We start from the raw sequence: 67,079 nt of genomic DNA on the forward strand, positions 1-67,079 counted from the left end.
TTTTTAAATGAAATTATCTCAATCTCATAGATTTAGTCTTTTTTTTATTTCAATATTCAACATTTGATATGTTGAAAATGCAGCTTCGCAATTCATAGATTTAGTCTTTTTTTTATTTCAACATTCAACATTTGATATATTGAAAATGGAGCTTCATAATTTTTTTTTTTATGAAATTACCTTAATCTTATGATTCGGTTGTGGGTTTGACAGGTTAACTTGGATTAACCCACGCAGTTTTTTGTTTTTTTAATTAATATTTTTATTTGAATTTTATCTTTTAATATTGAGTTAATTAGAAATTAATATTTTATAATTTATTTTTATTTTCTTTCTGTAGAGTTATTACATTATCATGACACAGATCGTATATTTGACATGTTAATCTAGGTTGATCTAATATATTACTTCTTAATATGAAAAAAGAAAAAACAATGTTATCCAATATATCACCATATCAATATTTTAAAAACATATCATCTAATATTTATTATATTTTGAATTTGTGATCAATTTTTTAATAGAAAATAAATTTGTAATGCTCAGATAAAGTGACATAATTTGATATGAATTTTCTTTTCAACACAACAAGAGAATTGAAAGGGCAAAAAAAAAAGAAATTTACTAAGTTATCTAATTATAATTACAAGCATATGTCATTTGTTCATAAAATTATGCTCTTTCACATTATTTTTTAGTAGAATAGCAATTTGTTTTTTCTCAAAAGTATATCAAAGATTTCACATAAATGGTATATGTTAGTTACTCAATTTGATCCAAAAAAACAAAATATAAGGAATTCTTTTTTAAAATTTAATGTTTTTTAATCAAAGATATTAGATATGTTCTCAAATGTTTTCTACAAGAGAAAAAAATAAAATGACAAATCAGAAACAAAATTGAACCATAAAAATATTGTAATAGATGAAGTGTTAAAATAGTAAGTATTTACAAGATAAGGTTGTTTTAGTAATTGAATCATGGATTTGTTAAATGTTTTTGTAAATAACTCTTTTCTGTAAATTATCTTAATAAATACCTTTGAATATCTATAAAAAATCCTTTTTTAAGGTGTTTAAAGACCATTTGATAATAAAATTAATTGTTTTTATGTTAAATTAATGTATTTTTAATGTAAGAAAAAACTTGTATTTTACTTGATAGTTCAAGGAATATTTATAATTTTTTAATATGGTCCTTTTTTGGATGAAGGTGCTATAAAATAATTTTTCAATGATAATATTTATGATGGGTACAAAATCTTTTATACGAGCTCCAATATTTATTCTTTCTTTTATGTCAAGTCATTTATTGCATAATGTAAATTATATTTATTGGATATATGATAATCTTATCTGTGTAAAGAAGAAATCACTATATAGAAATTTATACTTTGTAATAAGATTTTGATATTTAACAGTGGAATGATTTTCTAAACTTATTTTTATTTAATTATGCGATAGTTAGAAAAGAACATTTTGATGAATTAAAATGATTTAAATTATAGAGAGAACATTATTTTTCAATCAAAATCTCATTTTCTTATCAAAGCATTTCTTTTTTTTTTTTACAAAAATGCATTCTTTTTTAATAACTAGCATGGTTTTTTAAACAAAAACCTATCACACTAAAAATAAGCATTCACAAGAATTCAAATAATTTAAATCAATGGAAACAAATTTCTTTAGCCAAAACCCTCCTTCCTTGTTCATATTTTGTAAATATTTTGTAAGCTAAAATATGTTTTTTATTAGAATACTGATTTTTAAAAAAAAACTTAGCATCATATGAAAAGTAAATTTAAATTAAAAAATAAAAATAAAACATATCTTGATCATTCCTACTACAACAATATAAAAATAAAACAATAATTAATTTTACAAAATTATATAAAAATTTAAAATATATATACTCATTGAATATTCACAAGGAACCTTTTTTTTTAATATGCATATATATAAAGTTTTGTAAATTAATTGATAATATTAAAATAAAAAGCTTGAATCTTATTTGAAAATAAGGCATGATTGGTTGATTATTTACATTTTATTGTAATAATTTTAATTAAAAAAAATTATTCTAAAATAAAAATAAATAAACAATTAAAAAAATGAAATGGCAGGAGCTTTGGACCAGGCCTTAAAAAAAATGTCCAGGCATGTACCTGATTAGACAAGGCCTAGATGATATTTAAAAAATGAAAAATAAAATGGGCAACACGTTATTGCTTATTTTTTAAAATTATATGGTGTGACACATCGTTTGTTTAAATAGACGATCTATCATCACATATTTTTATTTTTAGACCATTAAACCAAGGGTATAAGTTTTATATCTTAAAACCTAAATTCTACCATTTTCATCCTAAAACATAAAAAAATAATTAAATGAACCTTTAAAACCTTATTTTCAACAACAAAACACATTTTATTAGACTAAAAACATAAAATCAAATTATATTTAGGATATTTTTTAAAATACTAAACTACTTTTTCCATTTATGATGGTATTTTTTAGATGAGAGTCAATTTGATAGGCTTTAAAAAACAAAACAAATTAAATGGAGGAAATAAATTGAAGACTAATAGACACTATTTGTTATGAAAATAGATATTATAAATTGAAATTCTATGTCAATCCATGATGAGATGGACATGGATTGAAATTCTCTAATAATTTATGATGTTTATTTTCATGATGTTTATATTATCAATTATAACATAATAATGACAATAATGACACCAATAATGTCATCAATGATATCTTTATTGGCAAGGTAGAGGTTGAATGCAAACATAATATGAAATGAGCTTAATAAAAGAAAATTATTGATTTAAATTATATTGATTTTTTTTATTACAAGTTTACTATTATCATAAAAATAGGTTTGTTTAAGGATTATAAGCATATAATACATGTTGATAAAAACAAGTTTGGGATTTGCAATTCATTACTCTAAAAGCTAATAAAATAAAAAAAAATTTAATTGATATTTTTTATGCAAAATTTAACATAAAGCGATTGAAGTTGTTACTTAGATTTGGTATACACTTGAAATGAGGAAAGAAAAGAGGCTAGAGGCCTTGATTGGACATCCATAAGATTAAAGCAAGAACAATTTGAACTTATAAACAAGTTTCTTCCAGCTTAAAGAGACTAATGCATAAGCTTTTTGGTAAATACTTTCCTTAACTATTTTTATTTTTTGTATTTAGTTTAAAATTTTTATTATTTATTTATTTATTTAATGAGAATAATTTTTATACTTTTATTTCTCTATTCAATATCATTTGGTTTGTTATAAACAAATTTTAGACCCTGAATTTATTTTTTTCCTTAAAAATCTAAAAATATTTTTAGAATACAAAAAGATCAGCCTTTAAGTTGTAGAAGACCAAAACACTAGAAGAATAGTTAGATTAGGATGTTTTGACAAAATGACATGAAAAAAGTAAGCAAATTGAGGTTGAAATCCAAAATTGACCAAAAATTAAAAGAATTAATCACGTCTAAGGACCTAATTAAACTTTTATTAGGTTTAATTGACTTTTATAAGGACTTGTGATTAGTACTTAAATATGCATTTTTATCAAGGTTTTATATCATCATTTTGCACTTGAAGTATCAATAATTCCTTAAATAAAATATATTTTATAACAACAAGTCTGATACCATAAGATATCTTTAATTTATGGTAAATATTCTTATGCGGATCAGCCTAACACCAAGCGTAATCATGCCAACAACCCATTGGAGGTGCCAATTGGGCCAATCACAAGAGCTAGGGCTAAGAAGCTTAAAGAAGCATTGAATGGGCTTGTTCAGAATATATGGAACAAAATGGACCTAGAGAGGCTTGGAACATTTAAGGAGCATGAAGTACATCCTTTAATTCATTTAGTTCAGGTCCAAGAAGAGCCCAATTCATGTGGAACAAGGGGTTGATGTGTCCGGCCCAATACCAGCCTTGTTAGGCTTGTCTTTTCTAATACTACAAGGATAAAGAGTCAGCAATTTATTCTCCTAACTGATTAGTACTTAAAAGTGCATTTTTATCATGGTTTTATATCATCATTTTGCACTTGAAGTACTATTTAATGCTTTTCTTCACTTAGGAAAGAAAGTAATCAAATCAACAACAAATGAGGAAATTTGTTTTCTTATTTGTCCAAGTTAAACAAGGAATTCCAAGCTAATCAAGGACATCAAAAGGAGCAACAACACAAATTTTCCAAATCAGATTTTTCCAATTTTGTTTAGGACTTCTTAAGGGTGACAAATCTGATTCTAGCTTATTTAGGATGGTATTTTCGGATTTTTAATATTTTTAGTAATTTTCTTCTTAGTTTTTGGGTTATTATTACTTATTTGGGTCAATTGTAAGTGGGCTTCATATAAGTACATTAGGGTTTCTTTAAGTTCAAGTTCAGTATAAATAGAGGCATAACCCAAACATGTAAAGGTTACGCAATTTTCATATTAATAAAACTTCTTTGCTGCACTTATTGTGTGTTGGTGGGATAATCTCCCTTCCTTGGTTCTCTAAAGAACTGAAAACGACTTATCGAAGAACAACTGTCTTCGTGACGTCATCCTTATACTTCTCGTTCACGAATTAACATTCGTTGGGTGAGGGTTTCCGTTTTCAATAGTGCTGGTGCCTAGGTACAAGTTATGTTTGTGTCACACTCCTATCAAACCTGATTTACTTGGCTTTCCAGGAATTGACTTCTTTGTGTGTGGGTTGCGTGACCATGTGATCACGAGGTTCGCATCATATTCATCTTAAATGCATGAGGATTGATTAATGAGTATGAAGTGCTGAAACTAAAAGGATAAAGAGAGGGCCAAACTTATAAAAGAGATGTTGGTTCAACCCAAACTGGAATACTATTTGGTCATTCGATCATATCTATAGCTGTAAATTTTAGATTTAGGTTTGTTTTATATAGATAGAAAGATAGGACATAGGCCTAAAACATTCATGGAAAGGTAAGACTCAATTCTATTGCTTGGAAGTCTGAATTTATTCTGTAGCCTAGATACTATTCAATGTTCAGCCCTTATCTCGAGTTTTAGAAGTCCAAATGACCTCAATTTTTTTTTTAATGGAAAGCTGAGATAATTTCCTAGAACTTATATCTCAAAGTGCTCTTTAACTTATTATTATTGTTGTTGTTGTTGTTGTTATTGTTATTTAGAATTTATATAATTAACCTCCCTGTAGTTCGACCTTGGTCTTGCTGGGTTATTTATTACTTCGACACTTTTACACTTGGAAAAAGATATTAATTTTTTAGTCGTGTCAACGTGATTAAAGAAAAATTAAGTTTGATAATCAATTAGGCAAAAAATAGAAGAATTAATTAAGTTTAAGGACTTAATTATACTTTTAGTAGGCTAGGAGAATTCAGGAAGGACTCAATTGAATAACATAGGCTTAATTTGGATCAATTTATAAAGACTAAAATGTTATAGATAATTGAAACTTTAGGAAATGCATGAGGATTGATTAATGAGTATGGAGTGCTGAAACTAAAAGGATAGAGAGAGGGCCAAACTTATAAAAGAGATGTTGGTTCAACCCAAACTGGAATACTATTTTGTCATTGGATCATATCTAGAGCTGTAAATTTTGGATTTAGGTTTGTTTTATATAGATAGAAAGCTAGGACATAGGTCTAAAACATTCATGGAAAGGTAAGACTTAATTCTGTTGCTTAGAAGTCCGAATTTATTCTGTAGCCTAGATACTATTCAATGTTCAGCCCTTATCTCGAGTTTTAGAAGTCCAAGTGACCTCAATTTTTTTATTTATGGAAAGCTGAGATAATTTCCTAGAACTTACATCTCAAAGTGCTCTTTAACTTATTATTATTATTATTGTTGTTGTTGTTATTGTTATTTAGAATTTATATAATTAACCTCCATGTGGTTCGACCTTGGTCTTGTTGGGTTATTTATTACTTCGACACTTTTATACTTGGAAGAAGATATCAATTTTTTAGTTGTGTCAACGTGATTAAAGAAAAATTAAGTTTGATAGTCAATTAGGAAAAAAATAGAAGAATTAATTAAGTTTAAGGACTTAATTAAACTTTTAGTGGGCTAGGAGAATTCAGGAAGGACTTAATTGAATAGCATAGGCTTAATTTGGATCAATTTACAAAGACTGAAATGTTATAGATAATTGAAACTTTAAGAGGCCAAATTAGTGCAATCAAAGGTCTAATTTCAAGAGTTTTGAAGTTTGAAGACTAATTGAGGGCTAAATTAAAAGAAAATTCAAGATTGAGGACCTTTATACAAAAGCACATAATATTAGGGGCTGTACCAAACCTTATCATGGACTATATTAAAGAAAATCAAAGTTTAAAGCCTAATTAGAGACTAAATTGAACAAACTAGAAACCAAGGGCTACTATGTAAAAGATGTCACCCTTGAAGGATCCCAATTTATTTTTGACAGGGCTTCATTATATAAAATTAATCATTTTTGGCTCAATTAAAGATGTCTAAGCTCAAATTGAAACAACAAAGACTAAATTGAAGTTTCTCAAAACCCAATTAGAAAACTCTAATTTTTAGGGTTTAAACAGATAATATGTTACTCAGTTTTAATGAAGAGAGTGAGTAGTATGTTATTTATCCCTATTTCATTATCTTTCCTGGTTGAGAAGGTTGATAGGGATAACATTTTCAAGCGAATGAACATTGTATCTCCAACCATCTTAGGAGATCTAATCACCATTAATGGATTAGGAAACATCTTATTTATAAGGATAAACTAGCTTCATTAAATTCTTACATCCTATTTATTTTAATGAACTAAACAACATCTTATTCTTTATCAACCACTTTGCATTTACAGATTAAAGTTAATCACTAGCCAATCTTGCAAGCAATGAATGTGGAGTTTTGAACCTCCAAATCAAGTGTGTTTTGTTTCTAATGATAAATATGCATCCCCTTAACATGGTGCAAGTAGATCAAAGGTACGATTATTTTAAGAATTTTTTATGTACTAAATGATTTTTTTTTTTGCTTGATATAGATTTAAGAAGCAGATCATAGAATGATGATGATTTTATCTAACACAAGTTTTGAGCGCATAAGGATGGACACAATTATTATGGCGCACCTTTCATGCCTTATCTTTGAAATGTATTAGAAAAATTGTTTTAATAAGCCTATAATATAGTTTTAGCCTTTCCTAGTAAGTTGAAGTAGTTTAGTTTGAAATGACATATTTTTTTCTAGTTCAAAGCTAACCAATCCAATATATATGATGTGAAGTGATCATAGTAATCAAGTTTCTCCCCCTATAAAGAGAAGAACAATTCAAAATCAACGAAACTATGAAGAATAAAATTAAAAAAAAAAGAGAAAAAAAGGGACATGCTTTATTGTTCATATGAACAATGCAATTTTCCAATATACATTCTTACACCACACTTTTTTTATAGCTCTATCTATTTAAAACTTTGATATCATATGATCTATTACTCATTTGTACCTTACTAGCATTGCTTGCTCTTCTTTGCATACCTCTCTTTACTTGCATCCATTCTTATTGATTGATGCATTGTTAATTCTACAAGTCATAACACTAGCTTTCGGTATCTTGAGCAATTTATTGACTAGTTATTTGACTTTTTGTAAAAAAAATACACAAATTTTATATAAAACAATCATAAATATCTTGTATTATTACTCTTTTTTCTGGAAAAATAATATGTTTAGTTAGATTAGGTAATTTGGAATTGACATGTTATTACCTTTTTTTATTTGAGAATATATATATATATATTATGAACTTCTTTGATATTGTTATAAAATCTGACTTAATAAATCAACCTTAAATTCTTTTACCTCGATTTCTTGTCTAACTCGAGTTTCAAATTAAACCATTTGAGAGTAGCCTTGATATGATCTAATCAATTTAACAAGTCTAAAGACAACCTAAATGATAAGTAAAATTATAATTTGGCTGTACAAAAATTTCAAGATGATATTTCTTTTTTATATTGAAATGATGATAAATTGGACCCATTTGCTACTTGGGTCATAAGCTTTAATAGATTTAATAACCCTTTTCTAAACGATGATAAACTAGCTCGAGTTTCAAATTAAACTATTTGAGAGCAGTTTTGATATGATTTAATCAACTTGATAAGTCTAAAGACAACCCAAATGATAAGTAAAATTGTAATTTGGCTTTATAAAAAATTCAAGATAATAATTTTTTTTAATATTGAAATGATGATAAATTGGATCAATCCGCTATTGGGGTTATAAGCTCCAATAGATTTAATAACTCTTTTTTTCTAAACTATCTTGTATTTAATTATATGATAACAGAAATAAAAACTTGCAAAATCAAGCATCAATATCAAATACTAGATGTTTGTTTAAGGTCATGATAATCTCATATAAAGCAAACTCAAATAAATTGAGAAGAACAATTCAAAATCAACGAAACTATGAAGAATAAAATTAAAAAAAAAAGAGAAAAAAAGGGACATGCTTTATTGTTCATATGAACAATGCAATTTTCCAATATAAAAAAAGATGCTCAAACAACGTTGACATTTTTAAAGAAGTAAGAAAAATCTAAGACTTAGGTCATTAACTTGAGTGAGTTTAATAAGTTCTGTTAATTTAAAATATAATTAAAAAAGATAACGATAATAAAAAAATCAAACTAAATAAACAACTTGAAAATGATAAACTCAAAAAACAAACGCTTGCCAATACCACAAAAAGATATCCTCCCTATATTTATAAAAGGTCTCCATAATCTTATTTGATAAAAAATAAAAAAAATAAAAAAAAATGTAATAACCCTATATAAAGAAAATATAAAAAGATCTAAAGTTAAATTCTCAACAAATTAAATATGAAAGGAAAAAAATTAAAAAATATATTTTAAAAAATAAGAAACCCCTTAACTCAAATCCATCCAAATTAGCTTACCAAATTCATGATCTAGATGTAAGACCGAGATAATCCTGTAAAAAATAAATTGAATAAAACTACAAATCTCAATTCTCATACAATCTAATGTTTAAGAGTGAAGCTTAAAAAAAAAATCAATTAAGAAAAATGCAATAAAAAAAGAATTGAATCAATACTAGTTAACTTAACAAGCCTGCAAAATGAGACATGAAATCAAGATAATCTCATAGAAATGAAAGCGAAAAACTCATGAAGCCTAATTCCTAACCGATCCAGTATTGAAGGATCAAATTTAAAAAAAAATAATTAAAAAGAAAACTAAAAAGGACTAAATTAAACTTGGGTTAATTTTTAAAATCTGTGACTTGGGTCATGAGACTAGGACTAACGTCGTACAAGGCAAACCCAAGAAATTCACAAAGCCAAAGTCCCTCTCAATTAAACAACGAGGAACAAAATTGAAAAAAATTCAATAAAAAAGAATCCAAAACAAAATAAATAGCAATTAAAATAATGAGAGCCGAATTTGATATAAAAATAAATTGAAACCAAATGATAAGGATAAAATTTAAAAAAAAATACTTAAAAAATGATAAAAAAAAATAGCAATCAAAAGAATGAGGATTAATCTAACATAAAAATTAAATGAAATCAAATGTTGAGGGGAAAAATTAAAAAAATAAAAATAAAAAAGGATTCAAATGAAGACAAATAACAATCAAAAGAATGATATTCAAATTTGATAAAAAAATAAAATGACATGATACCTTTTAATTTTGGTAACCCAATATGAATCATGAGGAAAAGGAAAGAGAAAAGAGAGAAAAGAAACAAAGGGTTATTGGAGGTGTATTGCATCGTCTTTGTCTGCACGTGCCAGACCATTTGGATGAGCATAACAAGTTGTGTCAAACATTGTTGTAGAAGCTTGTGTTTGGTAATCAGGGGACGCCTTACACATCTCTAAACATGAAGGGGGTCTTTTATACGTTACCACATGCGTTGCATGCACTAGCCTATTTACCCTGCCTGTTTAATCCAATCCTCATATTTGTTTTAGTTTTAAATTTAATGCCTTCATGCTTAATTATTCTAAATCAGTTGATTTTTTTTCCACAAAATTGAACATTAAATGAGTGCTAAAATTTTTTCTTGGTATTGCAAGATCCTCATATCAAGGCAACTAAAACAAACCACTAAGTCAAGCCCTAAATAAAACCAATATGAAAGGAGTAGATTAAAAAAAAAGTTTAAGGGATTGAAATTAAGAAAAGGACATGAACTTTTTTCTTGAATGTGTAAATCAATCCATGATGCTGGCATAAAAAAGATATTAAAAATTTATTTAAGCTTTAAAGTTGATAAATGTTACTCTAATTTTTTTAAATTAATGAAATTAAATTTTATTTTACTAAATCAAAAATTAATCAAGTAATGTAACAGTTCATTGACACTTTGAGATCTTAATATGCAAGCATAAAAACAAATCATTATAAAAAATCATAAATTAAAGCAATTCTTTTTTTAAAGTAAGGAAGAAAACAAAGAAATGAAAAATTAAAGTATACAAATTATAGAGACCAAATAAAAGAAGCATTGTTTGAATGAAGTGGCTATTTGGTAATAAAGATACGTGTGAGGTTGAGATTAAGCCATAATAATATATATTTGGTTAAGCTAAAATGTGTTTTTGTTTTAGTGGAACCCATCATAAATTAAGGTTGCACCTGAGGTTTAACAAAAGCAAAAAAGTTAAGCTTTGCAAATAGCAACTCACTTTAGTTTTTCCAAAATAGAAAGTAACATTGGGAGAATAAACATAAATAAAAAAGAAAGGTTTAACAATGACCTACACAGAAAGAAAAAGGAGCATCACTACTTATTTTCCTCGTCATTGCCATAAAAATCACCGTCTTGAGTCATTATCGACAACAATAGCACCACCATCAGTGGGGAGAAAACCGTGGAGGGTAGCCTACTCTTCCCCTTCCTCTTCTTCAGCTGCATTTCCTTGTCTCTATTGTTCTACAAAGTGAACAATAAAGAGTAAATTAATTTACTCACGTGAACATTGGAGAACATCTCCACTATTCATGGGTTGGAACGGGTCTGGTCCAAACCTAAATGTATTGGACCGAGTACGACCCAGTAAAATATATTCAACAAAATTTCTCAAATATTGTATTTTATTAAAAATAACTATTGTTTAATATTATTCAATGACACTATATAATTATATTAGAAGAAGATCATATGATATGCAGAATTTGATCACAATCTCAATTTTATTTCGAATAAAATTTTATCTGATATTGTTGTATGCTCAATAAGCTATGAAAATTGTGTCCTTGTTACATGAATTTTGTACATGATAAAATTAAAAATAGTTTAATAGAATAATAAAAAATATTTTATAAAAAATATTATTTGTTTTATGATATAATATCAGTATTTAAATCTACAATATTTCAATTAAAACCAATCAATATTAATATATGTTTTTTTAGTTATTTTATAACCTTAATTTAAAAAATATTATTAAACAAACACATTAAATTATTTTTTATTTAATTTTAATTTTAACTATAATTTTAATAAAATATATATTTTAACAAACTAATTTTAGGTAGCCTACTCTTCCCCTTCCTCTTCTTTAGCTGCATTTCCTTGTCTTTATTGTTCTACAAAGTGAACAATAAAGAATAAATTAATTCACTCACGTGAACACTAGAGAACATCTCCACTATTCATGGGTTGGAACGGGTCTGGTCCAAACCTAAATGTATTGGACCGAGTACGACCCAGTAAAATATATTCAACAAAATTTCTCAAATATTGTATTTTATTAAAAACAACTATTGTTTAATATTATTCAATGACACTATATAATTATATTAGAAAAAGATCATATGATATGCAGAATTTGATCACAATCTCAATTTTATTTCGAATAAAATTTTATCTGATATTGTTGTATGCTCAATAAGCTATGAAAATTGTGTCCTTGTTACATGAATTTTGTACATGATAAAATTAAAAATAGTTTAATAGAATAATAAAAAATATTTTATAAAAAATATTATTTGTTTTATGATATAATATCAGTATTTAAATCTACAATATTTCAATTAAAACCAATCAATATTAATATATGTTTTTTTAGTTATTTTATAACCTTAATTTAAAAAATATTATTAAACAAACACATTAAATTATTTTTTATTTAATTTTAATTTTAACTATAATTTTAATAAAATATATATTTTAACAAACTAATTTTAATAAAAAATATATTTTATTTTAGATCACAGTCATGTTTCTAACACACACCCGAACATTGCCTCTCTCCCCGTCACGTTCTACTGTCTGGAAATGCTGAGGGGTTCAGGTTTTTTTATTTTTAAATTATAATACACACACGCACACGTGCTCAGCAGACGGCGGACTGTTATCATGTTCGCTAAAGAGTTGTAAAAGCATACATGCCTGGCACTGATAACACGTAAAAGTTCTCCGAGCGCCAAAAGAGTTTCCGTTGCCGGGACTTGAACCCGGGTCTCTCGGGTGAGAGCCGAGTATCCTAACCAACTAGACTACAACGGAATGTTGCAGAGATTACGTACGTTAAATATAAAATACAATAACTACATAACGACGTCGATTTATAAAAACGCCTGCGTGCTCTTATGGCCGCATCATCACTTTGCGCTGAGTGGTTGCTTCGTTTGCTTAAGAATCACTGTCTGCCCGTATCGTTCCCTCGCTTTGTTTTCGTAGCTTTCAATTTCATGGCGGGGAAGTCGACAAACGGTATTCATTCCATCATCTCTTCTAACTCCCAAGAATTTATAAAGATTTTTTTATCTCATTTTCACCCTCTCAACTCAACAACAAACAGATCGATAGAAACATTAAATTCCATGCCTAACTGCGTATGAACAAATGATTGATTTGCAGATAATATATTAGAGCAGCTGAAACATGGGTTTGCCCATTTTGAGCTCGTCTCTTCCCCACTTCCTTCAATTTCCACCTCCAAACCTCACTCATTTCCTCCGCCTTTCTTCCCTTCCAACACCCATCGCTTCTTCGCTACAATCGGGCCTTCACTGTAAGACTTCTTCTTCTTCTTTCTTTCTTTCTTTTTATTGCATTTATAGACCTTGAAGACTAAACCCTTTGTTTTTATTTGAGGCAGGGGTTCACATTCGATGAAAAAAGTTGAGCATTATTCAGTTCAGAAAGTTACTGGAGATGGGCGCTGTCTATTTCGTTCTCTGGTACTAACTGATGAGGTGACACAACGTTGCTTCTCTTTTTTTTTTAGCCTTTAAGCTAATTCTGTCTGGTGGAAATCAGGTCAAAGGAATGGCTTTCAACAAGGGCATCTCTCTTAATCCACGAGAGGAGAGAGATAATGCAGGTATAGTTGATGTAATATTTTATTTTCTTGATCTCAATAGCATCAACAGGATAAGGAAGAGCTGTGAATTTGTTTTTCTTTCTGGCAAGCTGTCTTGCTTTGTTTTTATTATGGGATTCTCTTATCTTGTGTTTTTTTGTAGATATTGAAAAGATTATACTGCTTTAAATAGTGGCAGAAGCTTATATTTTCTTGCTATAAAAACTGCAGATGAACTACGAATGGCTGTGAAAGAGGTTATATGTGATAGTAAAGAAGAACGTAAACAGTACGAAGAAGCAGTTATTGCAATCACGGTTGATGAGTCTTTGAAACGGTGAGAGTTGAAGTAGTACAGTTATCATTGATTTTCTGATGGATGCTTTAGCATACTTTTGTGAATGGGATTTCATTGTACATCTGTTAATGTCTTTCTATAGTTACTGCCAACGCATTCAGCGACCTGATTTTTGGGGAGGCGAGTCAGAGCTACTGGTTAGTGATCCTTTTGATGCATTCTTTTATGCCTACATTTTCATGGTACCACTTGTTTTCTTGGTGATTGTGTTTGCAATTGTTCAGAGATCTGCTCATGAACTTACAGAGTTAATATGTATTTTTAGCTGACATAGCTCTGTCGAGTGTGTTGTTTTAGTTTCCATTGCGATGAAGATTGAGTTGTTTTCATAGAATTCCTAAGGATATCTATTTGGAGCATCAAATAGTGCCTTTACATCAGTAAAATTAGTGATTACCATCCGTGTCATGGAATGAAGTTGAGAAATTGATATGTTGCTACTAGTATCTAGATATGCCAAATTGATGAATTGTAATGGATATGTTTGAGCGTTTGTTTTTCTTTTTATGAGTGTTTGCTTTTCTTTTTAGTAAATTAAGATGAACACATGCCTACCCTCTTTTTTCTTACTACATTTCCATTTCATTTTGGGTGAGATGCAGAAAAGGACTGTCATTTCAAGCTTCAGTTAGCAGCTTTAGAAATTAGAATACTGTGCCTGAAGCGTTTTAGCTGTTATAAAGTATCACGTGTGACTGATTTTGCTCTGGGTGTTGTTTGTATGAGTTTTCTGCCTTTACCTGTGTGATTGTTTATATGTAATTTTTGCTGACATTTCACTATCCAACGATCATCACTGCTGAATTAGGTGCTGTCAAGATTGTGTAATCAGCCAATCATTGTTTACATACCAGAGCACGAGGTAAGTTTTTTCTTTCCACGATCATGCCATGCAAAATATTCTTGTAAGTTATGCTATATAGGTGACTAACCTTTTGCTTTTTCCACAATTACAATAACATAGTTATGCTATATAGCCAAGAAAGAGATGAAATTCACAAAAAGAATGAATTGGTTTCTTGGTTTTTGGTGCGTGCAAATGAGGGATATAGTTTGGGAGCCTCTGGCATTCTGGGGCTTATAGCAGGGGATGAGTGAGACCTTCATTATATGACAAGAATGGCTTTGCTTAGTAGTAGCTGTGTTTGACATGCTAAATTAGGTCGACTTTATGATCATTTGACAATCTTATTGCAATCATTAAATCTATGAATGTACTCATCTTGTTATGCTGCAGCATTTCTGCCAGGATTCAGTAGGTGAAAAAGTTACACCTTGTTTAGTCATGAGCAAGTGATAAAATCTTACATCCAATTAGAATGAAATTCAAGATTTTGCATGCTATGCAGCACGCCAGTCGTGGGTGGGGCTCTGGCTTTATTCCCATAGCAGAGTACGGAGCTGAGTTCCAGAAGGGCTCTTGGAAGGGAAAGCCAAGGAAAGCTGTGAGGCTACTGTACAGTGGTAAGAATCATTACGACTTGCTTGTCTGAGGCTTCAGAAGTAGACTTTCATCATGGGCGGAGGAAAACCAGCATTGATAATTGCCAAAGAAAGTGATGCTGATGCTATTTTGTACTGTTAGTATTTAAGGAGGATGTAGTCTTGCAGAGTTGCAGGGATTTACTGCTTTATGCGAAAGAAATTGAAAATCATGCAAAGCGCAGGCATACTCTTTTCCAGGCTTGATCGTGTATCTGCATTTCTTTTAGCCTAAACACCAGGAGGCCTCCTGGTTGAAAGTTACACTGGTGAAAGGAGTCGGAAGCATTATAATTTTAGAGTCAAATCGTCAGAACGGCTTTATATATATATATAACCTGCAAATTCTCGGTCGTTCTATATAGATACATTAATTATTATTATTTTTTTTTAAATTGTGTCCATTTACTACTTATATCATTTTTAATGTGTGGTTTGTTTTTTATTTAGAAAGAAAGTCATTTTAACTAATGGTAAGTTATTTAAGCTTTGCTTCGATATTAAATTCTATTTTATGATTAATAAAAATTATTAAAAAAATTTAAAATATCAATTATTAAAAAAAGAAATGGAAACCATGTGAAAATAAACAATTAACAGGTTTTTACTATATTGGAACAAACGAAAAAGCTGGTATCAAAATGAATAAAAATAAAGTTCAAATACTTGAATTAGAAAAATAAAAAAGTTGATACACCAACATTGCAATACTTAATAAGCATATGTCAGGATATCTAAGTAGAAAATGGAGCAATTAATGGAATGAAAGTACTTGATTGAAAGTTTTAATAAAGTTAGTGCTCTAAAATGAAAACAAAACAAAATCTTCATGCTCGATTGTGAAAAATATAAAGTAAGGGTGTTCCCAGCAAAAACGAGTTCCAGGTTGCCAAATTTGTTACACGTGTAAGGCAGTTCTTTTGCACGTGCCAGTAACACTTCCATTTTTTCATGATTTCCAAGGCAGGTCGAAAAAATTCTCCCGCACCGAAAAACCACAAAAAAAGTTAATATAACCGCCATTGATAATCGTAAAAATATAAATAAGAAACAAAGGAGAAATCTAGGGTTTCAATTTGACGAAATTGGATCAATCACATGGAAGGAGTGAGCAATGGAGGGATGTTGTACCACGAGGTACAAGAGGCAAAGCTATGCGCCGTACATTGTGTTAACACGGTGTTACAAGGACCATTCTTTTCAGAATTCGATTTGGCGGCGCTTGCTTCCGATCTCGATACGAAAGAGCGCCAGATGATGCAAGAGGGCACTGTCTCCGCCGCTGCTTCTGGTGATTTTCTCTCTGCCGAGTCTCATAATGTCTCCTTAGGCGGTGATTTCAGTATCCAGGTTCGTCGTTAATTAATTAGCAGTTTTGATTCGTTAATGAACTGATGCAAGAATTAAGAAATTAATTTTAAGGTTAAATGGAAATTTTTTTCTATGTTGTTTTGTTTTGGAGTTAACTTAAAGTTAGTGAAAGTTGAGGCATGATTTGTTATTATTGGCTTAGAGTTAACGAAAACACTTGATTAGTACTAGGTTGTAATCATGGAGATTTTTAAAATTTTAGCAATGACTTTGTGTTCAGTGGGGTTACCAAAACTGGGTAAGGGAGAAAGGAGGTTATTGCAAAGTTTGTGTTACTTTCCCCGTGGTTGAAAATTTGAGACATTTTGAGAGATGCATGTGGGGATAATGAATCATTTAGTTGATTAGTTAGCAAAGTATGTTTCTTGGGAGTATGAAAGTCAGGACTTAGGCTGATGCTTTGAACATTGAGCTAGTAATGGTGAAATATTGGGATGCATGGGGTGGATGGGCTACTCATCTTGGTAGGGAAAACATTTAAACTTAGGTGTTTGATTGATGGAGGTGGATGGATGCTTTTATAGAGCATGTGTAGCTTGAGGTGGGAGTTGGAGAGATGGTAAAGTTTTTGGCATAGATATATGGTTTAGCATCTGATATTTTTTAAATCTCTGAGAATAAACATGCGATTGTAATTAGTCTTTGTGGATAAAAGCTGTAATAGACTTTTATGAAGTGCATGTCATGGTATGCGTAAAAGATATGAGATTGAGACCAGCTCACAGTTACTATAACTGTGGCAACCCTACATTTGGCAATCTGAATCGCACCTTTCGGATTGCAGTACATTTATGCACTAGATCGAGGTGTTTTGTGTTCTGGATCATGAAAGTCTCATTTTTGGTAACCGAAATCTGTATAAATGGGAAAAAAATTGAGAACAAAACTCTGAGCTTGATTGATTTTTCTCAAAGAGCTGAGAGGGAGAGGCCATGAAGAAAGAAGTGAAATAGGAAAAAAAAATAAAATTCCCAGCAGCAAGAAACAAAGTAACATGCTTGACTTCCGTGGAAGAAAGATTTTGAGACGGATGTGATGTTGCAAATTAAACCTAATAACACGAGAAGTCTGGGCCTTAGAGAAAGGGACAAGTCTGGGCCATCAGTTTTACTTTGGCTAATATTTTTCTTCACACAGGTCTGGTTTTTAATTTAATCCGGTTCAACTACTTTATATTGTATTATTGATCGATCTGATTTTTTTGAAGCTAATGCTCTTTCTGTTCTATCATTTATTAGAAATGAAAACTGCATTTGTGTTTGATGTTTTCTTCCTTTACACTATTAGACCATAATGTTTCTGCTGTCAACAAACCAAAAAGATGTTCCAATTGTACCATGATTCAAACTAACATGTCATCTAAGCCTACCCCCCTACATACTGTAAATTAAACAAAGTGCATGTCCCATCCCTGAACCTTGTACCACAAACATATTTCTGGTACCTATGGACCAGTGAATAGTATGAAGTGGTGCCTGAAGGGCATTTGAGGCATTTTAATCGGTAAATTATGTGGCTACAATTCCTCTCAAAGTTTGTCTGTGTTCTTAACAGTATAAATCGATGAAAGACATATAACAACTGGTTCTGTGATGGAGGTTTATTGTAGGTTTAGATGAGGATGGATACCCATTATAGAGTAGAGATTAATCAGGAAAATGGGCATGTATAGTTTCACTGTAGGTTTTGTCATTCTGTCAGGCACTAATTCTCATTTCCAACTATTCTATCTTTGATACCATCTTTGTGTGTGAGCATCCGTACATCATGGGCAGTTAACATTCAATTTTTATTCTTTACATGAGATTCCTCGGGAAATTATTGAACTGGCATGCCCTCGTTGTAAATTCCACTCTTTTTCTCTAGTTCTATTTTACCAGTGATTTTTTTCTTATTATTATTATTAACCATGCATGGTCCATGTTGTTCATTAGTAAATTTTTTATGTAATCATATGAATGGACTTGCCTTTGAACCACGGACCGGTCTCATGCTTAAGAGATAATGCTATCAGGTTAACTTAAATGCATATAAAGTATGTTCCTTTTTTTTCTGGAGACTATTTCTTGGCATGTCTATGGAGTTGTGCGAACTCAACTTACTGTGAGGATTCTTGTTTGCAGGTTTTACAAAAGGCTTTAGAGGTGTGGGACTTGCAGGTCATTGCCTCTGATAGTCCGGTTGCTGAGCATGCACAGATTGACCCTGATCTAGAAAATGCATTTATTTGTCATTTGCATGATCATTGGTTCTGCATTAGGAAAGTGAATGGGGAGTGGTATAACTTTGACAGCCTCTACGCAGCTCCACAACACTTATCCAAGTTTTACCTTGCAGCCTATCTGGATTCTCTTAAAAACTCTGGCTGGAGCATTTTCCTGGTGAGAGGAAACTTCCCAAAAGAGTTTCCTATTGCTTCCTCTGAAGCTTCCAATGGTTATGGGCAGTGGCTGTCTCCTGAAGATGCTGAGAGGATCATTAAATCCGGCAACAACACGCAGTCTCCTCAGAGAATCAATTCCACTCAACAGGATTCTGACCCATATCAAGAAATTCTGTTAGAAATGGAGGACCAGGACATGAAAGCTGCAATAGCTGCCAGCTTGATGGAACCTTCCCAATCCATGAGCAGGGTGGAAACTGGCAGTCCTCAAAAAGACAATGAAGATACCAAAGATGACAAAAAAGATAGCGAGGACAAAAAGGCTCAATAAGAAATATTCTTTTGCATTTATTTTCTGTTAGTTGAGCAACAAGAAACCATTTCAGGGAGGGTTGATAGAACACATGGCAGGTCATCGTATTTATGCAGCACATACTTCCATTTTACTTTTTCTCACACCTTCAAACTTTTACTGTAAAAACTCTCAATCGAGAAGAAAGCTACCTGGCAGCTATATGATTGCATGGGTTCTCTAACAGGCACTTCTTGTGGCTGTTGTTTTTTTTATACCAAAACTCTTATAATTCTTGGGTGGTTGGCACGTCTAATTTTGTGGTTGGATAGTGCCCCTATGAGAATATGTGAATCAAGGGTTTTTTTATGGAAGAAACATGGAAATGTCAAATGCCTTGTGAGTCATGGTTACCGGCAACCCCCGTTGATCAGTTTTTCAGCCAGTTACTATGGCCAGTGGCACTTGTTAACCGCCATAGTCACCAAAAATCTGCCATGATTGTAGAGGGATGTAAGTACCCTGATTTAAAACAGCAAGGGATGGATAGTAAGGGTGATGTCTTTGTTTTCCTTCTACCCACGCATATGCTACCGTATGCATATTATATTATATTATCATACAATTAACTAAAACAAATTAACTAAAAAAAATACCACAAATTACTTTTTTTAAAAAAATTTATTAACACTTTTTTTTTTTTTATTAACGTGGGTGTCCGGGCCAGTTTACCGGAGTTACTATGGCCAGTGGCACTTGTTAACCGCCATAGTCACCAAAAATCTGCCATGATTGTAGAGGGATGTAAGTACCCTGATTTAAAACAGCAAGGGGTGGATAGTAAGGGTGATGCCTTTCTTTTCCTTCTCCCACGCATATTATCATACAATTAACTAAAAAAAATACCACAAATTACTTTTTTTAAAAAAAATTTATTAACACTTAAGTGCACTGTTGATTGCTAAGTTGATTTTGGTCTCTTTTTTTTTAGGTTCATGAACACTGATTTGTTTCAGCCACCAAATTTATATTTGTTTTTCAAATTCATCCTCCTATACTATATTCACATGGCTTTAAGCTTGATGTTTGGTTTCGGTCCACGTTTTATGTTGTATTTGTAATGTCAAAAAAACATATTGTCATTGATGCATAGTTTTGCAAAATAGAATTTAGTTTTGTCGATTAAAAACATTGAAATAACTAAGATAAAATTTAATACAAAAATAAAATGACAACCTTTTTTTCATTTTTTAATATACCATAGTTCATCCCTAGGGTTTTACTTTTTTAATTATGTTTTTTAGAGTTTTCTGTTTCAGTCTTAAATTTCTTTCATTTTATATTTTAGTCCCTGAAATTTAAGTGAAGAAAGAAAGTGATAAGTTAACTACATTTTATCCACCAAAAAGGTCGATTTTAATGATAAGGAGTTTATCTTAAAAAGAAAAGTTCAATAAAAATGAAGTTTCTCCTTGAACATGCTGTAAGAATTAAATTGAGACTCATTTAGTTTTTTTATTCAATTGGATTTTGATCTTTCAGAGTGATTATATTTTTTTCGTCATTTGAAATAAGTTTATTAAGGTTTCCATAATATTTTTAGGGGTGTTCAGTTAATAAAAGTTGAAAATTAAATTTTTAAAGTCCGAAAACTTGAATACAACTTCCTAATTACTATGAAAACTAGAAGATAACATGTTATATGTTATATATTATATATAAAATAAATAGAACAGATAACTTGTCGTCCACCAATTCAAAAAATAAAATGAAGAACATGCATATAGACCTGACCTTCTAAGCTCATGTGTGCCTCGCTTTTTGCTTAAATATTTCTTAATTTTTTATTTACTTTTCTTTTTTTGATAAAAAATTTTGAGTAAATTTTTAAAATAAAATTTAATCAATGTTATGATTATTCTATTATTTCTAAGAAGATAATGATTTTTTAATCATATATTATGTATTGCTTTATGAATAATTATATGTTAACATGATATGAAGAAATTTTTAAATAATTTGCTCATTAATATTGAATAAGAATAAAATATTTATTTTTTTAAAAAAAATTCTTTATTTTATACTCAAATTTATTGTTCTCACATTTTTTTTAATATAGGGACATAAAAATAATGGATTCATAATTTTTTTTTTATTTTTAATTAAAAATTATTTTCCTGATCATAATAAGTTCTTACTTAAGAAATAATGCTTCTCATAAAAAAAATGTTTTCATAAAAAAATACATAAATAAAAAAATTATATTTTTAATTAAAATAAAATGAAATTATTTAAAAAAAAAAAAATTAAATTGATTTTTAATTAAATTAACCGAGTTATTTAAATCAGATTAAATCACCTCTTATCTTATTTAATTTAAAACCCAACCTAAACAACAGATCAAATTTAATAACACTACTAGAACAATAATAAAAATTTAATAACGACATATCAAGTTTATTTTTGCCTATTTAGTTTTATATCTTAATGTTTCAATTCTCAAACTTTGTTTCCATTATGTTTTAGTACACTATTTACCCACTCATAAAAACATTGTTATCATAGAGGAATAGTGTAGCGTGTCAAGTGCACATTAGTCCCTGAATTTTTAATTTTTTATATTTGGATCCTGTAGTTTTATGCTTGACCCTCAAACTTTATCTTCATAACTCGCAAAGGAATTGTTACTTTAGGAGAATACTGCAGCGTGTCAAAATACACTTTAGTGGATGAAGTTTTTATTTTTTCACATTTAGTCCATGTAGTTTCATAGTTTTTATGTTTCTATCCTCAAACTATTTCCCTCTTACAAAAGCATTGTCACTGTGGAGGAATAATGTAGTGTGTCAAATACACATCAGTCCTTGGATTCTTGATTTTTCCATATATGGTTTATGTAGTTTTATGTTTTGGTCTTTAATTTTCATTTTCATTTTATTTTAGTCATTGGATTATGAAAAATGAGAGAAAAAGTCATAAGAAATAAAAAAAGAAAAAATTATAGTTTAATTAAATAAAAATTAGTTTTGAAAATGGTACCTTAAGGGTAACATCTAAGTGTATACTATATACCTATTAAAAAGAACTAAAATACCTTAAAAAATTATTGTAGCATCGCATCCATTATCAATGTTAATTGGAACAGTATAATATTGTTTGTTCTCTCCATAAAAAAAATCTTAAGATATATGTATAAGGATATTGAGGTATTTTCACATGATCTGTTTATCATTACAAAAAATAGCAGAAAAAAATAAATATTTTCTCATATTGATTGTATAATATAATGACTCAAATACCAATGAAAGGAAGAAAATTAAACCTAGCATCAAAGGGTGTTTTTGTATTTTCATAATAGTTTCTTGACTATTATATTTAAAGATGTGGGGTATAATAAACAATTAAAATGAATAGTAAAAATAAAAAAATACCTTTAAAATAAAAAAAATAAGTTTGAGTTTAAGGGGTGTTTTTGGCTTTTCATAATTTTTTTGATTAAAAACTCAAATTAGGGACAATTCTATATTTAGCTAAATATAAAAAAGATGGGTGTGCGTGTATGACACCTGACGGCTGGTGAGAGTGCTCCTTGAGCGGTGCATGCAACACCTCCCAGCATCTAAAAAATATCTTTTCATTATTTCATTGGAAACATCGTCATGTTCTCTTCCTGATGGTGTAACGCTTGTTTTAGGTGGTGCTCGAGTTTGAGGATGATGAGTCCTTTTCCTTTTTCTTTTCTCCTTCCTCCCTTCAAAATTATAGTTTAGCCCTCCTAGTTGTTTGATATTTCAACTTCAATTTTTATTCTTTTGATTTTTAATTTTTGGTCTTAGTCATTTGGTATAAGTTTTATTTGTTTTTAATTTTATCTATTAATTCAAATTTATCAAATATTATATTCTCTAACATGGTCCATATTCTTTGGATTTCTAATTTTTATCTTTGGTCATTCTGTAAACCTTTTAGTGGTTTTTAACTTATTCCTTCAATTCAAATGGATAGTATTATATTTTTTAATTTAGTCCTCGTTGTTTTCATTTCTAATTTTTTCTTGGTGTTTTTGTACATTTTTTTTAACTTTACCATTTTATCACAACATTTTTATGTTAATTTTGATTTCTGTTCTTTTTATTTTTTTTCCTTTTACTATATATTTTTTTAATTTTACTATTCAATTAAATATAAAATTTATTTTATATTTTAATCTTAATTTTCATTCTTTTAAATGCTATGGTTTTTTAAATTCTTTTGTATAACTAAAATTCTTTATCCAAATTTATCTTTTAATATTTGATTAATTAAAAATTAAATTTTATAATTTTTTTTAAATTAGATGCTTTAAGTTTAATAATTCAAGTAACGAGATTTTTCTAAAAATAAAAAACTTTATATTTTTTTTATTAGGTTATTTGAATTTTATAATTTAAGTTGTCGGTTTAACAAAATATCATGAATTGATTGAATTATAATTACTAAAATTACAAGTTTTTCATGACTTTTTTCATGTTATTCTTTACTTCAGGTATATTTAGGATTATAATAGTGATGGTAATTTAAAGTATTTTTTATTTAAAAATATATAAAAATAATTTTTTTATTTTTTGAAAATTATTTTTGACTTTAATGTATTAAAATAATAAAAAATTATTTTAAACAAAAAAATTTAAAATATAATTTAAACTACATTTGCAGACACATTCTGATATTTCCAGACGCATTCTGATATCAATATATAAATATTAATTTATTTTTAATCCAACGCCACAGCTAAGCACAATCCAAATCTATTATCCACTGTTATTATATACTTTATACACTAGTGGAAGAGTATAAAACAAAAGAGCTGAAAAGAAAGAAAGCTAGGGGCGGTCTGACGCTTTTAGGCTGGATGCTGAGGCCACCAACCGCATCTTTTGACAGCCTTCCATTCCATCGATGATACATCAGGCATACTAGTCCTACACTGGATTGAACCTCCCTGATCACCTGAATGAACAATAGAATACAATACAAAACGAAAGAAAAGGATATATTACTAGTATATAAAAAGGCTAAGAGGACCTTTTATTTCTCTCTTTTTTGAACATCATCTCAAAGATACCTGTTTTTGGTTTCTTTATTTCTTTTGGTGTTTAGAGATCTGAAACCGGATTCTATCTAAATGGGTTCATCCAGTCGATTGTTTAACAGACAAAGAACTGTTCATGAGATCTTTGGAGGAGGTTTTGGTAAGTGACTTTTTAATCCTTTCTCGATGATGATGATTCATATCTGCTTCATCAATTCCTATCATTAACTGCACTTGATTCCATTGGTGCAGTGGATAGACTTTGTATTTGTTTTCAGCTATTTAATTCTGTGAAGCCCTTTTCTTGTTTTGTTATCTTCGTAACGAAGGATTATAGATACTTCTTTGCTTCAATGGGTGTTATAATTTTTCTGTCAGTAGTTTTACTTGGTATATTTTTTGTTTAACAGTGGCGGATGTGATACTGTGGAGGCAAATGAATATTACACTTGGGATACTTCTAGTTACTCTATCTTCTTGGGTGGTGTTTGAGAGATCCGGTTACACTCTTCTATCACTTGTTTCTAGTGTTCTCCTCCTCCTTGCTGTCATTCTCTTTCTCTGGGCCAAATCTGCTGCAATTCTTAATCGGTACCTTCCAATGAAATTTTGATTCTTAACCATGATTAAAGGTTATATGGTGTCAGTTAATCCTGACCGATTTGAATATTCAACAATTCAATAAGATCGATTGCAAAAAATGTGGTATTTCGTATGCATTAAAACATTTTTTCAGAATTTTTCCTTGAGTTTTTTAACAATGCCGCTTCTCTGATGTCCAGTTAAGTGATAAGAAGTCGTAGGATTCACTCTAAGCGATGAAAGAACTAGGTTTAATAGGTGAATTTCAGTCACGGCCAAGGTTGGCATCAGTCCAGTGGATAGATGGCTATAAATCTTTATATGTTGGATGTTCACTCATAAATTGACTCCAGAATTAGTCGGCCGCATACATTTTCTCTTTGTCAATAGCAGAAAGCATGTCAGATGAAACCGAGGAGTTATTTTTCTCATAAGCAAATGGCATATGTATGATTTTGCAGAGATACTTTTCAGGGAATGCCATTGTTGTTTCTGGATTTGCTGGCCACTGAGTGTGATTCGTGATTCGCTTTAGAAGCTGCAGTTACTTCTGCCATTCATTTCGGCAAATTAACACATCTATAATAAATTTACCACCAAAATGAAATAATGACACTACCATTTTTTTCTACACAAATAACAAAATCATGATAATTCTGCATCCCGATCCTCTTAACATCTACAGGTGAAGTTCTCCCAAATCATCCCTTATTTTCATTTTAATGGAAGGAGAATGAGGACTATCAGTTTTTCAATTGAGTAATAATGAGTGTCCTAGATTTAATTTTCCAGTTTTAGAAAACTTGATGCTTTATTGGATTTTTTCCCATTGACCAGACCTGCTCCACCTTTACCACGGTTTCATCTGTCTGAAGAAACAGTGACTGAGGTTGCTTCTTTGATCCGCACTCGCTTGAATGCTTTGCTCTCAATTTCCCAGGACATTGCCTTGGGTAAGGATACAAAGTTGTTCTTGAAGGTAGCTGCATATCTGTTGCTGATATCTGTTGTTGGTGGCTTGACTGATTTTCTTACTCTGGGTTACGCCAGTAAGTTCACATCCTTTCTTCAAATATGTTCCTTATTTCCGAATCAAATTGAAAGAGAAAAAGAAATGACATTGTCCTTAGTACAAGGATGGACACTTTGAAAAGTGTGCATTCTTCATGTTCTCTCTATCTTTGTTCTCCGCAGTTATCTCTAAATCTACACATTTTTATGACAGGCCTTCTGATCGTTCTGACAATTCCAGCGCTCTATGAGAGATATGAAGATTATCTTGATAGATATGCAGGGATGGTGTTCAAGAAATCACACCAATTGTATCTGAAAGTTGATGTTGAGTGTATTGGCAGAGTCCAAAATTGGATTTTGGAGAGGCAGAAACTAAGTTGATTATCATTTTTCTTCTTATGGGATTTGTTATGTTTTGTGAGGTAAGGTGCCGAGGAGTGCTTAGGGTGGGCACCATGATCTATGAGCTTTGGGTGTGGGAGATTGCTCTTTTTTGTTTTGGTCCTTTTTTGAAACAATTTCTTTCCTCTTTGTACCTTCATTCCTAGCCGGAGTTTCTCGGCATCAATTGGAGCAGAAGAGACCCTGTATATCTCAGAAGGCAATATGGCTTTTTTTGCACTCAGCTACAACACTTTAATATATTCTCCCTTATTTTTATATTTATTTATGTGTTGGCACTAACTTTACCAACCACTATCGGCTTCACAAAGAAAAAACATTTCTTCAGGCCGTGTTTCGAGTCCAAAAGCTTCTTCAGAGGCAAAACACCTCAAAAAACCTCGACTCCTGCTTTTGATAGCCAATTGCATGTGTTGGCTATGCAGGTGGCGCAAAACTGCAGCCCCAAGCACAACCACAACCAGCACCAGCGGCGGACACCAACCTCGTTACTCGGAACTCCACGCACCGCGATATACCTCAAACAGAACTCTCAGGGTCTATAAATAACTCTAGTTACCATATACTTCCAAGAACGACTCTGGTGCTTGGCTGGAAGAAGCACTCTAGTTCCATACCAATATAGGAAATCGGGCCTAATTACTTATTTGATGCATAGGAAAACCACATCAATAATGGAGAGCTCTCTTCTATCGATTCCTTGCCAATATAGGACAAGCTTTCCTTTTTAACGAATTGCCCTAGTTTTTCCTACTGGTTATCCTGCCAACAATTCTCCTTGAGCAAAGGACTGCGCGGAAGAAGAGACATGGAGACTAGCAAGTCTAGAGGTAATGATAACAGTCGGTGCAACAATTGTCTCTTTGACTAGAAAGTATAGAAAACCATTATTGATATAACAAATATTTCTCTTATTTTCTCTCTCTCTCTATAGATGTATATGTGATAAATGTGTCATGCTACCATAGTTTTATTCCATTAAAAGACGAAGTAAGAAGAAGAATTTGGTTGGTAACCATCTAGGTGATGGCCAAGTGGTAAAGATTTGGGACTAAGAGATTTGCTCCCTCTATGGTCTCAGGTTCGAGTCCTTAGTTGCTCATATGATGGCCACTGGAGGCTTACATGGTCGTTAACTTCAGGGCCCGTGGGATTAGTCGTGGTGCGCGCAAACTGACCCGAACACCCACGTTAATTTAAAAAAAAAAGAAGAAGAATTTGGGTAAAAACTAATAATCATGATGGACACTATTAGCAACTAGTTCGATCAGTGTTCTTCAAACATGAAACCCTTTTTTAATTATTGATTTTAATTTTCTTTGTCAAAAAATAATTAGTAATTTTATGAATCGATCTTAAGGTTACAATTGGGGATGTTGGTGCCATGTTCTCCGTCTTTTTTAGCGTTTTGCTCTTGTTATTACTATTATTTTTTAGTAGAAAGTATAAAAACAATACTTAGTCTTTATGCAAGATATGATGAATCTAATATCTGATTTTTTTAAATAAAAGTTTTTAAAATTAATATTTATATAAATTCATATTATCTTGTGTTATTAATTAAATAATTAAATTTTAATTAGAATAAAAAAAATGACGGTGATAAAATTTAAACTCATAACTGTTTAGTCATTAAAATTTTGATATTAATCAAAGAATCATCTTAATTTAATAACTTAAATTATTTGATGAGTTTTCATGATATAATTTATATAATTTTATAAAATTTTTCAGGAAAAAAAGAAGCAGTTTCAAATCATTTTTTATGCTGCATCAATCCACAAAAAGATGTTTGTAAAAGTGTGTATAGAGAAACTCCAAAAGAAGTGCATTCCAATGAAGCAAGAACTTGTTCCGATCAAAAGAGTCAAGGTCATAATTCTACTATAGAAGAACTTATCGAAAATATGTTACCGCGAGTGTGGGGAAGCTTAAGAACATTTTAAAGAAAATGGGAGGATTATATATATTAGTTCTTAAGGTTTTCAAATTATTGTGATTCTTAATTTAAGCATAATATAAATATCTCATTTTTTTTATTAATTTAGTTACATTATTGGGCGTGCATGTCCATTTTATGAGTAGATAAGGGTTTCTTTTGAATTATCACCCCCAATCAGTGTTCGTCTTTTTTGATATTGCAATCCCTTTTGTTACTCAAGCACATTGTTATCCATAAAAACATATTTTGATGGATAGTTATTGATATTAAAAGAGGAGAGGAGCTAAATATTAAGAAATACAAAGATGATACAATTTTCTTTCTTTTTTCTTTAATTCACATGGTGTGTTCGAGCTAACTTAAGCGTACCTTGATTAATTTCAACAGGCCTGAAATTAATGACCAGGTAAGCATCCAATGACCATCAATATCATCAATTATAGGGCTCGAACCTGAAACCACAGGGAGAGCAAACCCCTTGATTCTAAACTATTACCATAGAGCCATCTACTAAATGGTTAATTCAATTTCCTTTTAGTTTGAGTTTGAAAGGAGAGAGATTCGATTAATATCATGATCTAGAGTTTAGGTTAATTGAGTTAACTTATAATTAACAAGTCCAATAACCTAGCTCGAGGCTTAGGTCAAGCTGGGATGGGATTCAAAATAGTGGCAGGAACACCATGGAATGAATGGATTTACTTGAAATGAAAAAGGTCTCGGATATAAGAATTTTTTATATCCAATATTAGTTATTGTATGTAGCCAGTGAATTTATCACTTAGATTATTTTTAGCAGTAGTGGCCACATTTCAAGTGAAGAGATCTCACCTCTTCCATTTCCTTTCCTTTCTTATGGCAGCTAGAAAATAAGTTATACATTTTAACAAGGTAGTTTTAACGATAGAAAAAGAAAAATGGTTTTTAAAATAAAAGTTGCAAACAAATGGTTATGATTATTTTAATATTTTAAATCAATTATTGATATTAAATCGGAAAAAAAATGAAACAACGAAGATCCTACAGATGTTTATATTGAATTTTATTCTCTTATTGATTATATCAAATCCAACTCTCTAAATTTTGCAACAATATTTGTTGTTGTTATTCTGTGTGATTAACATTAAATAAAGTAATTTAGAGTTCATATCAAAAGTAAGAAAATATATTACAAGGATGAGAGGGGACGATGTTAGTAGAAGTGATGAGAACTCGAGCCTTTATGGTGTGTTATTCAATGCTTATAGATTATAACATTTAGACACTGTATTTCTCCTCGATTAAGTGTTTTAAAATTTAGTAACAATCAATTTAGCATTCTAATGTTTGCACCATATATAAGAAATAGATTTTAATTTCAATTCTTTTCAAATAATTTTTATTATTTATTAAAAAAATTCATATCTAAAAAATTAATAAACATACTTTTTATTTATTAAATAATTCTTGTAGTAATTATTTTCATAAATTTGTTTTACATTTTCTATATATCCTTTTAATAGAATATGAACAAGAAAACCTAAAAAATGAGGTTAATCTATTATTAACCTTTTACAAAACAGTGTTCACTTTAACATTGTTTTTTCTTTTTAATTATATATTTTAATATTGTGTTTACCAGAGATTGAATTTTATAATTTGTTTCAATTTAATTTTTATGATGTTATTTTAGTCAAATGATCCAAGTTACAAGTTTTGAGTATTAACTTATGTTACCCAAACTTAAAGGGCATTAAGTGTGGGCTGAACGCCTAACTCAGGCGTGTTCCCCAGGCCCACGAGGTGCTAAACACACGATAACACATGAGTTCAAACACGTTACCCGAGCCCAAAAGGCATTAGGCATGGGTCCAGTACCTAAGCTTAGGCATGTTACCTAAACCCATAGGGTGTAGGGCCACACACCTAACACTTGAGCTTCGACATCATGCCCAGGCTTACAAGGATGATTGATATGGGCCTACTAATTGGGTCATGGTTATGATCTTCCAATCTATATTTTCAAAATGCAAAATGAGTTTAGGCTAACGAAGAATATTTTTCTAAAAAATATCAATAAATTTTAATCCATTAGTAGCCCTTTAAGTTTTTGTAGTATTTTTACGAAGACACTAAAAAAGTGGTATTCTTACGAAGACACTTAAGAATATATTTATTTTCTTTAACGAGGTCCTTAATATTTCTTGGTATAAGAAAAACAGGGTTATTTCAAAATACTTTGTAGGAGTACTTACGTGTGGTGTGATATTATAGCTGAAATAATGTTTATCTTAGTTGGAAAAATACTTGGGGGAACACTTTATGACGGTATAGGACATCATGGACTAAACAATACCCAGCTTCTTGCCTAATTAGCATGATAACCTTATTTTTATTGGAAAGTATCTTCCTGGTTAATAGGTAATTCCTCACAGGTTTTCTCCAATCTTTGTCGAGGGTGATTGGGGCGATCATGAGTCCTTTCCCCCCCACACTTGGCTTCTTAAAAGTTTCAATCCACATGTTCAGATGGATCTTTATTGAATTGTAACTTGCAAGTTTAAATAGAAGGTATGCCTGATTGTTGTCCTCCCTTGGATAATGGTGATTTCCTTACCTTCATTTTATTTAGAAAAATAATCTTGGATTTTTTTAGAGATACTTGAGCATGGTGGATTCTTTGACCTCATATATCCCTTTATATTGGCCAACAATCAACTGAGAGTCGTTATGAATATGAAGGGGTAAGCATTTAAACCCTTTACAAGTCCTAATCTGGCTAAAAGGGATTCATATTCTAATACTTGTTAGTAATTAGAAACTCAAAACAAACTTTATATTCAAAATCTTATCCCTCTAGACTTGTGAGCATTATTAATATACCATTCTCTTCAATATTAAAGAACTCATCCATAAATAACTTCCATGTAGGGGTTGATATGGTAGATTTGAAACTATTAGCTCAGTAAATGGTGTTTAAAAGCTTGATAGAGTTTTGTATTAATAAAGTATGGGCTCCTTAAAGGAGTATTCAACAATAAAGTCTACCAATATTTATCCCTCTATAGTCAACCTTTTTCAATATTAGAGACCAAACACCCCCAGCTCAATTGCTCAACTCACTAAGCATCCTCACGTATTAGGCTTGTGAGGAACTTGCTAAAGAGGTTGATTTATTAAAACTCTGATTTGGTAAGCTTGGAAGTTAAGCTTCAACTTTTTTAGGCTTGAATCAAAGCCAAGGCTACTTTTCTACTTTCAAATATCTTGTCCCAACTTATTAAAGGATCTTGCTAAAGTAATAAACCAGACACTAAATTTCATCCTCCTCTCTTACTAGCACTATGCTACTAATAGCCAAGTTTGTTATACCTCAATAGAGAAAAAGATTCTCATATGTCTTTAGTTATAATAAAACCATGATAGATAAGAGGTAGAATTTAAGTCCTTCGAAGACCTCCTAACACTCAGATGTCCATTCAAAGCTTTAAGTATTTTTTAAATTTTTTAAGAATGGCAAATTATGCTCCTTAAGATAACTAATAAAGTTATTGAGGGTGAATGACCTTCTTATGAGGCGCTGAAATTCCTTTATTAATTATGAGGGAGTCATGTTCTGTATGGCTTAAATTTTTTTAGGAATGGACTTTATCCCCTTGCTACTCAATAAGAATCTTAAAAGCTTTCCTCTTTTGATGAAAAATACACATTTGAAAAGATTAAGCTTTATTTGATATGAGTTTAGTACAGAGAAAACCTCTTCTAAATCTAGAAGATGTTGCTCAACATCATGTTCTTTACCAATATAGCATCCACATACTCTTCTATAATCCTTCTTAATTGATCCTTTAACACCTTATTTACCATTCACTTGTAGGTGGCTCCGATATTTTTTAGACCAAAAGGCATGACTTTATAACAAATATCCCTTCTCGATTATGAGTGATATCTTCTCTTCATCAATCAGATGCATATTGATTTGATGATACCCAGAGTTAGCATAGAGAGGGCTAAAGGATTTAAAACTTGCGGTAAAGTCCACCAATATATTAATTTTAGAGAGAGAGGAAAATATCTTCGTTCAAGCTTGTAAAGTCTACACACATGCGCTATTTGGCAACCAATCAAGGAACATCACCTCACAATTAAATCTAGCAGCAAGTAATTTCTCCACCTCATCTGTTATTGCCCTTTTTTTCACCCTCGAAACTCTTTTCTTCTTCTTCTTTTGATGGATAAGGGAGAAAGTTGGTCAACCTTTAGTTGATGTGTGGTTACCCTAGGGCTAATCCTGGACATGTTTGTATGCCTAATGGAAAACTTGATTTTTTAGATGTTAAAAAGCTCTATCAAGGCTTACTCTTGTCTTAGGTTTAAAATAAACTCCTATTTTCATAGTTTCCCTCTCTCTTTTTAGAGACACATCCTTTAACTATTCAACAACCTTTATCTTTACTTATATTTTTTCTTTCTCAAAACCATGTTGATCCACTATTAGGGTATTTTTGCCTTTTAAACACGAAAAAGCACATTGTTTGGAAGACCTTTAGTTTTTTTGTACTGTAGCTACCCTTCTATAAACGAGGAATTTCAAGGCTAAATACTTTGTACTAATAACTATATTAATTTAGTGGAGAAGGGGCCTTCTTATAATGATGTTGTAAGCCAAACTCATATCAATAACCATAAAGGTTTGTCAGAGAGTTAGGCATTTGAGGTAGATATTGATAGTAATAGGGATCTTTAAGGTGCCCTTCACTGGCATGCCTAAACCTGTGATCCTAATAAGAGAAGTCTAAGTATCCTTATTTATGCCATCACATCACTAGATATGATATTAATTGCACTATCATAATTTACCGACACTCTATAGACATATTTGTTGGACAAAATAGTTAAGATGACCAGAGCATCCTCATAAGGAAAAATCACTCCTACCCCATCTTTTAGGGTGAAGAAAAAGCTCATGCTATATGTTTGGTAGATAAGAAACAATAAGGACTTACTTCTCATATTTTGTTTTTCTACTTCCATTATTGCTCTCTACAGAGGTGTCACGTAAAATCACATTGATCTTTAACGGTGCTTGGTTATGCTAGCTAGTCTCTTTTATGTCTTGTTCAATATAGGTGTCCCCTTTTATAAATTATTGGATATAACCCTTGGCTATTAGCCATTTGATCTCCTTCTTTAAGGCAATGTATTATTCGATATCATCTCTTTATCCTAATAAAACATATAAAATTTTATGGAGGTGTGAGTGTAAGGAATTATTTTAATTGGTAAGGGATATTGGATAAATTCTTTACCCTTAATAACAATAAAAACTTCAGTGATGGTTTTGTTAAGAAAAGTAGAAAATTTACAAGGATATGTTGAATATTAATGAGTTAACCCTTTCCTATTATTCCTTAAGCTTCAGTTTATAATAAGAGAGTGATTAAGCTTAGAAAGTTTGTCTTGTTGACTTTTCTTATAAAATCAAGGTGATTTATGCCATATTATACTAGCCTTTTCCATCCATAAATGATTCTTTATATCTTGCTTCACCTTGAGCAAGCTTGTATCTAACATAGTATAATCTCCCACCATAAAGCATGTTCCTAGGACTTATTATTTATAAGCTTAGTTCATCTTGATTGTTTTAACTACAACTCCAGGCTTGTTTGAGCTTAATAGTTTGTTTAGGATTTCAGGTTTAATCATCTGTTTTGGGTTAGTTTTGTGAGTAGGCTAATTTAGCCTGCAAGGATAGATCCATTAGGATTTTTATTTTCAAGAGTATAAATATTCTTTGTAATGACAAAATATTAGGACTTGATAATACCATTGTTGTTGAATTTATTCATATTGTGTGAGAAAAATTCTTGTATTATTTGGCTCTCTAATGAACTAAATTGACTTATCAAAGATTAATTAACCTCGTGGCATCTTCCTTATATTTCTACTTCGTGAATTGATATTTGTAGGGTAAGAATTCTTATTTTGATAATATTGGTGTCTTAGAATGGATTTTCATTATGTCATACTATTATCAAACCTATTTTGGCTTTTCAGAATTCATTATTAATCTTGTTGTGGGTTTCATAACCTCATGATTATGAGATTCGCATCACATGCCCAACTTTTAGGCTATGGCATCATGCCCAAGCCCATATAGGCATTTAGTATTGGATAAGAAATTAAGCTCATAACTATGATCTAGGCCTAATCTATGTATTCAAAGCCTAAAATAGGCTTGGGCTACCTAAGAATATTTTTCTAAAAAATATCAATAAACCTTGATCCATCAATTGGTTAATCTGATCAATTCATTAATGGTCGACAAGTATGATGGTTTTAATGATGATCTTGCACATATTTTATGTGTATCTTATGGGTGACTTTAAAAATCCACGCTAATCAACTTGGTTTACAGGTGTGGTTCTTGCTATATTAACCGCATCATTTGGTAAGAATTTCATGATTTGGATCATGGGTTTAACAAGCTAACCCGAGTTTACTTGAATCTTTTTTTGTCCTTTTTTAATTGATTTTTTTTCAATTTCATCCTTCAATATTGGGTTGATTGAGAATTGGACATCATAATTTATTTTGATTTACTTTCTATGGAATTATTATGGTCTTATGATTCAAGTAGTGGTTTTGGTGGGTTAACTCAGGTTGACTTGAGTCATTTGTTTTGTGTTTTTTTAATTAAATTTTATTTTAATTTCATCGTACAACATTGGGTTGATTAGAGATTAGTTTTAATAATTTATTTCGATTTACTTTTTATGAAATTATTAAGGTCTTATAACTAAGGTTGTATATTTGGCAGGTTAACTCAAATTGACTCGGGTCAATCTAATATATTATTGTCATAATACTTAAAAACAAAGATGTCTTGAAATTTCTTTTGAATTACTTTATTTTTATATAAGTCATTTAGGTTGTATTTAAACTTGCCTAGTCAATCAAGTCATATTGGATCAACTTTTATATTGTTTAAAATTCTCTTTTTACTAGAAAACACATTAATAATGTTTAAACATTTTAAATTTTTTTTTTGATCAAACCTATAACATAGTATTAACTATTATGACTAGGAAGTGGAAGGACGGGTAACAAAAAATTATTTAGGTAAATTTGATTTAATCGATTAATAAAGGGTAACATTGTTAACCAACATATTCATATAAAGAATTTTAAAAAATAATTCAAAGAAAAACTTGGAAAAGTATTCAATAAATTATGGTTGCACAGTAGAAATTTCATACTGGGACTAAATGAATATGTTAACTCACATGGATTTTTTTAAATAAAAAAAATTCTTAATTTATTTTGTGATATATCCTTACGAGAAAAGGGAATAACAACATCATTAATCCTTGAGGTATTACATTTATGTCATATTAAACCTTATGGTATCATAAATGACAATCGACTTCTTATACTTTATATAATGTGTTACTTAAGATCTTTCCATCAAAACTTTGTTAACTTCTTCTATTATGATATGAATTAAGGAAAAATTAGGACACAGGAGTCACAACTCTAAGTTGGTGTTGCCGTTGGCACACTACCTTTTTTCTAATAACACAGTATTTTCTAGTCAATGGATGTATATAAAATAAAATTTAAATCAACATTAATTAATTTATAAAATTTATGATTCATATCATAAAATTAAAATAATTTTATAAATAATAAATTAAAATAAATTATAAAATTTAATATCTAGTAAATCTATTATTGAAGAATAAATTAAAAAAAATAACTTTTCTTTTTTAAATCTTAGCATTGAATTGGTGAACAATAAAAAGTAAATGTTTTGTTTTTGTATTATTCATCTCTTTCGCTAATAAGGTGCTTAACTTATGCTTCGTTACAAGTTAATTTAGTATTGTGATAATATTTGTTTTTTAAAATATTTTTTAAATTTTTTTATTAAAATAATATATTTTTTATTTTTTAAAATTTATTTTTTATATCAACACATCTAGAAAACTTAAACACACTAAAAAAAATTAATTTCAACTAAAAACATTGTTACACCGCGAAGGCATATATTTACTTCATAGCCCCGTGTGAAACTTTTGTCCACCTTTTTGATAATTCTAGTTTTTCTCATTCTTTATTTTGATGAATTAAAAAAAAAAATCTATCTCCAATGCTAAAGCATATGAAGGCTAGAAACAACGGCAACAATTTCAGTCTATAAGCAGCCCAAGTTCAATCCACTAAGCAAAACGATTAGTACCCAAGAGGGTGAATGGGGACAAGTAAAAATAATTGAGTACCAAAAAGATCACCAATCAAATTATTTCAAAGCATTTTGAGTTTCTATAATCTCCCTTGCAGGACTCCTCATCTAAATAAGAGAAATGACAAGGGCAGATAGTTAACTTATTGTTCTCGGGACTCCTTCCATCTTCTCCACGCATTTTAGCCTTTTCCATCATGTTCAAGCTCGAGATGATTCTAAGCTTCTGACAAATTTCTTTGCCTGACATGTATAAGAAGAGTAAACTTTGAGCCACAGAAAGTATTTAGTAAACAAAAGACCAAATGCGTGCCTGCTGAAATTAGTTAAACAATCGATCAAGCATGCTTGAAGACACAGGGAAGAAAGACAGACCGGAGGAATTTGAATGCAAGTGTACAGACCAGATTATTAAAAACAAAGTAGAAACGGAGAGAACTAAGCTCTTAAAATGGAGAAACATAATACTACGTGGAGAAAGAATTTGAACAATCTGTACCTGTTCTAAAGTTAGAAACATTATCACGTTCCAAGATCCCAGCCTTCCAAAATTTGGAATAAAGCCCTTGTAGAAAGCAAGTGGGCCCTGGAAATAACATCTGATTCTTTAAGTTTTCCATAGTAAAATTTACTCTGAAAACATATAATAGCTTAGAATATCCATACAGAACAAATACTACCGCTTAAAGTTAAAAGGCAGAATAATGCTGGCGATGTAAACTAGTTTGCTGGATTTCTTTCATTAAATAATACATGGACATCCGACAGGAGATCAGTTAACTAATTAATTTTGATTAAGGTATCTATGGAACAGATATGTTAAGGCCATGTCACCATGATTTTAACAACTTTCCTATGTTCTGCTGACAATAGTTAATGATTATTACCAAACTTCTAGCGTCCTCGCATTGCTCAAAACATAAAACAAAAGGTACTAGCACTTACTTTATGCTATAGCTATAGGCAAAGTCATTTTTATGTCAATGGCTAGAGAAATAGTTTTCCTATCTAAGAGAGAGATATAAAGTTGAAAGGTAAGCATACATCATTCTTCAAGGTCTTGATGAAACAGTCAAGTGTGTTTTTGTAAGTAGAATCCCCCATCATTCTTGACTTGACCTGCAAAATTAAATTTAAAAAGGAGCTAAAAAACAATAGGCGTTAAAAGGAGCCATCCTTCTGAAATACTTGACAGGAAAACAATTAACATGTTATCGACCCTGATGTTTATCAACAAAAGTTACTAATTGTATATAGATGCTGGTTAATTTTGAGCGAGAGATAATATGAGCACTGATTGCATAGGCTATCCTTATCTTGTGAAAAACTAGAGAGTTCATAAGGATATAGATGGTTTACCACATCAACAGGGGAACCGATACAAACAGCAAAAAAACCCGCCCCCAGACCAGCAAAAAGATGAGTGACAACATTGTCTGTGAATCCAGGAATTTTCAAAATTGTCTGCATTGAATTGTAAAATTAGAAGTGGTACAAAACATTCTATGCAATTGAGAGAGAGAAAAAAGGCATCAAAATTGTTGCATGTTGAGTGTACCTCCTTCACTTGATCATAGCTGGCCAGTTCGGCAGCATTTATAATAGCATTTCTTGCTATATTGGGTCCAATCCCAGTCCAGAGTGCCCCAACTCCTTCCTGAATATTAGAAAACCAAGTAAAAACAGGCCGACTAATATAAAGGTTATATTTTTAAATTCTCTTTATCCTCGTCTAGATACACAACCTGTCTCACAATCGTGGAGTACGCATTCAAAGCTCCAGAATAGCGCCTTGGTACACCGGCTGGTAGTTTCCCTTCAGCCTGAAGTCTAACTTTCACAAGATCAGTTGGATTTGCCACAGCGATTCCAATGGCACCTGATTGATGAGACAAGTACATCAACAACACAGAAAGAAAGCAGGCCCTCTGGCAATGGCATCAGAATCAAGAATGAACGTATTGGTTAAAAAAATTTTCTTTCAAGTTCTTCCAAAACACTGGCAAATCAAGCTCACCGGTAGTAAGTGCAGCAAGAATCTTCTTGGTCAAAGGAACATCTCCAACAAAGTCACTGCCCACATACAAGTTCTTCACCTGACAACCACCATGGATTTTCAAATGTCACAGTAATCAGAAACCAAACAGAACATATAATGAAATAAATATAACTACTTCACAATGAAAGAGCATTTAGAAACCCACAGGTTCATATAACCCAATCCGTAACCCTCCATAAACGCATTGCCGATGCAATCCGGGTACAATTCCTTTCCAGAGCGCTGCCAAACCTTCTTCCCTTGCAATGGTAGCAACCGTGCCCAACATGCCCCTGTATTTTGGCAAGGCCACTCCATCTCCTGCAACAGCCGACTTTTGTAACTGCAGCCTAACTTTTGCAGTGTCCAATGGAATTGTGCATATCTACATTAATGGATAGTTAGCCTTAATCAATTCTCTTTTCCGAATCTTAACACTTAGCAATTTACTTGCGTGGGATAATAAATAAAGATACGGAAATCCCAACAATTTAATTTAGCAGATAAAGCATAGAAACAGCATAATTCAAGATACAATCTGCATGAGAATGACTTCCCAGTACCATTTAATTTTCAACTAACAAATCAAATCAATTGCTGGGGATGATAATATAAAGAAACCAGATTTATATTAAATGAAAAATGTGATTTTAAATTTTTTTAAAGCTAGTCTTTAATATTAAAAACCACTTTTAAACACTCTACTAAACATTATAAACACGAATTTAACATTAAAAAAACACTTCTAATCAACTCATAATTTAATTTTTTAGATCCAGAACTTCATATTCATGTAAAGAAAGTTTTTATTTGATGATGATCTTGTTCCGTAATTTGGCCGGATTAGACATTTTCTTATTCTTCTCTCTCATGTTTACATTTATTTAATTTTTCATGATTTTTGCTTCATATTTTGCTAATTTTCAAACATATAAATTAAGTTAATTAAAATAAATGGTATTAGAAATTAAAATTAAGAAATGTTTAAAAGGCCATTTGTGGGGGCGAAAAATTAAGTGGTTGTCTTTTTCTTTAATTAAAGATTAAAAGGATATATCTGAGAGTACACTGACGATTATAATTTAAAATATATTTTTTAAATATATTAAAATAATATTTTTATTTATATCTTAAAATTTATTTTTATATCAATATGTTAAAACAATCTAAAATCATGAAAAAAAATAATTTTAAAAAAAAAAATTTAAATTTTAAAAAAAAAATTGTATAAAAACTATCCACGAGACACAAAAACCTAGTCATCTCCGTCTCTACAAGTAAACGTGTTTATGTCAAAGTCGTATTCGATTTTTCCTGTTCCATAACAGTAACTAAAGCAAGGGTGTTAAAAGGACAGATGTGGCTTTCACTAAAACATCAAAACATCATCAGAAGTTTTATTCAGGACCTATAATTTCCTTAAAAAATATTAGATTAGGCCATACATCAAATTATTTTAGGCATAAAACATGATCAAATCAAGAAAAACATGGCCAGCCAAACAAAGAAACTGGGACCAATTCATTGGAACAGTATAGTTACCTCAGCAAAACATGCGGCGAAAGCACTGCTGGCAAAAGTTCCGGCGAAGGAGATATCGGATTTGCCTTTGGAATCGGCCACCATCTTTGTTGTGGTTCAGCTGGATGGAGCAGGAGACAGATGATGATGAGGGCCGTGAAAGGAAGATAGAAAAAGGACTCACTGACTATATATATATATAGAAGGAGAAAAGGGGAAAATGGAGAGCGAATTTTGGGAAAAGTGACCAGAGAACACCACAGGTTGTGCAATTGGATTGGGACCTTTTTTGTTATCTTTGCCTCTCCTGTAATGTCCCCCCTTCTGCTCTTCATCGTCATCCCTCGTTTATAATTTCGTAACCCCCACAGCACTACCTGCTACTCGCCTCAGCCTGCCAACTATGGAAATTCTGTTTTAACTCCTTATTTTATTTACATGGAAAAAAAAATCTTTTACGTTTTATCATAGGATAGCCATGAAGGTATTAAAATTACAATTAAAAAAAAAATTTAAAGCCATGTTGGAAAAAAAAATATAATTTTAATTTACTGATATAAAAAATAAAAAAAAGTTATTTTAATATATTTTTAAGTAAATAATATTTTAAAAATAAATTATATTACATTCTCAAATATCCTCTAAATAGGATAAAAGTTATTATAAAATTGACTTAAAAAAATTAGTAAAGATATTTTTTTGCTTAATGAAATTATTATTTTATTGTTGAAAGTAAAATAAAAATATTTAGCTTTTGCTAATGGTTATGTGTTTCCTACAAAATTAAAATGGATAATGAAGTTATCGTCATACTTTTTAAAGGAAAAAAAGGTTAAACATGCCAGAAAGAGGTTTCCTTTTCCTTCCCTTTTTGTTTAAACAGTTTAATAACAAAATTACCTTTCAAATCCACAAAAAAACTAATGCAAGTTTCAAGGGCGTTTTTGTTATTTCATTTTGGTTTTTTTGTTGTTATTTTGTTGTTATTTTTAAATTTAGTTTGTTGTTATTTTTAAATTTAGTTAGGGGCTATTTGATAATTTTAAATAATTAAATATTATTTTTTAAAAAAATTATTGATACGTGCAGAGTTCGTTTGATTACCAAAATCCTCTATTTACATTAATGTTAGAAGCAAAGAGTCATTCTCTTTTTGGCGGTGAGTTGTGTGCTCACAGTAGGAGTCCAGATAGGCTGTGATAAAGTTTTTTTTTTTTCTTGTTTTATCTTCTTGCAGCAGTTTAAAATTCACTTCAGCCCTTCTAAAAAATAATTTTATCTTCCGGTTTGTGCTTATATCGATGTTGGTTTTTATTATTTTAATTATTATTTATTTTGTTTTTAATATCTCTTGAAGGTTAGTTATTTTTTTTTTATATTTAAGCATTTTATTCCATTTAGTTTTCGTATCCATATATATTTGAGCATTTTATTCCATTTAGTTTTCGTATCCAATCTGGTTTACTTTCTTTCGATTGTTTTTTTTATATTTTTATTGATTTATTTTTTTTAATTTCATTTCTCACTATTTTATTGCATTTATTTTTTAATTCAATTTTGATCTTTATTTTTTTATTACTATTTTCTTATCCTTTTCTTCATTTATTTATTTTTGATTTTTTCCTTTAACATTTAAGTTCATTTAGTTTTTTAATCTAATTTTGATCCTTATTATTTCGATTAAATTTTTTTTATCATTTTCTTAATTTATTTTGTTTTTTAATTTATACTCTAATTAATTTCTTTTATTTTGTTTATATATCATATTTGTTCTATAATATTTGGGTTTTAAATTATTTTACGATTATAAATTTTAATTTGTTGTTTTTTTTATAATTGTTTTCCTATAGGGTAATTTCAACCTCATAACTGAAGTCGATTTAAGTTCGGTCTTTTTTTGGGTCCTTTCATTAAAAATTGATATATAGTTTTTTTTAAATTCATCATTTGACATTTACTTATTAAGTCCTTAACAACTATTTATTTCATTATCCTTTTTGTTGAGTTGTCCCAATCTCATATTATAGTTAACCATGGTTGACTTAATTTTTTTTCCTCAAATTTTTTTATGAAATTGATTTTTTTTTTTTTTACAATTTCATCCTTTGACATTAAATTATTAGCCCTTGAGCTATGTGATTTTTCTATTTTTTTTATTGGGTTATTTTAAATGCAAGTTAGTCAAGTTAACTCAGGTTATCACGAGTTTTTTTTCTCAATTTTTTTTTTAACTTCGATCTTTTTTACTAGATCTTTTTTTTTTTGAAAGCCTAATTGTTTTATTCTGATCTCATATCATCGATGACGAGTTAGTTGAATTAACCTAGGTTAACTTAGGTTTTTTCTCCTAGACTTTTTTTGTGACACATTGTCTTAATTAAAGGTAACAAACAAGTAGATATTGGGTATAACATAAAATATATAAAGTTATTTGAGTAATCATTAAAGGATTCATTACCCTAATTGAATTAGAAGAAAAACAATTCATCTATTTTCAAATAGCACTGATTGTGAAATCATTGGTCAAAGAGGAAAGAGATTTGAAAAAAGTTTCAAAGTTTCAAATTTTATTCAAAGAATTAATGACTATACTATTCAGAACTAAAATAATTTAACAAAGCAACGTACTCCATACTATAATGTTTAAATTAGAGCATTCTTGATAAAGGAATAATAATTACATTGAAAAACTAGTCACTGAAAAATTAAGTCAAACTAATTATAATTTTTTTAATATTTGAGGGATCGTGACAGGTTATAAGATATTGTACTTGGTTTTTAAATATAAATCAATAAAATATTAAATTAATAATAAATTTTAGGATTATAATTTATATTTAGGCCAACTTATTAGAGAATATAATGGGTCACACACATAAGAATCATTGGTCAGAAATTAAAATGAGATGATTAATCAAATGTGATTTAATTTTAAATAAATGTTAGAAATTAAGAATTAGAATGTAATTAATATAGGGATTATAATTCTAGACCCAGAAAAAATCAAGTATGGACTTGAGTGAATAAATTTCTAAAATTATTCTAAAATAATATATATGATATTATTTAAAGAAAAAATTGATATATTATAATTTATAAGGTTTTTAGATTTTTCTGTATATAAAATGTTATGCCTCTTATTTTCTATTTTTTTAAGATAATAATGTACAAAAACACCTAAACACAAAAGAAAAAAATTAACATTAAAAAGTATAATAATCCCTCTCACCTAAAAAAATTTAAAAGAGTTTTTACTAGTGATTTATATGAATTATCATTAAAAACTAGACACTTGAAAAACTTGTGATTTAATACAACATAGCCTTGAAATAATCATTCAAAGTAAAAAAAATTTGATTTCCATATAATTTTTATATAAATTTTAAATAACTCTAGATGTATTTAACTTAATACTTAAAACTCTTTAAAAAAATTAAATTTACTATTTTGATGCTATATGTAAATATTTTAAAAAACCCAACAGTTAGCTACCTTGTATTAGCCAGAAGATTTAGCTTTGATATTATTATTTTTTTATTCTTTGTTGAGTTTTACGCAGCAAGTTTGATACATGTAAATCCTTGATGGATGATCGAAGCCTTCGAGGATATTTTTATAATTCAAGAGGAACTTTTTGAAGTGAGCTGAAATTTATAATTCAAGAGTAGTTAGTCAAAATGTTATGAGGTTGACTGGATAGAGTAAGAGATTATCCAGAATCTTGTCACTGTTATCATCCTGAAGGAAGACATGGTGATTTAATTATAAAATAAAATAAAAACCAGAATTTATCCTCAATGAATTTCTTGCTTGTAATGGCTTTTTAAATGGGAAAACCAACTCAACAATGACTAATGAGCAATATCTCTAGAGTAAGATAAGGTAGCATTCCAGTGCTTAGCCTAGCGATGGAAAGGGCTTGTCTCCTTCCACTGCACCATATCAATTAGGTCACCAATCTTTTTTTTAATCTTGATTAAGTCCCTAGTATATGGATAATATATCAGTCAAATCTCTCTACCAATTGTAACTAACAAAATAAACTCAACTAATTCTTTTCTTTTCATAAAAATGATTGAATATTATAAAAATTCATCGGGTAATACACCACCCCTATATAAATAAACACAAAGCTTTTATGTTCTTTGTATAGTATTTTACATCGTATAATGAGAGGAACACCAATTTTTTTTTTAATCTTGATTAAGTCCCCAGTACATGGATAATATATCAGTCAAATCTCTACACCAATTGTAACTAACAAAATAAACTTAACTAATTCTTTTCTTTTCATAAAAATGATTGAATATTATAAAAATTCATCGGGTAATACACCACCCCTATATAAATAAACACAAAGCTTTTATGTTCTTTGTATAGTATTTTACATCGTATAATGAGAGGAATTTTAATAAATTAATGTGTTATATATATGTATGATAAAAGAGAATTCATGTGGGTTTGTAGTGGCTGCTACGTATTCCATATTTTATTACATGAAACAACTAAAATATTAATTAAAATATTTCAAGTTATGGGATGATTAACCTAGCTAGTTACGTATAAAACCAACTCATACTTATATTTTGATTAAAATTGTTTTTAAATAATCTTAATTAGTTTCTCTTTAACCCCATATGAATATATTTATATATATAGATTAAGTTTTAGATATATAAAAAAAAGGGTTGAAGATTACAATTAAAATGCATGGAGACTTATTATGCACCTATAAATAAAATATTATTCATTGCAACACTAAAATTATCATTTCTTCCTTTAAAAACAAATTAATGCCATGGTGTTAAGGATGGAATGGTTTTTCCACAAGAGTTTATTAGTTATTATGTAATTAATTAAGGACAAATCAATATTTTTATCTTTCAAATAACAATATAATAACTATATTATCCTTATTTTTTTTTTTAAAGGTTGCATGATTGAGGGTGGTTAGGTTTTAAGAGACCATTTTTTTCTTTTTTACCCTTGCCAAAATATAAATGTGTCATTTAATTTGATTTTTTTGTTATTTATTTTGTTTTTTAGTCTTATAGTTTTTATTGGTTTTCTTCTTCAATTTCACCCCTCATCATTTAGTTAACATTTTGATTATTTAGAATTTTAGCATTTTTATTATTTAGATTTTTTTTTGTTATTTTTTTTCCTTTTATAGGGGTTAGTTTCAAATTTATGATCAAGATTAATATAGGTCAACTTTGATATTTTATTATGTTCTTTTCAAAAATATATATATATATATATATATATATTAATTTTATTATTTATTATTTAATTTATTAGGAATTGATCTTCTTGCTTTTTTTTTTTAATTTTTTATAAGGTTATTTCAAGTATGTGTTTATAATCACAAAGTTAGTAAATTAACTCGAATTAACTCAATTTATTTTATATTTTTTTAGAAATTTTTTTAATAATTGAATTATTTTATTTTTAATATTGAATTATTTGATATGCTAATCTTTTTCATAATTTTTTTATTCAGTCCTCAATATTTTTTTAACCATATTATTTAAATTAATCAAGTTTATTAAATACAATCAAATTAACAACATAGTTCTTTTTTTATTTTTGTAGAAACACTTGTGTCACTTTTAGCATCTTTATTTTTGTAAGGTGGAGAAAACTTGTGTCAGTCCACGGCATAATAGCACGTTCCCCAATCTACTCTAATCTATATTATGCCTTTATGAACCACTGAGGGCTTTAAAAAGAGGTTTGCCCACTAAAGTTTTCACTACTTGCAAAATCGAATAATAAAAAAAGAATAAACTTACTCTCCTTTTTACATGTGAAGGATTATTTGCTATACCGACGCTCGTTGCCTTTGGTTGTGATTTTTGAAACATTCGTTTTAATACTCTTTAATTTTACTAGTTCAAATTTAACCTCTTCTTTTCAGATATTTGCCCCCCTTATCTTCCAACCCTAGCTCCAAGCCTGAACATTGCAATTTATCTTTTGTATTTTGTATTATATAATTAGAAATAATCTTTATTTTTTAAGTCATAAGAACTAACTCTTATATTAGTTTTTAAGAATATTTTTTTGTATATATTAATATTTTTATTTGTTGAGGAATAAATCAAAGAAATCATCTTTCAAATCACACTAAGCAAAAGCACACCAAGTCTTCAAGTATCTTACAAATTATTTTTGGGATTATAATAGCAATTATGGTTTAAAATATTTTTTATTTAAAAATATATTAAAATAATATTTTTTTATTTAAAAAAAATTATTTTTGATATCAATACATCAAAACAATTTAAAAATATATAAAAAAATATTTTTAATAAAAAAAATCAAAATTTAAAAAAACATGATATATACCATGTTCCCAAACAGACCCTAACAATAAAGAAAAAAACAATTCAAGCCGCAACGTTACAATTTATCTTTTGTATTTTATAATTAGAAATAATCATTATTATTTTTAAGTTATAAAAACTAACTTTTATATTAAAATTTTAAAATATTTATATATATATATATATTAATATTTTTATTTGTTCAAGAATAAAACAAACAAATCATCGAGTATTCAATTCACTCTATGCAAAAGCACACCTAGTCTTCAAGTATTTTGCAAAACACTAAATCCCCGAGTCATCAAGATACGAGTCTTCAAATATTCTCATGAAAAAAAGAGTCAGAGGAAAAACAATTTCCTTGTGAAGAATTTGCATATCAGAGATTGTATCCACATACATAATTTTATTAAAATTAAAATTTGTATGCAAACTAATTTTTATACTCCCTTGAAATATAATGTAATAACTCAGCCAGTATTTTCTTATACAATTATATTACTTGGAAGTTTTTCATTTCCATTTCTTGGCATGGATTTTCTTTCTTTAAGTTCTACGACAGCAGCTGTGTTGGATGTCGTATCAGAGGCTTCTTATGGTAAAACGAAAAGCAAAGATCACAAGCATTAACTACTACATATATGGCCCTCCTTATGCTACTATAAACGCACTCGAAGCACCTGTGAAATGGCTGATTGAACCAAAGAGTGCCTTCGCAGCACCAAAATGTCGTATCCTGTACACACCAGAGACTGCTGACTGCGGAATTCTCCATTCTATGGTTGCGTAACTCTGAGGACTAAGTTTTGAAGGCCGTGACCAAATAAACCGCAGGCAGAAGTCGTCATCGTCGTATGCTGGAATCCATGTCTTCTGGCCCTGGAGAATCTCAACTAGAGCAAATGTGCCCTCGGTCAGGAGGTCATTCCTTGGGCAAGCAGACCAGAATGTGACTGTAACCATGTCACCCCTTTTGAAGGTGGAGTTCAAAGGGACGTCACTCTTAACATCTCCAAACTTTGCACCAGGACGGGTTGAATCTAAGACAACTGGAGTTAATAAACTGATTTGCTTGTCAAGGAGATCTGGGGGTTGTGGACCTGGTTCCACAGGTCGGCCACTGATGAGAGCTGCAGCTAGTTTCCTGAACTCCTGAATGTAGGCACTGAGTGTGTGTGGGCCATAAAGAGTGGAGGCCCCCTGGCAGACAAAGTAGCACAGACATAATTGTCAAAAAATCCGTTAAACTTATTTTCATAATCTCTTACGTCTGAAACTTTAAAGCAATGAGTCGATAAGAGGATGAACGAATTTTGGCAACTAACTTCATCATATCAAAACCACCCTTATTTCTGATACCATTTTATTGGATCAAGTTCGAAGCATGAAGCAACTTGTACTGACAAAATCTAACTCCAGTCAGTGATTAACATAGCTTGGAATGAGATTATGAAAAATGGGAAACGAATGACAGACCTCATATCTCTGCACTTCATACTCCTCAAAGGTTGTCACATACTGTGAATATGTATTTGTCAGACCAGAAATGACAATGTGAACATTTCTCCCGAACTCTTTGCTAGCTCCTGAAGTGAGAACCATCTTCACAGCATCGCGAAGGCGCCTGCCAGCCATGGTAGTGAACTCTGCATGGAAAAATAGCATTAGAAATACAAGACACTGAGATTGAGATTAATACGAAATAGAAAATATACGAGTTGTGATGTGGATTTTGATTTGAAGATGCAAAATACTCTTCAGTCTTTGCAGCTTTCCATAGGTAACTACCCATTTACCAACGCATCTAGTGTCATTAAAATCTTCATCTCCCAATTTTCTCTCTAGCTCTACATGCTATTTACTAAAGGATATTAGATGGAGTTAAGGAAGAGTAGCTTACTAGAAGATAAAAGATAAGAAAGAAAAGGTTTTACATGCAAAAAAATCCTAACAAACAGATGTGGAGGAAAGTGATGCAAGGTGCTAAATAAGTGCATAATGCCACTCCATCATGTTACTGTACTAAATGCCATCTCTGCATGTATGATTTATTAGTATCGAATGCTTTTCTCTGAAGAAAGAAAGAAAAAACTAAAAAGACGTTTCCACCTCCAGGTACACTGAGAATGACAAGTTGTCCTATCCGCAAGATTTGAACTGGAAGTATTGAAGGCTGCATAAAAATAGAACCATGGTAGCATCAAATTAGTCCATTTTCTGTGCATAAATGCTTGGAAAATAAAACTCCTTCATAAGCAATCAAAATGCTTTATGACCACCTAAAAGCATCGAACAAAACCTCAACATTTTTAATCACATGATCTATGAAACCATGACAAAGCATAAGAAGGCCAAATATCACACCAGGAACTTTTTCTCCATGAGAACCTCCTAGATATATGCTGAAGAAAACTAGCATGCCTTATTTACATGCAGATTCAGTCACCAAATATTGATATGATGCGTGGTATTTCCAGGAAATATGCTAGATTCAGCCCACTACATGCCTGAGCTGTGGATATGCAACAGAGCACCATGCTTATGATTCTAATTCCATCAATCAGGAAGTAAATGCTCCAAAAGAATACATCCCAGCACCATAAAACATCTAAACACTGTGTAATCCGCTCACAAGATAGTACTGTTTCTCTAAAGAAAAACACACTCGATGTTTCAATTTTCATTAAATGGTCAATGTTTCCATTCATTACTGAAAAGTGTAGGTAACACTTCAAAGGTACAGCCTGTGTTTCTTCTGGGGACAAATCTAGGTCGTTTTCTGTTTCTTATAGAATCAGGTCTAACCATTTTGGACTTGGTATTCCCTATTTCACAATTCAGAAAAATTACCGTACGAAATGCATATGCTTTTGACTTGCGTAACTAGTGAAATTCTCATACAGTAATGCTAAATTGGCTTCCTTCCAATGTATAATAATTGCAAATCAAATTAGATACTCACTGCCCAGGCATACGGTTTGTCCATTTCACCAGTGTCAAGCAGAATAGGCTTTGGACGCTGACAATTGACTTGTTCCTGATTTGGTGTTTTCAGAAAGTCCCTCACCAACCTCCAGAAGGCATTGCCCTGAAAGAGTTCCAAGTAAAACAAAAGATACAATTGCCATTAAGGAATTCCCTTTTCAAATACTAAAGATACTGGATAAAACAGAATGTTCTTTATACTGGCCTTGTCATCTCCTTGCTTGAAATCAAAAGCTCCAGGTCCATCGGTGGTTCCAGCAGCAAAAGCAAAGCCCATGGCTGCAGGACATGTCTTCACCACGTCATTGCCTTGTGCAACTTCAAGATTTGAGAAATTCACATAAGCATGTCGGTACCCAACCTTCCCTTTCAGCTGCTCAGTTGCTTTGTTGAACAATTCGACAGCTTTTTTGAATTGTCTTTCTCCAATGATTCTTGTACTCTCAAATTCATCTGGATAACTGCGAAATGAAAATGGAGAATGGTTAAATCCACAATAGTAACCAACGCCAAAATATTGTTTGAATAAATGATAGAGAAGAGAGACAGAGGCATCTATAGTACATACCCTGGGCCCCTGCCATAACACTGTTCATTCTTCCCGTTGCAGGTACTATGATTGAAATCACAAGGTAGTCCAGTGTCAATGCAGAATGCACCAAGAACATTGGGACTTACATCACCGCAATTAGTTTGACAGAACGCAGATACATAATGGGGTCTGTCAGCCAGCCTCAAAGAATTTCTGACCCGTTTTGCAACACTTGAATACCTCGTAGCAGGTTGCCCCTGAGAAGATTTGAAGGAGGCGGCAACTTCCATCGCTTCCTTACCTGTTACAGAAAGATTATTTACCATAAACATGAAAGTTTCTATTTCCTACAAAAATATAAAATCATGTGCAATGTCCATAACTATGAATCTATGTGGCAGTTTACTCAAACTACCATTTTGTTGGACTTGCATTGAGATGTGAAGCAGAATAGTCTGCATTTCAAATTCAAAGCACAACACACTTGGCCAGTGCAAGGTTGGTATAAAATTTGAGAAGTGATTTGACAGTTGGCCTAGTCACGTGCCCTTAATTTTTTCCCCATTTTCAGATAAATTAAGACCACAAGCTAAATAGAATTAGTTTCAATTTATCTTCCTTGAGATGTAAATGCTACCAATACATAACTACAATGGAACTATGAGATAAAAATATGTAGTTGCGTCATACATGAATTTAACAGTATAAATTTATTACAATTCGACGACAGATGTCCACTTACGGTTCTCATTGATGCTTGGAACTATGCCTGAGACTCTTCGAGGGATTTTTGCAGTTCCAGATTTATTAGCATGTTGGCTATCCAAATTTTCAACATGGCCTTTCTTCTCAAACCAGTCCTCCATAAATCGTGCAGCAGCTCCTTTGTTGTCACCACTTATCAGTGAGTTTGTACGACTCATTGAAGTTCCATGAGTTGCAAACCAGTTAAAACTACCTACTGGCCCCCACTCATCATCCACAAACTTTATTAGGGTCATTTCTTTATCCACATCATACTTATATTTACTCCGCTCTTCTGCAGGATTATTAAGATAAGCACTAGGACTGCGATTTACACCAGCATCTAACAGCTCTCCTGCAAAACAATCATTAAAATATCATATATTATATTCTTGGAATCCAGCATGAAGATATCTAAACAACAACAAAGAACAGGAAAGGAAATGTGGCATGGTTGGTCAGTCAACTTTAACCCTACAACTCTTACTTAACCTGACGCAGGGGTTAATCTGGTGGGATGTTGTCCCTTCCATAAGTAAATAAAAATGTACTCCCTCCATTCTACTTCCCGCGGCTAGTCTTTGGTGATCCAACTTTTCAAGGGAGTAACCACTAATTATGTTCTCACTCTTTGGAAAACATGTGCATTCCATAATTGCCTTTCCACAATCTCATGTTTGCTTCTCCTAACTACTCTATTTAAGAAAATCATGGCAACTCCATAAATACTATATAGAAGTGAACAACATTTTGAGACAATCCAAAGTCGAAGGTTGGTAAAAAAAAAAAAACTTAGATGAACGAGTCAAAGAACAATAGGCGTTGAAAAAAAAAAAGTGACACACAAACTTCAGTAAATTATTCAGTGTCTGCTTTCCGTGAAAATGAGAAGGCAGAAATCTTCTTAAATTTATCATCATCTTCTGGTATTTCAGTTTCTTCCTTTCTGCTAGATGACATTGAGCTACTAAATAAAGATTTCTATGGCAAGAAAATCAATAAAGAACTGGAAGCTGCTAAGGTCAACCAGCAATGCAACAAAGAGTATTTAAGTCATCCTACTAACCTTTATTTACAAAAATTGACCCTGGCCGAAGATTTTCATGAGCTTGTATGATGCTTTTCTCAATACCATCAACAATAACATCAAAAGACTGGCGAACAAACCCAAGCGAAGTCACAATATATACAACATATTGCAGATAGCCTCCAGGCCCGGCATGGGTGTGGATACCACTAATCGCAACATTCTGCTCTGTATAAAGCCCTCCATACCTAAGAAGAAAACAGAGAAGATATGATATGATATGATATTTGTTCACGCAGCACTAAGATTAGGAGCAACCTCACAGATGACCCAAAGAGAGGGCTAGTGCCCACCTCCACCAACAACTTCCCTCTCATATCAAAACCCTAATCAAACAAACCAAAAACCTCTCCCCTAACTACCAAAAAAACTCCAAAGACAATGTGTATGCGTTGATGTTGGTGTCGGCATCAACAAAAACATCATGGTCATTCAAACTGCTTATTTGAAATTCTTTAGCATATAAAACACCAAAAATTCTTTGTTAATGAAACTAAACAATGCTCATAAACCACATGTTAATTTATACTAGAAATTTGGTTCTTTTCTATTTTACAAGCATATTAGTAATTAAAAAAAAATTGAGAAAAAAAGCTAGATAAAAGACACTGTTAGGAATCTACCTTGCTTTCAATCTCTCAAGAACTTTAATAGTAACAATCTGCGAAGCCATACAAGCATCAAGGTTCACATATACAACACGGCTCCCCTGAGGTTCAGCCACAATGAATGCACGAGCTCGCAACCTGAAGTGAACACCAGAAGCAATCTGTTCCGTATTTGCATACCCCATCATGTTGACATCAGCTGCAGGCCCTGTTATGTCATAGCTCCCGAGTCCAATCAAGTAATTGGAAGTTGATAAACTCCCTCTAAAATTCTGCATTAACATCACCAAGAACAAAACGGATGCAATTTGCACCCATAACCCACTATACCCTCTCGGAAAAATGTCCATCGCCTTCACTCAATCTGCATCCTTCACCAAGAAAAAAAGTGCTTAGTGAAAATAACTCTGAATACTATTCAAAACGAAGATCCAAGGCATTGTTAAAGAAGACAAAGGGGAGATTCTGTGCAAGGAAGTCTCATGATTAGAGCTAAAATGGTCGACAATTTAAACAATAATTTCCTTCCATTAGAGAAAGTAATTAGTAGATAATTAAAGAAACTCACGACCATATGATAGAGTTTTAATGCAAAAGGGAGAGATATTTATTCTATCTAAAGAGGGAAATGTTATAACTGCGTTCCATAATAATATAGTACAGAGAAAAGCTTGGATTACCGAGAGAGGGAGACATATAACTTCAGTTCTGCTGTGGTTATAGCAGAAAGAAAGCAGCATCAAGACATACATCCATATTATACATAAATTTTGTACGCGTAAGCAGCAGACAGAAAGGGAGAGCAAAGAGTAGAAGCAAAGTGACAAACACCCAAGTTTCTCCCTTCCTTGTGGGGCCGGAAGGAAGAAATTACAAATGGGAACCTTAGTTATTTATTAACCAACTCGGCTGTTTCCTCTTTGGGCTTATTTTTTATTTTAGTTTTTATTTGCTGGATTTTCTATCTGCAGTGTGTCGTGTTTTTCATCTGCATTTTTCTTCATATGGCCGCAAAGGTTGAAGAATTCATTCGTGTTTTGGCCAATTCAAGGCTGAACCTTCTTCGTGTTATACAAGACAAAAACTCAGTTTTATGATTAATTTCTTTAGTTTTGAGGGTGTCTTGAAAGTGTATTTAAAAAACTTTAAATTTTTTTATTTTAAATTAATATGTTTTTTATGTTTTTAAATTATTTTGATATATTAATTTTAAAAATAATTTTTAAAAAATAAAAAAAATATTATTATTATATTTTTTAAATAAAAAATATTTTAAAAACCAACACCAACTATATTTTTAAACACATATTAAAATACATGATATTTGTTGTGCATCCCTGACATGCTTGCTCAAATCCAATTGATTCTAGGTTTCATTCCGAATCATTTTTTATATTAATTTAGATTATTTATTGAGTTGATTTTTACTTAGATTATATTGGTAAATCCAGTTCAAACTTATCCATATCAAGATTTGAGAATTAAAAAAAAATTATAAAATATTATTTAAAAAAATATATAACTAAACTGATATATTAACTTAAAAAAATATAATTAAATTGATATAATAACTTTCGAGTTCACCTGATAATTTAATAACTTAAATTTTAAATTTGTCATATTCTAGTTTCGGGTAAATTAACTATACTTATTTCATAATATTTTTGGAGTACTCATATTTATATTGTAGTAATTTCATATAATTTTTTAGCAATTTCAAGCATACACTATGGTATTGTAGCCCGCTAAAAATAAAAATTATTGATAGGATATGAGGTTATAATCAAACAATTAAAAGGTATTTATAGAAATATAATTAAAAAAATATAAAAATAAATTATACTCTTTAATTATTCAAAAATTTTAATTTTATTATTTAATATAATTTTTTATGATTATATTAATGAACTTACAATCTAAATCTTGATTCACTGTTATTTGATGTCGCCACCGTTTTCAGTTTTTTTTAATTATTAATATAGCTATTTAAAATAGTTTATATATAGATCTTAATTAATTTTATATATTTTAAAATTTAAAATTATATAAATTTTTAATAATCATTAAAATTTATAAAATTTAAACTAATAATATTTAAAAAACCGATGAATTAACTTATAACTGTTTGCTTTAGTTTGCAGGTTCGGGCACGCCAAGGCACTTGGGCATCACCAATCTTCATGGATCTCATGATTGCAGTGAGGATGGGCTTGAGTGTGCCATCTAGAAGAAGAAATGATTTGCTCATTCATCACGAGAGGATGCTTCAATGTGAACGTGTCATGTGTTGGGTAGCTCTTCATTTTGATTTTTTTACTTCTTTTAGAAAGGTGCTAGGTATTTAAATTGTTATGTTGGGGTCGGTGGAGCTCACGGAGGAGATGAGCCCTTATTCTGTAATTTCTAGATTGGTTTAGTAATGATTTTTAAAATCGTGTTTATATATATATATATAAACAATTTATATTTTAAAACAAAATAATTTTTTATTTTTTTAATTATAGTTATCTAAACTAATTTATATACATCTCAACTAATTTTTTAAGACCTTAAAATTTATTATTATATAAGTAATTATTTCTTTATAATACATGAATTAGTGATTTTTGAAAAATAAATTAAAATTTTGATTAATTAAACTATACCACTCATTATTATTACCTAATACTCCAAAATATGCAAGGATAGTATTGTTGCTTTTTCTACATGTTTTTTTATTTTTTTTTGTTTTTTTGTGTTTTTTTGTAAGAATATCTTCTTCTTTTTCTTCTGTTTTTGTTTTTTATTTCTTTTTATTTTTGTGCTTTTTAAAAGTTATTTTTTAATATTGAATTAGTTGAAAATTTAGTTTTATAATTTTTTTCTATAACACATTATAAATTACAACAATATTTTTTCATATGATTTTTATTTTGCTATAGTGTTTCACCACCTGTATTTTTTTCAAATTATCTTTGTTAATTTATTTTTTAATATTGAGCTGATTAAGAATTTAGCTTTAATTTTCTCCTTATGTTTTTTTTATTTTTTTTCAAAATTTTATATTTTTTTAATATGGAGCTGATTAAGAATTTAACTTTGTAATTGTTTTATTTTTTTAATATGAAACTGATTAAGAATTTAACTTTGTAATTGTTTTCTCTTTAAAATACAGTGAATTGTTACAGTGTTCCCCTACATGTTTTTTAAATTGTTTTTATTGACTTTAAAACACAGTGAATTGTTACGGTGTTCCCTACATGTTTTTTAAATTGTTTTTATTGATTTTATTTTTTTAATATAAAGATGATTAAGAATTTAGTTTTGTATTTTTTTTCTTTTTAAAAAACTGTGGATTGCTATAGTGTTTCCCCACATATTTTTTTATAATTTATTTTATTTTTTTAAAAAATTATCTTTGCTAATCTTTTTTCGTATTAAACCAGTTAAGAATTTAGCTTTCTATTTTTAAAAAAATTTATCTTTGCTAATCTTTTTTCATATTAAACCAGTTAAGAATTTAGCTTTCTAGTTTTTTAAAAAAAAACACTATGGATTACTACAGTATTTCTACATATGATTTTTTTTAATTATTTTTTTTAAATTTTATTATTTTTAATATTAAGTTAGTTGAGAATTACAATTGTAGATTTCATATTATAAATAACTATAGTGTTTTCCTACATGGCTTTAAAATTATTGATTTTATTTTTTATATTAAACTAATTAAAATTTTAACTTTTTATAGTTTTTTTAAAATATCATAAATTACAATAATTTTTTTCCATATATATATATATATATATGTTCACAATAATTTTTAAACATATCATAAACTCACGGGATCGCGCGACATCGAGTGGCTCAGTATTTTATGGCGTCCCAATGTGGCGTAGTGCCACCACCTACCTCGCTATGAGCACTTAACTGTCTAATTTCAACAACTTTATGGCACTCAAAAAGTGGCGTGCCACCAGCCACCTCGCATTCACACACCTCAGAGTTGGGGATAGAATATTTGTCAAACTAGACTGAGTGCTGCCATGGTCCACAAGCCATGGTTCTTAAGCATTTGCCAGAAATCCAGTCGAGCGATGGTGCTGGCGGTGTCGTTCGTAATTAATTACATCAACCCTACTTATACGATCTGGCTCTCCACATCTGCCTAATGACCTTTCCAGCTGGTACCTTTTGATTAATTTGATAACTCTGTGATCCAAGAGCTTCATTCAAGTTTGTGAAAAAAAAAAAGTTTTGTTTTATTAATTTCAGGTTTTTTATTTTTTTTCCTGAAATAACCCAAAACAATATTTTTGTAAAATAAAAGCCGCTGCATTAAACCAGGTAAATTATATCTTTGTAACTTTAAATATATGAAAGTGTAGTATTGGTTATTTTTTGAAGTATTTTTATTTAAAAATATATTAAAATAATATTTTTTATTTTTAAAAAAGTTATTTTTAACATTAATATATTAAAATAATTTAAAAATATATAAACAAAACAAATTTTAAAATTTAACAAAAGATGGTTGCATGGACTGCCCAAACACTCCTTAGCCCTGAAGCCCATCCTTTAATTCTTTTTGCTTTTGAGTGAGAATTCGTTGACCCATGCAACAAAAAATTATATATTTCAATTAAATTGGATGTTGTGGTTCAAAACTATAAAATTTAATTAATTTTAGTGTTCAAAAACACAGTGTCAATTATAGTCAGTACACCAAGCAGAGCAGCATCAGTTCCAGATGAGTTTTTTCATAGAGCCAAAGGCGTCCCAGTTGTGCAAAGCATCAGTTCCAGATGAGTTTTTTCATAGAGCCAAAGGAGTCCAGTTGTGCAACTCAAGCATGTCAACGCAGCCTGGCCTTTTTTCCTGACTCAATCTTTCTCAGTAAGTTTTCTTCTCAAGTTATTGCTGAGAGGGCTTCTGTACCTCTCACTGCAAGGGCCATCGCCGTCGCTAGCTCGTCAAGATTCTGCTCTGCCTGGAATGGTTGAAGTTGTAACGAAGCAAATCTCTTATTGTGGAGAAATTGAGGTCTATGATTTTGTATGTTGGCTTCAAAGGGTGAGAATAACTAGCTAGCAGCCCTCCCATCTTCAAGAAGACTTTATCTCAGAAGTTTGTTGTATATTTTTCATGTGCCCGACACTGCAAGGAGGTATACAGATTGTGTGGAGCTCCAAGGGGCCCTCCCATCTTATATCTTATGTTACCCTTGATAAAGGCAACTGTGCGGTGTTTTCTTACCTCTTCCCATCTCTTTATATTTATGGCAAGATGCTGTCATCGGTGACTGCAACATCAAGTTGACGGGTGGGTTTTCTGGGTGCTTGATAATGTATCTTTGTTTTGGATTTTCAAATAATAATATAAATTATATTATATGATTTTATCTAATAATTTAAATTTATAGATTGAAATAATTCTTTAATATAATATTAAAGTCTTAATAATTAAGTACAAGTCTAAAACCTCATGATATACCCTAAAAAATATAAAAGCTTGTTACAAGGAAAATATGTAATATTTTATTTAAAAAAACTGAAAAAAATGCAAAAACAAAAGTATAAAAGCTGTTGTCATTGCTTGAGTCGATTTCGAGAACAGAGAAAAACATAAATAGAAAGGATATAAACATGGATGGAAAAAAAAAACATAAAATAAATGTGTTTTTGAAATAATTTTAGAGTTATTTTTTATTTTTTAAAAACAAAAGATATAAAAGGACATATCTTTCCTTTTTCCGTCATCTTTTTTTCTTTTTTCCGACACGTCTTATTTCTCGAAATAGCAATTCAACGCCACGAAATATATGTGTTTGCCTATTCGCTTTTGCATCTTATATTACCCTTGACAAAGGCAACTATGTGGTGCTTTCTTACCTCTTCCCATCTCTATATATTCATGGCAAAATGCTGTCGTCGGTGATTGCAACGCCAAGTTGACGACTGGATTTTCAGGGTGATTCTTATTTTTTAATTTTTTTATAATTAATTCTATTTTTTATGTTTTAAAAGCATTTAAAAAAAATTAAATTATTTTATTTTTTTGCTTTAAATTAATATTTTTTTATATTTTTAAATATTTTAATACACTGATACTAAAAATAATTTTTTAAAAATTAAAAATATTATTTTAATATATTTTTAAATAAATAATATTTCAAAAAATAACTATAAACATATTTTATTGAGGCATATATCTTGAAAAGTAAAAATAGTAGAAGAAGCTAGCGGCCCTCCTTTTCCTCCTTGAACGACGTGCTAGGATTTGAGTCAGTCTTCAAAGAAGGGAAAGGTGATAAATCTTCAAAGGTTCAACTGTGAAAGCCTTGCACAGCACCGTGCCTGGTTATCGCTTGAGTCGATTTCCAGAATAGGAAAAAAAAACATAAATAGAAAGACATCATTTTAAAGCAAAAGATATAAAAGGACTTATCTTTACTGTTTTTGTCATCTTTATTTTCTTTTTCTCGAGACGACTACTATTTCTCAAGTAGGGATGAGTGTGTTTATAAATGTAGTTATGATATTTTTTATTTAAAAATTTATTTAAATAATATTTTTTTATTATTTAAAAATTATTTTTAAAATCAACATATTAAAATGTTTTAAAAACATAAAAAAATATTAATTTAAAGTTAAAACATAAAAAATTTAATTTTAAAAAAATTTTAAAATACAAAAAAAAATAGAATCAAAATATACATATCTTAGCCTGTTTATTTTTATTTGGTATTGTATTTTAAGCAAGAATTGGATAAAATTTAAAATTTTAATATGTTTAAAATTATTTTGATATGTTAATATTAAAAATAATTTTTTAAAAATAAAAAATATTATTTAAATATATTTTTAAATAAAAATATATTAAAAAATAACTGTTATTACTAAATAAGTAGATTCGTCTGAATGTGTCACGTGTCACGTGTACAGAAAACAAGAGAACAAAAGGTGCTGTTCCACAAGTTTCAATTTCCATCTGTCCAAAGCCTTAATGGGTTAACGTTAAAGAACCCTTATAATTTGCTTAATAATGAGCGGCCTACGATGCTCCCTTCCAGTAAATTAAAGTAAATGACAATGGGAGGACAAGGGGAAGATGGGGTATCTGAGAGTGTTGTAACGATAATTAATTTTAAAGTATTTTTTATTTAAAAATATGTTAATTTTTTATTTTAAAAAAATATTTTTAATAACAATATATTAAAATAATTTAAAAATATTAAATAAATATTAATTTAAAAAATAATTATTTTTAAAATAAAAAACAAACAATTATGGTATCTATGTTTTACAAGAATCAAAAATCAATTTAACTAGGATTAGCTAGTGGGTTTATAAATTTATTTTTTAAAGATTAATGATTTCGAGTTTTGTAAATCTTATAATTACTAAAAAATTATATAATTAATAATCTTAAAATTTATAAAATTAATTTAAATACATATAACCTAGTTAAATACCCGCGTTAAAGGGAAAAAAAAAAGTCACTCTTAGTTTGTTGCCGACAAATCCAAGATCTGAAATGAGGGTGGGAGTATTATGAATGTGATAGTGGTCTATCATGATTCCATGAATATCGGTGGGACAAGCACACTGAGTTCGTGAGATCATAATATATTAATATTATACATCTTTTTTTTTTTATGAATTCCAAACATTTATTTTCAGTATTATATTACTCTCTCATTATTTCACTGTATATATTTAAATGTGAGTGGGGGTATCACAAGGTAGAATATTTTTTAATTAAAATAATTTATTTGTTTTTTTAAAATCTTTACATTAATATATCAAAAATATCTAAAAAAATATTAATTTGATTTTTTAAAAGAAAAAAAAATTAACAGTAGGTTGAAACGCGAAAACCATTCTACGATGATTCAAGAGGTTGGTAAAACTTGGTTCTACATCCTATCCTATGATTTATGAATTAATCATTTAGACAAATTAATTTTCAGTAAAGTTTCCTTCACCCTCTTACTCTCTGCAAATGTATTTGAGCTTTTTGTGGGATTTTTCCTTTATTATTTGCAAATTTAATTTTTAATACCCACTATATCGTGGAGGCTTAAAAAATTGAAAAGATTGGTATAGAAAATGATCCTCCACTCCCATGATGTCATCTCTAGCGATGACCCAAGACAAAATACCTATCATAGTTATGTAATAGCAAATAAATTAATTTTTTAAATTTATAAATCATGTTATATAAACAAGATAATTCAATGAAAAATAAATATGATATTAAATTATAAAATTAAAGAAACAAAATAAATATTTTGTTTATAGAAACACACTAAATTGTAATTAAATTATAAAATTAAACAAAAAACAAAACAAATGTTTTGTTTGTAGAAACACAATAAAACATGTAAGTATATTTTTTAAACCCGACCCGGCCTGGCAGGTGGATTCAGGACCCGACCGACCCAGGGCTAGAACCAGGTTTGGTTAAAGAAAAAATAAGAAAAAGAAAAATTTGTTGTAATCTGATTGATCCAGTGACCCAACAATACCTGATCAAAAATCTGATACAACTTATTAATTTTAATTTTTAAAAAAATTAATTCAAATGATTCAGTCAAAATTCGATAATTCGGTCAAACTCAAAACCTAAATTCTGATCAGATCAGCCACAAAACTAGGTTTCAGAACTATCCATGCAAGCATGAGGGGTAAATACTATTTATTTATAAAGTACTTTGATAGCATGTTTTAGTGTATTGTTAATAAATTATTTATAATAGAAACAGTTCTAATTAAATAGTTATGAGTAGGTATTTTGAAGTTCTAAAATAACCATTTGAAATCCCAAGAAGGTCTGGTCCAACTTCCAAGGAACACTTATGCTATGATAATATTTTAAACATGGTCATTCTAAGAAGATTATTCTATTTCTTTTGTTAATTATTATTATAAACTTTCAAGTCAATTGCTAGAAAATTTATTCATTTAGATTAAAAAAAAAAGCGTACATCTCAAGATGGTTCATGTTCTTTGTAATTCTTTTAAAGCATGGTTTTAATTGAAACAAAAATCGGGAATTAATAGTGTCATTCTTATGAACACTAGCAAGTTAAAAACATATCATATTTTTCACAAATTCACTCTTGATTTGGGTTCTTCACCACAACAAATTAACTCAAAATAAAAAAATAAAATAAAAAAAATGTAGGAGTTTCTAATATTCAAATACATGGGGTGGATTTTGTGCACGTCAATCTCACCGTCAACTTCTTTTAGGATTCGTGAGCTTTGCCAAACGCACAAGAGTTAGTGCATGAGTGCTGTTGCTGCCCTTCCATTGCTCCCAATTTTGACCTTACAAACGGGGTTGGTGAATTTGTTTTTATGTTAAATTAAAATTTTTAATAATTTTATATTGTTTTGATAATAGTTTTTTTAAAAATAAAAAAATTATATTAATATATTTTCTGGTAAAACATAATTATTAATACATTTTCAAATACCGATTACTAAAGAATAACATTGAAGGATGCTTTATTTTTTTTTTTCTGAAAAATTTTATTTTTTAAATGATTTGAGAAAAAAATATATATATTGAGAATCAAATTAAAAGCATCTAGTATATATAATTTGCTTCCAAAATCCAACAATCTTCTCTCGCAGAAAAAGACGACAAACAAGCCCCGATCTGTCCTCCTGTCCTCGCAAGTCGCAAGTGCCAAGCTCGAGAAGCAAAGACACGGAAAAAGAAGCACAAAAGGACACAACGTGCAAGCTTGCAAATTCCCGCGTTGATTTTCGCCTTGGTGCCCCTTTTTTATTGGTCAGTTAGGCACCGTCTCGTACACGAAACTAGGTAAATCCCGGCCACATAACTATAATGCATCCGACGCACGAATCACCCGCTAAACGTGATGGCATCAATGATTGTCTGTCCACCATGACGAACCTCCATTCGCAAGGCAAGATGATTTCTCCTTCAACTTTAAAAACACATTGTATAAATATAAATTAGAGTTTTCGAGTTGAAATATTTGGGATTCTCCAATTATCTTGATGTCTTTATATAGAAAATAAAAATAAAATTTAAAAAAATCTACTTAATGTATTTTAAAATATTTTTTATTTCAACATATTAAAAATATATAAAAAATAAAAAATAAATTTTTAGTAAAAAATAAAATTTAAAAAAACATGGTTTCAAGTGTATTTCCAAACATGATCTAAGAGTTCCATAATTACATCAAAATTGTTATAAGATCCACTTTTATATTTAACTTTATTTAATGAATATTTAAAAATAAGATAGCAATTATTTTTTAAAGTAGTTTTTATTTTAAAATATATTAAAATAATATTTTTTATTTTAAAAAATAATTTTTAATTTCATGACATCAAAATAAAAACATAAAAATAATTTAAAATTAATAAAAAATAAAAAAATAATCTTTTTGAAAAATAATTTTGAAACAAAAAAAAACTATATCCTACAGCTCAAGTCACTGTATTGTGAGATTAATCAATAGTCATTGAATCAATTCGGAAAGAATATTTTATTTAAAATAATATCATTTCAGTCTTTCCAAACCATAAGATTTTTATTGAACTTAATAGGGTTTTATTTGGAATGAAATCTATATTCTAAATTAGATGGCTGAACTAGTCACCGGAACGGCTGAGCTTAATAATGCCCATGACTATAATGGGTCCCATGACGGCAACGCTGATTAATGTCTCATCGTCCTCACAATTAAAGATGGAATACAACGGATCTAAAGTATGGAAGTGCAGAAGTATATGTAATCAATTACGTACGGCAAAAAGATGGAAGGCTGATTATAGGTGCCACGTGTCGGTTTGAAGATTCTGGTTAGGGGCAGAGTGTCAACTGTCAAGGGATGTGGACACCGCTCCGCGTATAATCAAGACAAAAGGAGAGAAGGAGTCGGAGGACAATCATGTGAAATGTCCTAACTACCCATCCCCCCCTCCCTTACCCTTCGAGTATAATTACTGTTTTGAGTTACTATTTTGTTCACATTTCTAATCGTGTCCCTGTATATATAAATTATATGGACTGTCAGATTTTCCCCGATTAATTCATCGGGGGTGGGCATGGCTTCAGCTGCTGTGAAACTCTTTCTGAATTCATTTTTAATTAATAAAAAAATATTTTAAAAAATTATCTTACCACTGTCATAAAAATCTTTTTATCTGGAATTTATTAGTTAGAATTTGAGTTGACTAAAAATCAATAGGTCATCAAGCATTCAGTTTAATTGATGTTGTGGTCTGTTATGAGAGTAAAAAGGGTTTCTGATGATTGATTGTTGTGATGTGATTACAGATATTCAAAGCAATTAATTAAGTAATTAGTGCATAATTAAATTAGAGGATGGTGTTAATCATTTTTTTTTTAATTATGAAAGATGGAGTGGTAAGGAGACTATCATACCCTTCTCGGAGCTGAGCTTTGCTCTTCAAGCAAGGAAGGTGAAATTTAACATTTAGACGGCATATGGTATGATATAAAAATAAATATATGCCAATTATTATTGAAAGAGTAAATATTAAAGGCGTAAAGAAAAGGAAGAGGTGTTTTACTGTATTACTCTTTATATATCACTCTTTACTAATAATAGTATATTTTTTTCCTTTTAATCTATTTTTTAATTTTAATTTTATTATTAAAAATTAGATTTATTGATGATCAAACTTTATTTTTTTAATTTATTTTTTATGAGGTTATCCTAAATTTATAACTCATACCATAAATTTTATGGGTTAATCAGTTATTCTAGTTTTTTTTTTAAATTGACTTTTCCTCCTCAATTTTATCTTTTAATATGAAATTGATTAAAAATTAAATTTTGTAATTTGTTTCAATATATTTTTATGAGATTATTTTTATGTCACGTCTCAAGCCATGAGTTTGATATATCTTGACTTGAGATTATCCTCCCTTTAATTTTACTTTTTAATATATTATTGTACCAATATTTATTAAAAAAATTTCATTTTAAATATTTATTTTAAATTAAACTATATTTTTACTGGTCATTTATATTATCTTTTAACCAATTAAGATGATCGAGATATACTAAATTAATTCTTACTATTTACTAATAATAGTATATTTTTTCTTTTTAATCTATTTTTAATTTTAATTTTAATTTTATTATTAAAAATTAGATTTATTGATGATCAAACTTTATTTTTTTAATTTATTTTTTATGAGGTTATCCTAAATTTATAACTCATACCATAAATTTTATGGGTTAATCAGTTATTCTAGTTTTTTTTTTAAATTGACTTTTCCTCCTCAATTTTATCTTTTAATATGAAATTGATTAAAAATTAAATTTTGTAATTTGTTTCAATATATTTTTATGAGATTATTTTTATGTCACGTCTCAAGCCATGAGTTTGATATATCTTGACTTGAGATTATCCTCCCTTTAATTTTACTTTTTAATATATTATTGTACCAATATTTATTAAAAAAATTTCATTTTAAATATTTATTTTAAATTAAACTATATTTTTACTGGTCATTTATATTATCTTTTAACCAATTAAGATGATCGAGATATACTAAATTAATTCTTGTATAGTTTAACTTTTTTTTTAGCTAGAGAAAATATAAGCAAGATCTAGATATATTTTTTATATTAAAAAAAAATCTAATCTTAACCGTGGGCGAAATGATCTAGTGTAGTTACATAAAGTAGAAGAGAGATTATAAGTGAGGATTAAATTTTATATTCTTTTTAATTTATTTTTTATGAGGCTATCCTAGATTTATAATTCAGACACGAGTTTTATGAGTTAACTCAATTACTCTAGTTTTTTTTTCTTTCTTTTAATTGACCTTTTCTTTTTAATTTTATCTTTTAATATAATATTAATAAAAAAATAGACTTTATAATTTATTTTAATTTATTTTTTATAAGATTATTCTCATGTTATGGCTCAAGCCATAAGTTTGATATATCTTGACTCGAGGTTATCCTCTCTTTAATTTTATTTTTTAATATATTATCGTATTAATACTTATAAAAAAACCTCATTTTATATATTTATTTTAAATTAAATTATATTTTTATTAGTCATTTATATTGCTTTTGAATCAATCAAGATGATCGAGATATACTAAATTAATTCTTATATGGTTTAATTTTTTTTAGCTAAAGAAAATATAAGCAAGATCTAGATATATTCTTTATATTAAAAAAATTCTAATCTTAACCGTGGGTGAAATGATCTAGTTTAGTTACATAAAGTAGAAGAGAGATTATAAAAAATGGATTGACATTGCTTGCTTGCCTAATTGAAGAGGGAATTTTACCCTCCTTCATTAAAAAAAAATAAAAAAAACCCATGGGCAATCACTGCACTCCTCGATATATTATACAATACATAAGGTTATTGATAGAGTCCCATACTCATGTTATGGCTCAAGCCATAAGTTTGATATATCTTGACTCGAGGTTATCCTCTCTTTAATTTTATTTTTTAATATATTATCGTATTAATACTTATAAAAAAACCTCATTTTATATATTTATTTTAAATTAAATTATATTTTTATTAGTCATTTATATTGCTTTTGAATCAATCAAGATGATCGAGATATACTAAATTAATTCTTATATGGTTTAATTTTTTTTAGCTAAAGAAAATATAAGCAAGATCTAGATATATTCTTTATATTAAAAAAATTCTAATCTTAACCGTGGGTGAAATGATCTAGTTTAGTTACATAAAGTAGAAGAGAGATTATAAAAAATGGATTGACATTGCTTGCTTGCCTGATTGAAGAGGGAATTTTACCCTCCGTCATTAAAAACAAAAAAAAACACCAATTTATGGGTAATCACTGCATTCCTCGATATATTATATAATACATAAGGTTATTGATAGAGTCCCATAAAATCGAATGGTATATATACCTCAAAAAATAACAATACATAAGGTGGTGGGCAAGGCAATTATCATTTTTAATTCAAATTATGAATTTATTTTTTATTAAAAATTAAAATAGAAATTAATGATCTATAGCCATGGTATTTTGCTTGAGTTTTCTTTTTCTTAATGTTCTTTGTTTCTAGAAATTTGAGAAAAAAGGTGACGGCAATATGGTTTTGTTTTTGGTAGCGTGTCATTTCAACGAGGGAGTGAATTTGACTAGAGGTTGACGCCACCACTTCTAGGTTTTAGCTCGCTTTAGAATGATGGCGAAGAAGGACGGACACCAAACCATTGCCTATTGCAGCTATGGTCGCAGCCGCGGACAATTAGCGTGCGATGGTGGTTAGCTAATTTGTTATTGAAGATAATTAAACTTTTGAAGAAATTATTTGTTTTGTTACAAGGAATTATTTTTTTAAATTATTTTTTTAAATTTTTTTCTATTAAATATTTTACAGGAAAATTAGCATTGGTTATTAATAATATTTTCAGTATTACAGTTAAAATATTATTTGTTTAAAATTTAATTTTTTTATTTAAGATTATATTTTGTTAATATTTTTAATTTTTTTATATAATCATATCAAAAAATAATTTTTTTAAAAATAAAATTTATTATAATATATTTCTAAATAAAAAATATTTTTAACCTTATTTTTTACCAAAATCACAAATAAGCACTTTTATGAATTTTCCGAAAAAAATATAAAAGGTCAATTTGGTAAACTACACATTCCATCCAATAGCATGAAAAACCGATATATTTACAAGTCAATGAATCAGAGAAGACAGTGTGCGTGTCCGAGAGAGAGAGAGAGAGAGAGAG

The 67,079-nt window shown here is 29.6% G+C and overlaps 5 protein-coding genes and 1 non-coding gene across 8 annotated transcripts; 3 read left to right on the plus strand and 3 right to left on the minus strand.

Annotated features, from left to right (window-relative positions):
* Positions 1 to 12,488: 12,488 nt before the first annotated feature.
* Positions 12,489 to 12,561, minus strand: TRNAE-CUC (transfer RNA glutamic acid (anticodon CUC)). The gene has a single exon. It is a non-coding gene; the product is annotated as a tRNA-Glu (tRNA).
* A 68-nt stretch (positions 12,562 to 12,629) lies between these two features.
* Positions 12,630 to 15,530, plus strand: LOC105114324 (Cysteine proteinases superfamily protein). Its single transcript, XM_011010841.1, has 8 exons — positions 12,630 to 12,768; positions 12,916 to 13,069; positions 13,157 to 13,238; positions 13,318 to 13,381; positions 13,592 to 13,697; positions 13,801 to 13,855; positions 14,527 to 14,580; positions 15,068 to 15,530. The coding sequence occupies exons 1-8, from the start codon at positions 12,645 to 12,647 to the stop codon at positions 15,209 to 15,211; spliced, it is 783 nt and encodes a 260-aa protein (XP_011009143.1). The 5' UTR covers positions 12,630 to 12,644; the 3' UTR covers positions 15,212 to 15,530.
* Positions 15,531 to 16,132: 602 nt separating this feature from the next.
* LOC105114325 (Josephin family protein) lies at positions 16,133 to 19,494 on the plus strand. Its single transcript, XM_011010842.1, has 2 exons — positions 16,133 to 16,550; positions 18,695 to 19,494. The coding sequence occupies exons 1-2, from the start codon at positions 16,299 to 16,301 to the stop codon at positions 19,283 to 19,285; spliced, it is 843 nt and encodes a 280-aa protein (XP_011009144.1). The 5' UTR covers positions 16,133 to 16,298; the 3' UTR covers positions 19,286 to 19,494.
* Positions 19,495 to 24,074: 4,580 nt separating this feature from the next.
* Positions 24,075 to 26,579, plus strand: LOC105114326 (Reticulon family protein). 2 transcript variants are annotated; one of them, XM_011010844.1, is made up of 5 exons: positions 24,075 to 24,276; positions 24,386 to 24,477; positions 24,728 to 24,908; positions 25,737 to 25,948; positions 26,125 to 26,579. In XM_011010844.1, the coding sequence occupies exons 2-5, from the start codon at positions 24,411 to 24,413 to the stop codon at positions 26,292 to 26,294; spliced, it is 630 nt and encodes a 209-aa protein (XP_011009146.1). In that variant the 5' UTR covers positions 24,075 to 24,276; positions 24,386 to 24,410; the 3' UTR covers positions 26,295 to 26,579. The 2 variants fall into 2 exon arrangements, with proteins under 2 accessions (XP_011009146.1, XP_011009145.1); XM_011010843.1 differs by having other exon boundaries at positions 24,075 to 24,477.
* Positions 26,580 to 36,434: 9,855 nt separating this feature from the next.
* On the minus strand, positions 36,435 to 40,227 carry PUMP1 (plant uncoupling mitochondrial protein 1). The gene is made up of 9 exons (XM_011010847.1): positions 40,062 to 40,227; positions 38,686 to 38,904; positions 38,499 to 38,577; positions 38,227 to 38,360; positions 38,040 to 38,138; positions 37,841 to 37,945; positions 37,526 to 37,600; positions 36,981 to 37,067; positions 36,435 to 36,724 (listed from the first exon to the last, which is right to left on the minus strand). The coding sequence occupies exons 1-9, from the start codon at positions 40,143 to 40,145 to the stop codon at positions 36,683 to 36,685; spliced, it is 924 nt and encodes a 307-aa protein (XP_011009149.1). The 5' UTR covers positions 40,146 to 40,227; the 3' UTR covers positions 36,435 to 36,682.
* A 6,600-nt stretch (positions 40,228 to 46,827) lies between these two features.
* Positions 46,828 to 53,094, minus strand: LOC105114327 (Neutral/alkaline non-lysosomal ceramidase). Of its 2 annotated transcripts, none has more exons than XM_011010845.1 (10): positions 53,006 to 53,094; positions 52,341 to 52,696; positions 51,697 to 51,905; positions 50,629 to 50,985; positions 49,923 to 50,187; positions 49,560 to 49,815; positions 49,332 to 49,457; positions 48,479 to 48,542; positions 47,846 to 48,015; positions 46,828 to 47,569 (listed from the first exon to the last, which is right to left on the minus strand). In XM_011010845.1, exons 2-10 carry the CDS (start codon positions 52,673 to 52,675, stop codon positions 47,021 to 47,023), a joined length of 2,331 nt encoding a protein of 776 aa, XP_011009147.1. In that variant the 5' UTR covers positions 52,676 to 52,696; positions 53,006 to 53,094; the 3' UTR covers positions 46,828 to 47,020. The 2 variants fall into 2 exon arrangements, with proteins under 2 accessions (XP_011009147.1, XP_011009148.1); XM_011010846.1 differs by having other exon boundaries at positions 52,341 to 52,689; positions 53,006 to 53,086.
* Between the last annotated feature and the right edge of the window lie 13,985 nt (positions 53,095 to 67,079).

The sequence above is a fragment of the Populus euphratica genome, unplaced genomic scaffold (genome assembly GCF_000495115.2).
Source record: "Populus euphratica unplaced genomic scaffold, PopEup_1.0 scaffold519.1, whole genome shotgun sequence".
Taxonomy (NCBI): Eukaryota; Viridiplantae; Streptophyta; class Magnoliopsida; order Malpighiales; family Salicaceae; genus Populus; species Populus euphratica.

Bases quoted from the DNA above. Each gene is read 5' to 3' on its own strand.
- LOC105114327 (XM_011010845.1), bottom strand. From the start codon at position 52,675: ATGGACATTTTTCCGAGAGGGTATAGTGGGTTATGGGTGCAAATTGCA. The intron at 51,906-52,340 runs GTAGATTCCTAA...TTTTCTTCTTAG, and splicing joins CTTGAGAGATTGAAAGCAAG to GTATGGAGGGCTTTATACAG. The intron at 49,816-49,922 runs GTATGTACTATA...TTCATTTCGCAG, and splicing joins TGTTATGGCAGGGGCCCAGG to TTATCCAGATGAATTTGAGA.
- LOC105114326 (XM_011010843.1), top strand. From the start codon at position 24,411: ATGGGTTCATCCAGTCGATTGTTTAACAGACAAAGAACTGTTCATGAG. The intron at 24,478-24,727 runs GTAAGTGACTTT...TTTGTTTAACAG, and splicing joins GATCTTTGGAGGAGGTTTTG to TGGCGGATGTGATACTGTGG. The intron at 25,949-26,124 runs GTAAGTTCACAT...TTTTTATGACAG, and splicing joins TCTTACTCTGGGTTACGCCA to GCCTTCTGATCGTTCTGACA.
- LOC105114325 (XM_011010842.1), top strand. From the start codon at position 16,299: ATGGAAGGAGTGAGCAATGGAGGGATGTTGTACCACGAGGTACAAGAG. The intron at 16,551-18,694 runs GTTCGTCGTTAA...TCTTGTTTGCAG, and splicing joins GCGGTGATTTCAGTATCCAG to GTTTTACAAAAGGCTTTAGA.
- PUMP1 (XM_011010847.1), bottom strand. From the start codon at position 40,145: ATGGTGGCCGATTCCAAAGGCAAATCCGATATCTCCTTCGCCGGAACT. The intron at 38,578-38,685 runs GTGGGTTTCTAA...GGTGGTTGTCAG, and splicing joins GGATTGGGTTATATGAACCT to GTGAAGAACTTGTATGTGGG. The intron at 37,946-38,039 runs GTACACTCAACA...AATTCAATGCAG, and splicing joins GCTATGATCAAGTGAAGGAG to ACAATTTTGAAAATTCCTGG.
- LOC105114324 (XM_011010841.1), top strand. From the start codon at position 12,645: ATGGCCGCATCATCACTTTGCGCTGAGTGGTTGCTTCGTTTGCTTAAG. The intron at 13,239-13,317 runs GTACTAACTGAT...GGTGGAAATCAG, and splicing joins GCTGTCTATTTCGTTCTCTG to GTCAAAGGAATGGCTTTCAA. The intron at 14,581-15,067 runs GTAAGTTTTTTC...CATGCTATGCAG, and splicing joins TTTACATACCAGAGCACGAG to CACGCCAGTCGTGGGTGGGG.